The sequence below is a fragment of the Vicugna pacos genome, chromosome 25, assembly GCF_048564905.1.
Source record: "Vicugna pacos chromosome 25, VicPac4, whole genome shotgun sequence".
NCBI classification, from domain to species: domain Eukaryota; kingdom Metazoa; phylum Chordata; class Mammalia; order Artiodactyla; family Camelidae; genus Vicugna; species Vicugna pacos.
The window spans coordinates 7711414-7772361 of record NC_133011.1 but is presented as its reverse complement, the minus strand read 5'-3'; the positions used below and the strand labels follow the sequence as shown (position 1 = coordinate 7772361).

General features: G+C 42.4%; 1 long non-coding RNA gene and 1 pseudogene across 1 annotated transcript; both read left to right on the top strand.

Annotated features, from left to right (window-relative positions):
• The first annotated feature begins 3180 nt into the window (after window positions 1–3180).
• On the top strand, window positions 3181–58888 carry LOC140685430 (uncharacterized). The gene is made up of 3 exons (XR_012063980.1): window positions 3181–3251; window positions 7820–7950; window positions 58648–58888. It is a non-coding gene; the product is annotated as an uncharacterized lncRNA (long non-coding RNA).
• LOC102525833 (lipid droplet-regulating VLDL assembly factor AUP1-like) lies at window positions 3276–4579 on the top strand (annotated as a pseudogene).
• Window positions 58889–60948: the final 2060 nt, after the last annotated feature.

The following is a 60948-nucleotide window of genomic DNA, read 5'->3' as shown; positions in this document are numbered from 1 at the left end:
TTTCCTGCCTTTTATCTCTTTTCGCAGCTTCCCCTGCTACAGCCCTTCCAGCTATCCTCAAACCCAGGGATTGGGGAACTTTTTCTTTACAGATCTTTAGGAAATATTTTAGGCTTTGCGAGTAATCTGGTATCTGTTGTGCACACAGATGGAACTGAGCTCTGTCTGGTGCAAGAGCTGTTGTGACATCATGAAAACAATGTGTGTAGCTGTGTTCCAGGAAAACTTTATTTATAAGAACGTGCATCTGGCCTGCAGGCCCTTGTTAGCAGACCTTTCTTTAGTCCACAAACCTCGGGGAAGGGAAAAATAGCTTTTGTTCACAAAGTGAACAACAACAACAAAAAATGTCAGCCTATTGTTCAAGGGTCTCCCCTCTTGGACCATGACATTTCCAAGGAAGAGACCGTGTCTAATTCATGTGTTTATTCTCCTCACCTAGCACAGCATTTGGCACATAATAACGAGCTCAGTAAATATTTTCAAATAAATAAATGAGAGTAAAGAACCAAGTCAAGAAGGTGATGAGTCCTTTGAAGGCTGAGAGGTTGTGGTGGCAACGAGCTCTGGTTTAAACGAAAATCCTTTTAACTGAAAGCTGCTTGAGTGGTTGTGAAACCTGAATGTACCACAAATACCTCTTCTTACTTTCTGAGCAAATGAATGCATGTCTTCTATAAAACCTTCTGCACATTAAACAACAGGGTAAAACCCTCCTCTTTCAATTCCCCCACTTCTCACACATACTGAGAGGAGAACCCAGACCCAGCAATGGAGGGGACGGATGGTCATCTCCATCCAAGTTACTGGGCTGGATGGGCATGAAGGAAGTGTGAGAATAGAGCCAGTGAGCTTGGTGAGTGGTGCCGGGTCCCTGCTGGGGGTGCTGGAGGGAAACACCACTTTCTGCAGAGGCTGCAGAGGGAGACTGGGTCACATCTGTGACCAGAAGCCCTTTGGAGAAAAGGTTTACCCCTCTCCCAGGGCGGTGGATGCAAACAGTCACTGGTGGTCTTTGGACAGGGGCTACGTGTGCTGAGTCAGAGACACAGTTCACGTGACCCACATGCAAACTCACACACCCGTCTTTCCACATTGCTCTCTTACAATAAGCTCACAGTTTGCCTGGCCTGTACCAGGTGCAGATGAGGATCAATGACTTTGGGGTCATTGATTCTGGGGTGAGGGTGTAGCTTCTGTGTTGCTCATTTCCCTGATAATTTACAAAGACCAGGTCCAGAGTCCCTTATTCAAAACCCTTGGGCTGTCTGCAAACTGGCCTTCAGAATACTATGGGTTCAAGAAAGGTACTGCAGTGCACATGTTATGTATAATTCAAAGCCCTCAGCACAGTCTGGGGAAGTACCCTGTGACCAAACACATTAATACTTGCCAAAAAATATGAATATTCACACTCAGCAGGATCGGGAAAGAATGCATAAAGCCTCATTCATTGTCAGGTCAGGTTTTGTCACCAAAGGGATTTTGATATCAAATGTGTGAGAAAAAAAAAAAAGGAAAAAAGAATATTTTCAGAGTTTTTGGATTTCATAAATGTGAAGAAGGTTGTGGGCCTTAAAACTGCCACCTTCCAAAGACTCAGTATTAATGTCACCACAGAAGCACATCCACATGGTGCTTTATGCTCTTCATGATAATTTCATGTTCTGACGTGTTTGTTCCGTGGGCGTGTCCTCACCACACAGCCTAACACATAATCGGTGCTTACTGAGTTCTTGTTAATTAAGCAACCAACAGTTTTGCAATTTAAAAGTTATGAGAAGAGTGATTTAGCAATATCTGGAGGTGTTTTTGGTTGTCTCAACTTTCTAGGAGAGATTTTGGCATCTAGTGAGTGGAGGTGAGGGAACAGCTCAGAATCCTACAATGCACAGGACACCCCGTCCATGGATCAGCCAGTCCTTGACAAGGCCTTACCTTCCAGAATATACCAACAGCTCATACAACTCAGTAACAAAAAAACAAACAACCCAATTCAAAAGTGGGCAGAAGACCTAAGCAGATATTTCCCCAATGAAGACATACAGATGGCCAATAGGCACATGAAAAAATGCTCAATATCGCTAATTATCAGAGAAATGCAAATCAAAACTACAATGAGGTACCATCTCACACCCATCAGAATGGCCATCATTCAAAAGTCCACGAATGATAAATGCTGGAGAGGGTGTGGAGAAAAGGGAATCCTCCTACACTGTTGGTGGGAATGCAGTTTGGTGCAGCCACTATGGAAAACAGTATGGAGATTCTTCAAAAAACTAAACATAGTTACCATATGATCCAGCAATCCCACTCCTGGGCATATATCTGGAGGAAACTGTAATTCGATAAGACACATGCACCCCAATGTTCATAGCAGCACTACTTACAATAGCCAAGACATGGAAACAACCTAAGTGTCCATCAACAGATAAATAGATAAAGAAGATGTGGTTTATTTATACAATGGAATACTACTCAGCCATAAAGAAGGAAATAATACCATTTGCAGCAACATGGGTGTTCCTGGAGAATGTCATTCTAAGTGAAGTAAGCCAGAAAGAGAAAGAAAAATACCATATGCTATCACTCATACGTGAAATCTTAAAAAAAAAAAAGGACACAAATGAACTTATTTATAAAACAGAAAAACAGGGACAGACTCACAGACATAGGAAAAAAACTTATGATTACCTGACGGGGAAAGGGGGTGAGGAGTGAGAAATTGTGAGTTAGGGATTTGCAGATACACACTACTATACATAAAATAGATAAACAACAGGGTCCTACTGTATAGCACAGGGAACTGGAACTATAGTCAATACCTTGCAATGGCTTATAATGAAAAAACCATGGAAAGGAATATTTATGTACGTCTAACTGAATCACTATGCTGTACACCAGAAACTAACACAGCATTGTAAACTGACTGCACTTTAAAAGACTCCGCCTTCCCAGGAGGCCCTGCGGCGGGGCGCCAGGATGGCGGGGGCTGCGGCCCAGCGCCTAAAGCAGCAGCTGTGGAGCCTTCCCAGGTGCCGGGCGGAGCGGCTCTTTGGTTCTTACCGGCTCCTGAGTGCCGGCTTCCTGCTCCCCGCCCTGCTGGGCTCCCCGCCGGTCGGGTTTTCCCGCCTCGTCCCGCGCCTCTTTCTTGGGGCCCGCGTCTTCCTGGTCACTGGGCGCTGCCACAGGGCGACCTTCGCGGGTTGTGGTGCGGACCCCGCGCGCGGTGCTGGGGCTCGTTACCAAAGGTAAGCTCGCAAGCTGGAGGCACCATGAGGCCAAAGAAACCGAAACGTCGGAGTCTGGAGCAGAGAAAGGCTTATCGCCCGGCTAAGCAAGGAGGATGGGGCGGCTCAGGCCCGAGAAGACCCAGAGCTCCTCAAGGGGCTTCAGCAGAGCACAGCTAAAGGCTGGGTGAGGGAGGGCGTCCCAGGGTATGCGAGCAGCTCAGGCGCAGTGTCCTGACTGGTTGACGTGGCGGTAACAGGGAGGTCAGCACTGCCCCCCCCAGGCACCAGAAAGTCTGGGGGCTAAGTGCTCTCCATGGCCAAGGAGTTAATTTCTTCCCTTTGGTGGTGGTTTTTAGCATCTGAAAAACTCAGGAAATACGCATGAGATACTATTATCTGGCTGCTTCAGAGAGGGGCTGCAACAGAGGATGTGGGAGAGGGGTCTGAACTTGGAAGGCCCCCCCAGGGTCCTGCTCAGGTACATTGTGGCCTTGTGGCCAGCGGGAGGACGCCGGGCCTAGGATCACCGCCTCAGGGTCCTCATTTCCAACTGTGTGACACCTTTTGACCACAACAAAGTCAACCTGCTTACCAGGTGTAGCACCTTCCTGGCCATTCTCTATCCAGGGGGCGGTACAGCCTCTTGCCCTGAGAGTCCAGAGACCCCTCATCTCTGTGACACTGTCAGGTGCCTCCCCGGTCTCAGAACTGCTGTGGTCCCTTTTCGTCCCTTTCACAGTATGTCAAGTATGGTGGCTCCATCTAGTTCATCGCCTGCTGGGCGAGGGAGATGAGGAGTTTGCCCTCCATGCACAACAGCTGGTGGCCAAAGAACTGGACCAGACAGGGACGTGACTCACTCCAGCAGACACAGCAGGTCTCATGAAGCCACAGAGACACCCCAGGTTGCACCCAGCCAGCCCGGTCTTCTTTCTCTCCGCCCATGGCCCTTCTCCTGATGTGCCGCTGGCAGCTGTGGCTCAGAGAGTGAAGGAGGTTTTACCCCATGTGCCACTGGGCGTCATCCAGGGAGACCTGGCCAGGGCTGGCTGTGCAGACTTGACCACCACTGATTTTGCTTGAGGGAGCTATAGTTTTCATGCCTGAAGACATCACTGAGGGGACCTACTCCCTTCCCACAGCCTCCACCCCGTGCTCCCCAGCTCTGGCCTGGTGACCCCTCAGCCCACAGCCCTAACATTTGCGAAGTCCTCCTGGGCCCGGCAGGAGTCTACAGGAGCGCAAGCAGGCGTTGTATGAGTATGCAGGAAGCAAAGCCAGTTCAAGTTCTTCTCCTTGTGTCCTACAGGGGATTCACACAGAAGCAGGCCCAGGAGGCAAACTGAGTGCAGGATGATACCCAGCGCTGCAGGGTGGAGGCTGGGGGCAGCCCTCACCCAACTCACAGCAGGCAGATGGGTGGGTGGTAAAAAGGGAGCAATAGGGCTCCCCCCAATGTCACATTGAATTCAGGGTTTTCACTAAAAAACAAAACAAAACAAAAAACAAACCCTATACATTAATTAAAAAAAAAATCAACCAGTCCTGAAAGTTAATAGTGCTGAGGTCGAGAAGCTGGTCTAAAGGTATCACCCAATTAAGCTCAATTCAGAAAAAGCCCTGCTCAAACCTCTTGAGTTAGGAGAGCATCTCATTCTTGTTGGTATCAGGGCTTCTCCGCGGCTCTTTGTGTAAACCCTTTACCCGCCCCCAGGCACCAGGTGGAAACTCGCCCTCCCCTGCTCCCTGACACCTTACTCACCAAACTGACCTCCTTCCTGCCAAATGAAGGAATTCCTCTGACTTGGGGACAAGATGTTTTGAAGTTCCAGCCTGAGGATTGGCTGTGCTTCTGGCCCAAAAAAGGAAAATGAATCAACAGACTTTTCTCTCCTCTGCTTAAAGAAATTGAAAACCCAGTCAAAGTAACAAAACAAATGGCTTTACAATCAGAATGATGAGTTTCTATTTCTCTTCTCTTCATCAGTTTTAGGAAGTTGGGAAAGGAGAACCCTTGCTGTTAGTAACTTCTGAATCACCAGCAGAGGGCAAGCATTGCTTACCTAAAGGAGAATTCGAGTTTTCCGTCTGCATTCAGTGCAGGCTGAAATGCCAGTGCCTGCAGGAACGGGCTGATGGATCAGTCACCTCTCCTAGTCATTTTCCTCCTCCATGTCATAAGTGACATGATTGAAGTCACCTCACGCAGTTATGATTCTGTATCAGGGAAGACTTGCTTTCTCCTCCTACTTTTTTTTTTTTTGTGAAAACTCTTTTGAGATGATTTGAAAAGCTTTCTTGAAAAATTAAAAAAAATTTTTTTCCTAATTAACAATGATGCATAAGCATTGCAGAGGATTAGAAAAAAGACAAAGCAGAAAGGGAATTTTCACCTCCCAGAGACGATCACTGTTAGCTCGTTTTTTGGTGCTTCTAATCTCTTTTCTATTAACACTGCTGAAATGTGTTTGTAGCAATGACACACGATGAGTCCTTGACACACTGAGAGATGTGTAAACACCCCGTGGTTCTTGTCTCTGTGCCTTTACTCATCCAGCTCAACAGCAGACTCTCTTTCTAATCTCTGAAAATCCAATTCCAGGATATTCTTCAAGGTCAATCGCATATGTCTTGCTTGATTCTCCCCAGCAGGAGTCGATTTATTTTCTCTGTATTTTTATGTCACTGTGTTGGTGACTCTCATGGCCTCATTACCGCCTTATACTATGATTTGTAGGTACAGCTGTATCTTCCTACTAGGTCGAAGTCCTCTGAATGTGGGAATCTCCCTTCATCTTTCTTCTCTCCATAGCACAACACTGGGTTATCATGTAGTGAATACTTATAAATATTTGTTTAAAAAAAGAAAAGGGAAGAAAAGAAGGAAAGAGGAGGGAGAGTGGGAGGGCCATCTATAATGCCATTTGGTAGAGTTTTCTCTGAGCAGAAGACTTGGAGTTTGGGCATTTTTGTGGGCTGAATGGTGTCCTCCAAAATAATACATTGAAGTCCTAATGCCCTGGTGTCTGTGAATGTGACCTTATTTGGAAGTAGGGTCTTTGCAGATGTAATCAAGTTAATGAGGTCATAACGGATTAGAATGGGCCCTAAACCCAGTGACTGTAAGGAAAAGGGTATTTGGTCACAGAGACACACACAGAGGGAGGATGGCCCTGTGATGACGAGGCAGAAATTGGAGGGGTGCAGCTACAAGCCAAGTAGTGCCACAGGTTGCCGGCTACCACCAGCATCTGGAAGAGGCAGGGAAGGATTCGTCCCTGGAAACTTCAAAGCGAGCCTGGCCCTGCTGACACCTTCATTTCAGACTTCCAGCCTTTAGAGCTGGGACAGAATACGTTTCCACTGTTTTGAGCCACCCCATTCGAGGTCGTTTGTTACAGCAGCCCCAGGAAACAGATGCATCGTGTTCGGGACTCTTAGTGACCACAGGCCCACCTGGGAGTGAAGGGAAGTCCTGCGGAAGGGAGGTTTGGAAGGAAGTCAAAATTCCAAGGAGATACAAGGAGTTCTTGGTGAGGATCAGACAGAAGTGGGTCGTTTGATGGGTTCAAAGATAGCGTTCAGTTGTTTCTTTGCCGAAATTTTAGCACAGGCAAATCCTTCTTTTCCCTTCATTTATTTTCGAAGATATTGGGCCTTGCTGAAGGTCTTTGAAAAACATCGCAAAAGTGAACAGTAACTGTCTTCTGTGTCATCCACGAACTATTTCTTAATGCTCGCACCAGTGTTGGTATCTCATTATCTCCTAGGTTGTTTCTGCTGTATCAAGATACATTTGAAAAGATGATGTGAAAAGCTAAAAACTGGTACCCTCCTAGATCAAACTCCTAGAAGGAAAATAAGAATTTAATGTACTGCAGCCATTCATTTATCTGTGATCATCCTAACTAAGGTTCTTACAGGATTCTGAGGATTAAATTATGGCTGGGAAAGTATTGCCAAAGTAGGGGAATGGGTTTTTTTCTCTGAAATAAGCCCAAATGTTCCCCCTCATCCCCATGACTCAGGTAACTTAGCTTTATGTTCAAGGTAGATACATCAGTTCTCAGAGCAGAACGCCTGCTGGGAGGTCTCGGGGGGGGGGGCGGTGGTAGATGCCATCCTCTCTCCCCGCAGCAGGAGAGGCAGCCCAGCAGGCACTGGGATGGCTCTCCTTGGGTTTCCGTGTGGCCTTCACATGCCTGTAACACGGCTCGAATGATGATGAAAATGGTGGTCACAGGGACAACCATAACTGTCATCCCTGGAACAAAACCCACAGCACACACTGCTTCCTCCAGGAAGGCTTTTAGCCTAGCGTGTGTCTGGCACACAGTATCCACTCAGTGAAAGTTTGCTGGATGAATAAAAACATGAGTGAATGAATGAATGAATGAATGAGAGGAATTGGATCCCCTCTAGCAGTGCCCTTTATTGCTTTTTAGCTGAGTTTATTTCTGTAATTTCCCACCAGGGTGTCTAGGAGTGAGGGAGGCTCAGGAAAATACTGACAGTACATGGTCAGAGCTGTTAATTTTGAATAGTAATGAGTTTTGATTTTCCTATGTCACCTCCTGTCTTTTCAGGGTCACTGGCTTCTGAGCATATTACTGGGCTGGAATTTGATCCTGGACAGAGATTTCAGCGCTGTCTTCAGAAACAAGGGCAACTACGGTGAATGAAGCAAATACCTTGAGATTTCTGCTCCCGGTTTCTTGTAAGTCCCTGGATTAAGTTTCTATTTGGCTACAAATAATATTGCCATTTGAGTATTTCTTGACCTTAGAATTCAATCCTAAATGCTTGATTTTGTCAAGAAATATTTTGGGGATGTTCTGGGTTCTTTTGAGGCATTGAAGATTTTTTAGTGAACAGAATGCCTCCATGGAGCCTAACATCCAGCAGGGAAAGTGTAATAATAAATAAAGTTGCAAAACGATGTCGGGTGTTGGTCATGCCATGAATGAGAACAGCAGAACGAGGGGATGGAGAATGTCAGGGAGGCAGGGTCTCTGTTTTAGACAACGTGGCAGGGATGGCTTCTCTGAAGAGGTAACATTTCAGCAGAGACCTAAATGAAGTGAGGGAGTGAATTGTGGGAAAATCTCTGGGAAGAACATTCAGGCAGAGGGAATAGCACCTGTGAAGACATCGAGCTCGGAATGAACTCGCAGTGTTTGAAGAGCAGCTGAAAGGCCAGTGAGGCTACAGTGGAGGGAGTCAGGCAGAGAGCTTAAGGAGATGAGGTTGAAGCAAATACGGGGGCCTATGGAGCATAGCAGAGAGTCTGGATTTTATTCTGAACGTGATCGGAGGGTATTGGAGGGTTTTAGCAGAGGCATGGCATGATCTGGCTTATATTTTGAAAAATAAAAATCCCCCAGGTGGCTATGACTGTAACTGAGAGGGTTGGAAGCAGGGAGCTCAGTGAGGAGGCCACTGCAGCAACTCAGGAAAAAAATGTAGGTGCTCGGACCAGGGTGGTGGGATGTGGTCTTTTCCTGGGCACGTTCTGAAGGTAGAGCCAATGGGACTTGCTAACAGATGGAGTGTGGGATGGGAAGGTGTGAGAGACGTCAGGGCACAGCTCCAGGGTGTGAGTGGGTGTACCCTCTACAGTATAGGGGAGACAGGGAGAGACACATTTTGAAGTCAAGATCGTTTTAGCCACATAAAATCGGGCATGCCTATTAGACTTCTGAACATCATTTTCTCCTGAAGTCAGAGTAATAGATATGTGTGTGAGTGCGTGCGTGTATGTAAAATAGTATGAAGAAATGAGATGGAGTTTTTAAGAGCACTGGACGGAATGTCCGGAAGCCTGGACCCTGCTGTAGGGGGAAAAAACTATGTGCCCTTATGCGTGTAACAGTCTTCTCAGGTCTTATTTTATCTTTAAAATGAAAAAGTTCATTAAGATGATCTCTTTGTATTATTTTCAATCCTGTGATTCTGTTTGTGGTATTTCTCCCCTACAACTCTAGGCCCTTACATAGTAGCTTCCCGGTTGCCCTAAGAAAGGTATCCACGTCCTGTGCGTTTCCTGAAGCTGTGGTTTTTGGGCAGAGGAGTTAGTGCTTTGTTTGACCCATTCATTCACCCTCCATCACTAACAGATGGAGTATGATGTATCCATGATGAAGACAGTTTTCCATTAATGCACGTTCTAGTCCTTATACAATGGGTGTGTTGTGGTTGTTGTACTTACGATGTCATCCTGTGGACCTGTTACGAAGGAAGTCACCTTCATTGCACAAGACAAACATTTGAATCTCAAGGGTGAAATCACACGTTTAGGCAAGCACCACATCCCACCTCTACTACACATTTACTACAGGGCCACCCACCTTGGCTGTGAAATCCAGTGGGCTCTCCTCAGCGTCATGTTACTTGACGGCTGCATGTCACTTGGTGTTGATGCTGACGCTCTCATTGAGCTGCTTCCTTCATTGCCTTCCGTGTCCAGACAACCCGCATCCTCTGCTTGCTTTCCCGATTCTTTCTCTCCTCTGTCACGGTCGTTTGCTGACTTTTCCTCTTTCTTCCTATTCCTTGAAAAAAGAACTCTTCCCATAAGGTTCTACTTCTGGTTTTGTGTTTCTTTTCTTTTCTTTCTGCATGCCCTTCCTGGACCATATTATTTTCTGCCTTGGCTTCCTCCATCACTTAGATAACTGATTCCTAAGTCCTCAACTCTGACCTCTCTTAGGAGCTGCACATTTTCTTTTTTTTTAATTTTAAAATTTATTTTTATTAAAAAATTTTAAATTGAAGTGTAGTTGATTTACAATGTTAGTTTCAGGTATACAGTAAAGCAATTCAGTTATACATATACATATATATATAGATTTTTTTTAGTCTCTTTTCCAGTACAGCTCGTTATAAGAAGTTTAATATAGTTCCCTATGCTATACAGTAAGTAGGTCCTTGTTGTTTATCTATTTTGTATATACTAATGTGTATCTGTTAAGAAGGTTCGTATTTTCAAATGATAATTAGGCATTTCTGTTTGTATGTCTTCCACATGGCAGATCCAAAATTGAACAAATGATCTCCTCCCCTCTCCCCTAGATGGAGCATTTTCTCTTGTATTCTGTATCTTGCTTAATCCCATTATTGCATCATTCAAACTAGAAGTCTCAGAATTAGCTTTTTGTTTGTTTGTTTGTTTTGGTACCCCAGGTGGGTCACAAATCAGAGTCAGCTTTTTTACTTCAGTCTTGTTCATTGTGGCCATCAGGCTCCAAGATGGCCCCTAATTATCCTCCCCTCCTGTATTGGAACCTTTTTACGGTCCCCTCCACAATGTATCATGGTTGGTTTGTGTGACCAAAGACTATACTGGCAGTGATGGTCTGTGACTTCTCAGGTTAGGTCATAAGAGAAAGTGCCACTTCACCATATCCTTTTTTATGTCACGTGCTCTGGGGGAAGCCAGCTGTCATATCCTAGAGATGCTCAAGCAGCCCTATGGGGAGGTCCGTACGGGAAGCACCTGGAGCCTCTTGGCAACAGTTAGCATCAACTTGCCCGCCCTACGTGCGAACCATCTTGGCAGTGGGTCCTCTAGCCCCAGTCAAACCCTCAGGTGATGCAGCCCTGGATGGCATCTTGACTGCAAGCTCAGGAGAGACCCTGGGCCAGGACCACCGGCTGAGCTGATCTTGAATTTCTTGACCCACAGAAAACTGTGAGATAATGTACATTTACCATCATTTTAAGCTGATGCACTTTGGAGTAATTTGTTGTAAAGGAACAGATGATTAAAATACTTGTGAACCACACTTTATTAATCACTGAATTCTTGTGGATACCACTCTCTAAATATTTCTTAAGTGTAACTCATCTTCTTCATCTCCACCATTATTCTAATTTTAGGCCTTTATCATCTCTTTCCTAGTCTATTGCATTACTTCCCTATTGGTTACCTTGCCTGTAATTAACCTTCTCCCCGACCTCTAATTCATTCTCTGTATTACCAACAATTACCTTTTCAAAAAACTTTATGTATTTATTTTACAATATCATATTTTAAAAATTGAAGTGTATTTGATGTACAATATTATATGTTACATGTATACAATATAGTGATTCACAATTTTTAAAGGTTATACTCCATTTATAGCTATTATAAAATATTGGCTGTTTTCCCCATGTGGTACAATATATTCTTGTAGCTTATTTTATACCTGATTGTTTGCACCTCATACTGCTCCACCTCCATCTTGCCCCTCCCCGTTTCCTCTCCCCACTGGTAACCACTACCTTTTAAAAATATAAATCTGATCATATTATTCCACTGCTGTATCAGTCAGGATATCCTGAAGTTTTGCTGCAGTCATAAACAACCTCCAAATCAAAGTTGGAGGTGCTAAGACAATAAAGATTTATTTCTTACTCCTGCTACAAGTCCACTGTTGTTCACTGCAGTCACTCAGGAACTGAGGCTGTCAGAAAAGCCAGTGTCTTAGGATTGCTGGTCCCTGGCTAGAGGTGAAAGAGGAGTGGCAGAGTATACATGACGCTCAAACTTCCATGCAGAAGGGACCCATATCACTTCTCTTCGTGTTTCATTCGCCAAAACAAGTCGTACGATCACATCTAACTTCATGTGGGTAGGGAAACTATCCTGTCATGTACCTGCTCAAAACTTTGACTGGTTCCACACTGCTTTTAGGCTAAATAAGAGTGTGCAAGGTCCTTTGTGATTTGGACTCTGTCTACATTTTCGACATCATCTCCAGGCACTCACTGCTTTTCAGTCAAGGCTCTGTTCTAATTACACTGAATTATTCTCATTTCTACAACGTTTCATGTACTTTCTTGCCTCTGTGCCTTTGTACTTGTTGTTAAATTTTCCCGGCAGATAACCTCTTATCCTTCAAGGTCGTACTTCCCTTTCTTTGTGAAGCCATCGCAGAACTCCCGAAATCGTCACTCCTTCCTCTTTGACTCTGTTCTACCTTGTAAATACCTCCATTACAGCAATATGTATTTATAATCAATCACAGGGTAGGAAGCATTTTGTTTCCATGTCTGTCTCCTCTCTAGTCTAGAACTCCCTTATGGCAGGAGGAACAGTGTCTTACACACATTTGTGTGGCCATGCCGAGCGCAGAGCCTGGTACAGCATTGGAGCTTAAGAAATAGTTGTTGAACAAATGCATAAATATCCTTTTCCCACAACCCCTGAATATTAATCATACACCCTCTGCTCTCTGACCCATAACACTGAAAGGATTTCTGCCATCTTATTTCTTTCCCACTATGTCATTTTGTTTTCCCCACTTTCTAATAAAAGACTGACTCACTTAAAACCCCAAGAAGTCTGTTAGTCATACCCCATGAATTCCCTAAGTAGCTCTGATGGAGCTCTCACTTGTGATTCTCAACTAATTTCAATCACATTTAATGCCAGTATTTCTTGCACTCTTTGTATGCTGGACACAGTGTATGGGGACGTGAAGAGAGCTGCTAGTGTCTGTGTTCTGAGTCCTGCACCAAAATGCTCTAGCTCACCGACATCTTCAGGTGTCCCAGGGGACTGGATTAGGTGCCTTCATACCGAGGGACAGCTAAAGTTCCTATTCCTGTTTTTTTCCCAGTATAGAATGCATCTAAATCCTTTAGTGGGAGGAGAGCATCTCCCTTCCCCGCATCTATTAACATTCAGGCTGTTACCTGGGAGTGTTGTCCACTTTAATTATTATCCAACAACTCCAGATTAAATAAAAATTTTAGCACAAGAATCTGGGATTTGGGATGAATACATTTCATAAGTCAGAATGAATTAGGAATATTCTTGACCTGGAGTGATATTTACAACGGGTAGTGGGGAGGAGCTGGGCACCCTGTAGTAGGTGAGCCCCTGCAGGGGAGGCAGGGCTTCTGAAATGGGAAAGGCACTGAGAGAAGGTGGGAAGAGTCTGGAGCTGTGCTGTCCAGTGTGGTGGCCTCTAGCCACATGTGTCTACTGAACACTTGCAGTTGTCCACTGAACACTTGAAATGTGTCTAGTCTGAATTGAGATGTTCAGTAGCTGTGAAGTGCACAGTAGATTTTGAAGACAACACAAAAATTAAAAATCCCATAATCATTTTTCATATTGGTACATGTTGACATGACAGTATTCTGGATATATTGTGCTAAGTAAAATGTATTATTAACCTTTACCTCATCAGTTTCTTTTTACATTTTAAACGTGGCTAGTAGAAAATGTCAAATTACATATGTGGCTCACTTTTAGCATTAGCATTAGCATTACATTTACAGCAGACAGCGCTGATCTAGAAGTTAAACATCACTTATCTGGTTGTTTGTTGCCTCCACCTCCTTCTCTCCTTTCCTCCCTCTTCCTTTCCTTCCATACCTCCCTCCCTTACTGAGCCTCTCCTATGTTCTGGTTCTGTTCTATGCTCTGGGTTCTTTCTAGCAACTCTGAGTCCAGTGGTAAAGAAATTCATAGAAACAAATGATTACACTCTCAGTGCTAAGTACTTTCTCTGGCCATACATTGGGAGTCCTCTGGGGGCGCATTTGACTCTGAGCAGCTGATGGGACTTGAGCTGACTTTCAGTTCTATCTACAGCCATGAGAAATGGCTGCCCCAGATCAAAGAGGTCTCTACAATTATGGCTGTAATTACCCATCAGAAAGTAGACCTCACATCCACTCCAAGGGAACAGTGACCCTTTCAGTCATGTCAGGAATGGGAGGAGAAAGGAGAAGGAATTTCAAAACTGGAACTTTACAGTGTACAAAACATCTTCTCAGGGCTTCACATATAACATCTTATTTCGTCCTCTTCACAGACCTTTGAATTATGCATTATCTCTAATTACAAGCAAGCAAACGGAGGCTCAGAGATATTCAGGAAATTGCACATCTCACCTTGGCCAACTGTCTTCAAAGAGGCATTGGGTAATTGGCCAGCCCAGTGCTAATCCTTCACTATAATGAAAAAGTGGCTGAAAGAACTGTCTTATTGATTGTGAACTAACAGTATCATCTCACACACAAAGGATATCTCGTGGCTTTTAATACCTGTGATCAGTTTATCATAATTTTGGTCCAATTTCCTAATTTCTCCAATTCTGCCATTTGGCCAGATGTCACTATCTGGATCCTGTTTGCTCTCCATCTTTCCTGTGCAAGTTAACTTCTGCCTTCACCCCAAGAGTGTTTAAGTGGTGGTATATGTTTCAAATGACAGGATTCTCCTGTCAGTAGGAGAGAAGAGTCCCAGAGGCCTTTACCTGCTACAATTTTCCTTTTCCCTTTAAGCTCCTATTCTCTTTTTGTCTTTATCAATGATGTTATTTCCTTTCACATTTTTCATTTTGAATATCCTATTGCCACCAATGATGAATATTGCCTAAGAATGTCAGCATCAACCATGATTTTAGCTATTGTGAATGAATGGAAATGATTTTTGGATTTGTACTGATTTAGCTGAGTAGAAGTAAGTCTAGGATCTTTACATCAGAGCTCCAACACCTAAACCATCATCTTTCAGTGTCTAGGAGTAGTGTGTTTCAGGATCAGAACACTGGCCAGAAGTGCGCTATCTGGTGTCTGGTTCTTTGTGTCTCTGTTCTGCCATCTTCAATGCTGACTACACCTTAAAAAAATTTTTTTTGCTATTTATTTATTTAATTTTTTCTTTGGAGAGGGGAAGGTAAGCAGGCTATTTATTTAACTTTTTTTTTTAGTGGAGGTACTGGGGATTGAACCCAGGACCTCATGCATGCTAAGCATGTACTCTACCACTGAGCTATACCCTTCCCCCCAGTGTTGACAGCAATTTCCAGCAGCCCTCTACACAGGACAATGCACAGAGTCAGTGGCTCCTTATTGACAAGGAGGGAGTGCCCTTGGCAGATTTTTTCTTGCATCTCATTAGCCATCACTCGATCATTAGCCCATCCCTGAACCAATCACTCCAAAAAAGAGGCATTACCCTTGGTGGGATTGCCTTTAGTGGGAGTCACCGTCCCCTGAGGCACTCAGCTGTGTTACACCTGAGCAAAATTATAGTTCTGTTAGGAAGAAAGAAAAGAGAATGGGCATCAGGCAGGCAACCAACAGTGCCTGCTCCACAAAGCCAGCACAGTTCAATGTAGTACAGGTGATGGGCAGGTATTTTGGTGGACTGTGGTAACACAAAGAAACATGAGTGCTAGTTTCTTGATTATCAGGGTAGTTAAGAAAGCCATAGTGAGTAGGCAAACACTACATAGGCATTGAAACTTCACAGTCAAGAATATGGGTCTATACAGGATTGCTATGTTGATATTCTGCTGATGAATCCAGGGCTCTGCAGAGAAAAACAGATGTTTAGAGCAAAGAGTTAGAAGAGGGAAGAAATGAATCCAAGTTCTGCTGTATAATATTCAGGTGTTCCATCAACTTGGCTGCTTGAGTCCCTGGAGAGAAGGCAAGACGCTGTGAGTCAGATGTTTACACATAAGTAGTAAGTCAAAAATAAATTAGCCTTTTGCTGCGTCACGCAGCCCATGGTGGTGTTCAGTCACATCGGATTTCTTCTTTATTCACGTTAACAGTAGGAACTAACAGGATGAGTGAAAATAGGTAGGACCGGATCCAGACCACACTCTCCCTTGGGGAGAGTGGGACATTCTGCAAATTCTTGATTATTCACAGCAGTGGGTGAAAGCAAGAGCACAGCTAATCTACACTGGCAGTCAAAAGGGTTTCTTTTCAGCAGCTATGACTTGCATATGAATATGTGTTACCTGTTATTTTGTTACCAGAAAATCTGTCTCCAGCATTAGAAGTCTCTCCGTTTCCCCTCTTCTGCCCTCCTGCTGCTCTTTGGACATCTGTTTCACTTAGATGGAGTAACCTCCTGCCTCTGTACATGGTGTTCCTTCTTAGAATGCCCTTTCGTGTCTTGTTCACCTGGCAAATTCTTGCGCCTCTTTCTAGATTAGATCAAGGCTCTGGAAATTCTCCCCGGCTAATGATTCCCTGCCTTTGAAGTGACTAAAGTGTTCTTTTGTCTTCAGAATGTCTCCAGCTTAAAAAGAAGTCCTTGTTTGTTTGTTTGTTTCTTTTGTTTTTGTTTTTCTTAATTGTAGTCATCCTAATGGGTGTCAAGTGGTATCTCGTTGTGTGTGTGTGTGTTTTATTGAAGTATAGTCGATTTATAATATTGTGTTGATTTCTGGTGTACAGCATAGTGAGATATATATTTATATATATCTATATATTTTTATATATATATATTCATATTCTTTTCCACTATTGGCCATTACAAGGTATTGAAATATAGTTCCCTGTGCCATACAGCAGGACCCTGCTCTTTATCTGTTTTATATATAGTAGTTGTTATCTACAAATCCAAAACTCCCAGTTTATCCCTCTCCATCCCCTTCCTGCCCTGATAAATACAAGTTTGTTTTCTATGTCTGTAAGTCTGTCTCTGTTTTATAAATAAGTTCATTTGTGTCCTTCTTTTTAAATTTAAGATTCTACATATAAGTGATATCATATAGTATTTTTCTTTTTCTTTCTGGCTTACTTCACTTAGTATGACAATCTTAGGTCCACCCATGGCAAATGGCATTATTTTATTTTATTTTTTATGGCTAAGTAACATTCCATTGTGTATATATACCACAACTTCTTTATCCAGTCATTTGTTGATGGACATTTAGGTTACTTCCATGTCTTGGCTATTGTAAACAGTGCTGCTATGAACATTGGGGTGCATGTAACTTTTCAAATTAGAATTTCCTCTGGATATATCCCCAAGAATGGGATTGCTGGATTATATGGTAAGTCTATTTTTAGTTTCTCAAGGAATCTCCATACGTTTTCCAAAGTGGCTGCACCAAACTCCATTCACACCAGCAGTGTAGAAAGGTTCCTTTTCTCCACACTCTCTCAAGCATTTGTTGTTTGTGGACTCTTTAATGGTGGCCATTCTGACCCAGGTGGGGTGATACCTCTGTAGTTTTGATATAGATTTCTCTGATAATCAGCAATATTGAGTGTTTTTTCACGTGCCTATTGGCATGATCTGGCAATCCTAGCACACTTAAGAATAAGGAGGTAGGAGAGCCAATGAGGGGTTGGGAGGCAAGGAGCAGCAGGTGAGGGAAAGGTGAGGTGGTGACAAAGCTCTCACGAACCCCTTTCCCTCAAGCTTCAAAATTCATCATGTAGTTCAGCGTTTGAAAAACAATGAACGAGAACAGTTTTAAGATGGAGACAATTAACAAGACAATTACCAATTAATAATATTTTCCCATTAAAACGTGTATATTGAAAGTACCTCTCTAGCCTGGAAGCAATGACTATTGTCACGATCACCTAGTCAAGGACTTCTGAAGCACTTAGTGAGAGCTCCGTCTCCAAATCTGTCCTTGTAACTTGTTCCCCATTCATTCACTCATTTATTCATCCAACAGCTATTCACTGAGTGCCAGGCACCTGGAGGAGCCCTGGCCAGGACCCTGTCCCCACCGGGAGCTGACTATCAACTCCTGCCCGCGGGTCTCCTTGTTCATAGATGTTGGGTTTACTGTGCAGGGGGGTCTTGGTGGGCTTCTTCCAGAGCAGTCTTGGGAATGAAATAGTCAGCAGAGCCTCGGCAAGTCTGAATACAGCTTGGGACCCCAAACACTCTGAGATACCCAGGAATGAACATCGGCAACTACAGTTCATCCTCAGTTTAAATGCAAGTGTGAGATATGAAAAGCAAATCATTCTTCAGCTTAACTCTGCAGCTTCATTTCTCAGCACTTCCCTCTCTCTACCCTGCAGGGGACTATCTGTAGCTCCCTGAACTTGCCTGCTTCCCTTCAGCTCCTAGCCCCTTCAGTGGGCTGTTTTCTTTGGCTTGTATCATCCTTCCCAGTGTAATACCTGCCCCACCCCCACTGACCTGGCTTATCTGGACTTGCCCCTGAAGTTTCATCTTTACCAACACCTTATTCTATAAACCTGCTCAGACCTTTTCCTCTGTGGCTAAGAGAGCCCACTGTACCTGCCGTGTCGCAGCATTTATTATGCAGTATTGAAATTACTCAGTTATATGTCTTTGTCACTAGATTGTGAGCATCCTGGAGGCAGGATTGTGTTCTGCTCACTGCAGGACGGTGCCTGTTGAATAACTGAAGGTAAGAATAAAGTAACATTTCACTAAAACCGTAGAAAACATATGTTCCATGATTTTTGAGGTCAGCTGGCATATTATTCTGGTTCAAGAATGATATTCAAAACATTGATTACTCCAGAACTAGATCCTCAGATGGAATAGACCCTGGCCCAGTGGTGCTGGGTTAAGGTGCTGGCATCCTGGCTGTGCCAGATGTTAACCTTTTAGTTGCTGGATTCTGGGGAGGTGGGGAGCCCCGAGGGAGGAGCCTGATGTTGGGGCGAGGGCATAATGGAACGGTGTTTGTTTATCAATTGATGCTGAGGTATTTTAATATTTTAACAACTGTCACAGTCACCCAGGTGCATTTTGGCCACATTCCAGCCCTGATCAGTTTCCTTTTCTCATTAAAATGGACGCTGTGAGGTTTGAAGCAGGAAGAGAAGGCTGCATTTTAAATTGCCCTGGTTTCCCCTGCTGGGATGCTCTGTGTAATCTCGTCAGATAAGTTTATGCATGGGGAAGACTCTTTATTCAGTTTCCACAGCAGAGCAGAAAAACATCGATTCTGTCCAGAACTCCCTCCACTGAATTCCAGGCTGTGGGGCTTCACTGGGGTCCCCACTGACCGCTGTCCTGATGTTGGGGCTAGTAAGTCCCATGCTTTGACAGAAGGCAGGTGGGGTGGGGATCTGTGGTGAGAGTGTTGGCAGCCATGCAGTGCTGGGGGCTGCTGTGCCCCCTGGAGCTTTCCAAAGGATGCTGACCTTTAAATCAGTTTTGAAACAAACAACCCTCAAACTAATTTTTTGGGGGGGCCCAAAAGTGCGAAAGTAAAGTGTGAAATCATTAAGAAATGAAGACACTTGGATATATTTGAAACCTCTTTGCGTTTCCAAAGACTTTAAAATTTGGCTTCATTTAATTTAGCCATAGGGAGATGGCTAGTATAGATCTGTGGGCCTATTTTGCTCAAGCACTGAATGTAGAAAGGTGTTTAACTACAGCTTGGATGCTAATGAGGCAAATTTCAGCGACTCTGCAGTGTTCCCCAGTGAAACTCTGATTTAAAAGAAGTATACAAAGCCATACTTTCTAAGCATAAGGGATTTCCCAGGGAAAGAGAGGGAGTTTGGAAAGTGCAGGTTTGTGTTATAAAGCCTGTTTTCTACCCATTTTAATATATGCGTTGAACACACAGGGGTATTAGAAGGAGAGGAGAATGTAAGATCCGAGTTATGTACTGAAAGATCCTGGGGAATAGCTTGTAAGGTATAACAGGATGTAGGAAGGTAAGAAATTACACCAGCACCGAGGGCACTGTCCCTGATTAAGAGCTCAGATCTAACGGCTAGGACACCTGAAACAGCTGAATGAAAAGAGAATCCCCAGAAGAATCTTTGAAAATAAAATAGGACAGAAGCCCAGAGGCATAGCCAGAAATTGCTAAAGGCTCCAAGTAAAAAAAGGTCACAAAGAATAAAAGAACATGGAATAGCTAAAGGTAGGGGGAGACCGAGCAAGGGGCATCTCATTGAAATAGAGTGTGAAAAACTCAGCTCTTGCTACTTACTGTCCCTTATGCAGAGGAAATAATCTTCGGTGCAGGCCACGATTTATGCTCACAGATGTTCATCACAATGTTATTTATCATAACTCACACGTGGAAATCATCTTAAAGGTCAACAATAGGGGAATGATTAAACAAAGTACAGCGTTCCTATATCTTACTAGCTCTAGAGCATGCAGCCATGGAAATAATGTTCTTCAGAAGTTTTTGCTGAAGTGGAACTATCTGTGACCTCCATACAGCTTAATCTCATCGACATAAACAAAAAAAATTTTTTGGCTGCATGTTAATTCATTGAAATAGTAATTTGTTTTTCTCCCTATAATTTTTCTGTTTCCCCATTTTAAATAAGAAGGCAGATTTTGTCATTCTTGGCTTCAGAGATCTGAACAGCAAACAGAAACAGTCTGATGTCAGTTACCTTTCAAAATATTACTTTTCGAATCAGAAAATGGCATAAATGTTATTAAAAAATACTATTAACATTCCCACTTTAAACATCAGGGGAAAAAATTATGCAATGCCATTTGGCGAGATGGTGCCTGCAGCCCATTCTGGGGTACCCACGTCAGCCGCTGCCGCTGAGTGGCCGTGGTCAGCTGCTGCTGCTACGTTTGCTTCTGAACCTTGGAGAAAGGACGAACCTTCTTCATCCTTTCACAGTGACTCTGAGCAGCACTGCAACTTCTATTAAGATGAACTTTGTAGAACAAATAATCCTAAACTTTATATGGAATCACAAAAGACCCAGAATTGCCAAAGCATTACTGAAGAAAAAGAATGAAGCTAGAGCAATAACCCTCCCAGACTTCAGACAATACTACAGAGCTACAGTAATCCAAACAGCATGGTATTGGCACAAAAACAGACCTATGGATCAATGGAACAGAATAGAGAGCCCAGAAATAAACCCACACACTATGGTCAACTAGTCTTCGACAAAGGAGGCAAGAATATACAATGGAGTAAAGACAGTCTTTTCAACAAGTGGCATTGGGAAAGCTGGACAGCTGCATGTAAATCAGTGAAGTTAGAACCCTCCCTCACACCATGCACAAAAATAAACTCAAAATGGCTTAAAGACTTAAACATAACAAAAGACATGATAAACCTCCTAGAAGAAAATGTAGGCAAAACATTCTCTTGCGTAAATCTTAGCAATGTTCTCCTAGGGCAGTCTACCCAGGCAATAGAAATAAAAGCAAAAAGTAACAGATGGGACCTAATTAAACTTAGAAGCTTTTGCACAGCAAAGGAAACCATAAGCAAAACAAAATGACAATATACAGAATGGGAGAAAATATTTGCAAATGATATGACTGACAAAAGCTTAGTTTCCAGAATATATAAACAGCTCATACAACTTAATAACAAAAAAACAAACAACCCAATCCAAAAATGGACAGAAGACCTAAGCAAGCAATTCTCCATTGAAACATACAAATGGCCAATAGGCACATGAAAAAATGCTCAATATCGCTAATTATCAGAGAAATGCAAACCAAAACTACCATAAGGTATCACCTTACACCAGTCAGAATGGCCATCATTAAAAAGTCCATGAATGACAAATGTTGAAGAGGGTGTGGAAAAAGGGAACCCTCCTACACTGTTGGTGGGAATGTAGTTTGGTGCAACTATTATGGAAAACAGTATGGAGAGTCCTCAAAAAACTTAAAATAGACTTACCCTATGATCTAGCAATTCCACTCTTGGGCATATATCTGGAGGGAATTCTAATTCGAAAAGATACATGCTCCCTACTATTCATAACAGCACTATTTACAATAGCCAAGATGTGGAAGAAACCTAAATGTCCATTGACAGATGACTGGACAAAGAAGCTGTGGTACATTGATACAACGGAATACTACTCAGTGATAAAAAGAATAAAATAATGCCATTTGCAGCAACATGGATGGACCTGGAGATTGTCATACTAAGTGAAGTAAGCCAGAAAGAGAAAGAAAAATACCATATGATATCACTTATATGTGGAATCTAAAAAAAAAAAAAGACACAAATGAACTTATTTACAAAACAGAAACAAACTCACAGACATAGAAAAACATACTCGTGGTTACCAGGGGAATGGGGGTGGAAAGGGATAAAATGGGAGTTCAGGATTGGCAGATACTAACTACTACATATAAAATAAACAACAAGTTTATACTGTATAGCACAGGGAACTATATTCAATATCTTATGGTAACCTATAATAAAAAAGAATATGAAAAGGAATATGTATATGTATGACTGAAACATTATTCTGTACACCAGAAATTGACACAACATTGTAAACTGACTATACTTCAATAAGAAAAGAACTTTGATCTTGTAATAAACTATAATAGAAAATAATTTTAAAAAAGAATAGAGATATATACATATATATGTATAACCAAATCACTTTGCTGTACACCTGAAATTAACACAATATTTAAGTCAATTATACTTCAATAAGAAATTTTTCATGTATGACTGATGCATTATGCTGTACACTAGACATTGACACAACATTGTTACTGACTATATGTCAATAAAAATATATAAAAAAAATTTTAAGTGATTTTGAGGGTCTCCTATGTATGTGTATGAAATATTGGGAGAGCCAAGAGGGACAAATACTGTTATCATTCGTGAACCAGAACATTTCTAACCATCACTTCCATTGTAAGACCTTGTGGTACTTTCGGAATCATCCACATCAGCTCAGAACAGGTTCTGGACGAAGTACGTCTTATTGTAATTCAATTCTTTGAAGACTGCTAATTCAGGTAGAGTCTAAATCACAACTTATTAACTGGAACAGTGGTTTCCAAACTTTCTTTTCAACAGAGCAATAGCCCATTCTTCAAACCCAAGCTTATGTGAAGTTTAAGAGGTCAAGGAAAGAAAAGTTGAGTTGCTCTGGTAAAGTGGTAACGAAGAGCCTCCCAGAGCCCCAGCTCAGCCCTACTTTTTCTCCAAGTTCCACCCGCTTACTCAGGAGGACCCTCAGCACCCCCAGTGCTCTGTGAGCACAGTTAGAAAACCACAGAGCCTCAGTGTTTTCCTGAGAATGGGCTTTGTTCTAATCAACCACAGAAAAAAAAAAAGATTCTACAGCTCATGATTGGTCTAAACTTATTACACATTACATATCACTATGGCTTTGGGGAGGGAGGGGAGAGTGAGAGAGAAAGGGGTATTTCCCTGAACTGGGAAAGATTTGGGGGTGCCCAGCCCTTTCCCTCTCTCAAACTTCATCATTTCTGCTTTTCCTTGGACTGTGAAATCTTAGAGTGAGATAACACTGGTTTATGGAATGCAATATAAAATGAAATGAAACCCCATATTTTAATATATCCCAGGGTCAACTGTGCATTTGAAATATGAGAAAGAAAAGCGTTCTAACAATGCTGCGTCAGAAAGCTTTTGAGTTTTAAGATTCGTTTGGCATGACAAGTTTCTTCACCTTTTTCTTTTCCCCAGTTAAAGCCAGATTTTTTTTTATTAATGAATTTTATTTTTTTAGAGCACTTTCAGGTTCACAGCAGAATTGAGCAGAAAATACAGAGAGTTCACACATATCCCTCCCCAAAAGTCAGATTTTTTCCCAAGCTCATTTACCAGTTACGTGGCATCAGTGGAGGGCAGTACAGGGTCCTGGTGGACAGCCTAGTCCGGGTTTGGGGATCAGACAGAGCGGAGTCTGAGTCCTGCCCCCTCATTTAGTAGCTGTGTGTTGGCGAGTGAGGCAGGTGAGCTGCACGAGCTTCAGCCTCTCCTTATGAAGAGGGAGAGTAAAGGCACTTACTCCAGCGGGTGCTTGTGAGGGTTGACTGAGATGATGCAGTTAAACACCTATCACAGTGCCAGGCACCTTGTAAGTGCCCAGTAAATATTTATTATTATTGCGATTTTTGTTTGCGAGCCTCTAAAACAGTGATTTAAAAAAAATCGTGGCTGTCTGCTAGCATCACTGGGAGCGCTTTAAAAACTGTAAATTACTGATAGTGCAGACCAATTAAATCAAAGCTTTTGGGCTGGAGCCCAGGCACCGATAATTCAAAAAATTACCTCAGTAATTCTAATGTTGGCAACCAGTGGGCTGAAATATGCAGCTGTGGGTGAGAACACCTGATGGCAGGAGAGAGTGGGTGTGGGAGCAGGAAGGAGACTGTGGGGACCCACAGGGATGCTCGGCCCCCTCTGTGTGTGTGTGTGTGTGTGTGTGTGTGTGTGTATGCGTCTGTAGGTGACTGAGATGGAGGGAGGAACTGATTTCACAGAGATGCTTGGAGATGAACCAATGACTAGATCTTAAGTATGTGTGGCCCTTTACCATTTTCAAAGTGTTTTCCCATAATTAACCTGATGTTCAGGCCTTTCAGTAACCTGGTGAAGTACACAGGGCACACGTTATGCCCAATTAAAGAAAGGAGAATTGAGTTACAAGCAGTCAGGTCACGTGACCTCAGTCAACACGATCTGGAGGAATTCACTTTTGGACTTTGGGTCAACAACAAACATTTGTGCTACTTTTGTGCCTGAGCTCCTGGCAGTTGAATGAAGTTTGTGAATGGGAGACAAGTAAGTTACAGGATGGATTTCAAGCTACTTGTGTGGAATATTCCAGGAACGGATGACCTGAGAATACATGATGTCCTCAGAGTCCCATATAACTTCTTAGAGGAACCTGTTCCAAAGTCAACTGTGGTCTGGAGAACAGCAAAATGCTTACACACATACGAACCCGCCCACTCCCCCAGGGACAATAGCCCAGAACTGGATCCAGCTCTTAGGTACTCTGCGGCCCTCTATTTCTTTGATACTCCAGCCCTGCTCATCAGTCCAGCGTGAACTGTCTAATGTCCCTACTCTTGGGGATCTGTTGCCACTTTAAATGCTGTGAGCAGATGATGGGCTTGCGGGAATTGCCTACCCAGGCATTGCATCTTGATTTGTGGTCTTATAATTGGTTTTGGAGTTGATCTGGATTCAAAGAAGTGAATGACCACAAAATCAGGATGTGGGTTGGTCTTAAAAACAAGGGTGGGTGTTCATTCAGATACAGCCTTCTGGGAATGAGCTTGTTTTGTGTCGTGAAAGAGACCATCAAGGTGTTTTTTTTTTCTGCTTTGTTTTGTTTCATTTTGGTTTTAATGAGACTTGGCGTAGTGATTTATTCGGAGACTTCGAGCTATATGTGAAATCCCCCAGGATTCCCCTAAAGGAGTGAAGAGAAACTATTTTAAATCATGTTTCAGTCCATGCTACTGAGAGAAATATTGTCCAGGAAACTTTTGTGCTCCATCCTTTGGGATTTTTTTCCTCACAAGGATCTCAGAAACATAGTCAGAGGAATATCAGGTTTATATCTTACTCTCTGAATTCTGATCAAGGTAACCATCTTCATAGTTTTGATGAGCTATTAGGAGAAAAAGTCAGCACACAAGGATAAGCTGAGAAGCATGACCATGGGGTACTGTCACCTTGCCTTCTTGCTATTCCTTCAGTGCTACCCTCCTTCCTGCCACAGGACCTTTGACTCACTTCCCTCTGCCTCACTTGTCATCTCCTAGTTAGCTCCTAACCATCTGTTGTGGGCTGAATGGTGTCCCCAAATAGGTAAGTGGAAGTTCTGATCTCCACTACCTCAGAATGTGATCTTGTTTGGAAATAGGATCATTGCAGATGGCATTAGTTAAGTGGAGATGAAGTCATCTTGGAGCAGGGTGGGCCCTTGGTCCACTATGACTGGTGTCCATACAGGAAGGCCTGGAGGGACACACAGGGAGAACACCATGTGACGCTTGAGGCAGAGTCTGCAGGGAGACAGCTGCAGGCCGAGCTGCGCCAAGCATTGACGGCCATCTGCAGGAGCTAGGAAGAGTCTCAGAGGGAACAGGCCCCGCTGACACCTGAGTTGTGGACTTCTAGCGTCCGGCACCGTGAAAGAATACGTTTCTGTTGTGTTAAGCCAGCCAGCTTGTGAAGTCTTATTATGGCAGCAGGATGCTAAAGCACCATGCCTATCCTCCCACAGCCTAGCCAGCACCCGCCTGCCTTATGGTCCATCACCACCCCTGCTGTCCCTTCATGGCACTCACCACGTGCGGCAGCTGCTGCAGGGTCTGTCTCTTCTCTCCGACTGTGAGCTGTCTGAGGGCAGAGGTGCTCTTTCTAGGACTCACCCTTGCATTCCCACAACGAGGGTTGTACCTGCCATCAGCACCCACGCTCTAACTATGTGTTTAATAAACCAATGAGTAATGAGTAAATTCTATTGAAACATTTCATTTCTAGTGTTTCAGAGTCGCCAGGAGCCTAACGCTTTAAGAACGGAAATTGTCTCGTTAAATTCACTGTATCTGAGAGGAGGGATTGCTTTTTTGGAAGCTGGAAACCCAGGCTTTTCAGACTTAGTCATAATATTTTTCTTCAAAGTGCTGAGAAAATATCTAGGCTTTCTTTTATATAAATAGTTTTCAGGATGGATACAGTATGGAAAAAAAAAACCCTTGCTTAAATTGTTTGAAGTCTCCCTCTCCTCCCTTCTTCATAAAATGCCGTTTAGAATGTATTTTGAATATCCTTTTCTTGATGGATTCACCACTTAAGGGAATAGCAGGGCCATTCAATGAATATGAAATGAGTCAACAAGTTGAAACTACTTTCCTCACCTTTTCCTCAATGCCTTCCACCGTCCTTCGAAGCTGCTGGGATAGATTGTAAAGCGTCTCTCCAAAGCTTCATATTCCCTTTAGACCACGCAGAATAGTTACTGGGAACTCTTAGAAGAATGAAAATAGGAGCTTCAACTGTGAAGCAATACATTGAAATAAATGTCTCTTCACCTTTGGGTATTTAATCCAAAATTGTTAGAAACGTTCTTCTTTTATTTTGGAAGAGTTTCTAGAGCTTGCAAGAAAGCCAGGCTTATTACTATGTTGTCATGTCTGATTTTGGAAGAAAAAAAATGATGTCCTCTTTATTTACTTGTACAATCTTTAAATGATTTCTGACCATTTCAAAGGATGGAAATCTGTCCATGATGGGGAAATTTGAAGGGCAGGATTCTGAGTGAGGAGGATGTGAGAATTCAGCAGCATTAGCTGTGGTGCTAGTCCTTAACTTCCTTGAGTCTCAGTTTCTTCACTTGTGAAATGAAAATAAAATTTCATAATACTGCTAAGAAGATGCCTTTCGACAGTACGTGTCAAAATGCTTGGCCACACATTGAGTGCTGTGAGGATGTGAATTGAGACCAAAGCTAATTAGGTGCAATTACACTGTACACTTTTGTGACACCGCTTACAAGATACTTTTGGACGCATTCTATTATTTCAGATTTAAAATAGTCTGCTTAGCAAACTGAACTAGGCACGAAACTATGTGATGAACAAGATGTAGTTCCTGGTGCCACAGAGCTTACAGCCTAGTTGGAGAGAAAGACAGAAACCTGGATCATTTCAATGGTAAGTACAGTGATAAAGGCACTTAGAGTGCGTGAGAAATAATCAGAGCCGACAGGCATTTAGTGAATGTTACTAGCTGTCATATACTTTGCCTCATACTTCATATGTGTTATCTCATTAAATCCTTATAATCAACCCGCGAGGCAGTAATAATTATCTAGGGGACTTGCCCACAGTCCCACAGCTGCCCAAGGATGATCCCGGTACTGAAATCTAAGTGTATCTCCCGAGTCGAAGACTTGATTACCGCGCTTGGCAGTGACTTCATAGGTGTTCTGGTTTTATTGCTGTGTAACATACCACTCCAATCTTAGTCACATAAAACAACAACCATTTTATTATGCTCATTGCTTGTGGATTTCTGTGGGTCATGAAGCCATGAAGGGCACAGCAGCAATGTCTTGCCTCTGCACCATGGTGTCTGGGCCTCAACCGGGCAGACTGAAAGGCTGGGAGGACTCAGTGGCTGGGGCCTGGGCGGCCAACTTACTCACATGTCTCATGGTCAAGGCTAGCTGTCTGCTGGGACCTCAGATGGGGCTGTTGGCCAAAACACCCACATGTGGCCTCTCCAAGTGGCCGCTTGAATTTCCTCACAGCGTGTGTCTGGGTTTCAAGAGCAACCATCCTAAAGAGAACTGGGATGCAGCTGTATAGCTTTTTATAACCAAGCTCTGGAAGTCACATGGTGTCATTTATAAACCCCACTCCCACCCCATATTTAAGGGGAAGGAACATAACCATCATTTTAAATGGGAGGGGTGTCAAAATTGTATTATAAAAACATGTGGGATTGGAAAATGCAATCTGCCATAATTTACCCTGTGGCCGTAATAGTTCGTATGCCTCCCACATGCAAAATACACTTGTCCCCTTCTCCAAGACCCCCAAGTCTCACTGCAACGTGGCATCAGCTTGAAGTCCAGGGTCTCATCATCTCCATTCTGCCAGGCAGTTTGTAAAGCCCTTCCATAAGCCCTTGAAGGCTCCAGAATCTCTGATGAATGTCAACAGTGCTGTGCACGTATTTGGTGGTACTTAAAGGGAGCAATGAAAAGTACCAGATCATAAACTGAAGCTTGTGTTATGGCTCAGATGTACTTGCCACTGTTAGCCCTAGCTCTTCACTCTTTCCTTTATCCATGCCATTTGACATGTGACTTTGTAGTCCCCCTACTGAAGGGATGGAGTATATTTCCCTGTCACTTGACTTTGAGTTGGGCCATGTGATTTAATTTGATCAGTAGAAAAAGGTAGAAGTGATAGTACATCCATTCCTTCTCCTTGTGTGTTTCCACTTTCCTTTTTGTGTTCTGCCATTGCTTTGAGGAGAGAATGTCTAAATTAGCACTTTGGTCCTAGGACAAAAGACATGTGGAGCAGAGCTAGATGAACCATCCCAGTCAAACCAGCCTCACTGGGCCCAGACAACTCACAGACGTTTAAGCTAAATAAGTGGTTAATAGTAAACACTAAGATATCATGGCTATTTGTTACACAGCAATAGCAAGCCAGTACAACTACACTTCACCAAATTCTGGGAAACTATTGAGAAGTAACAGGAAATTCAGAAAAAGCCACAATTAGTTGAGCACTGATTTATCATGTATATGCATGGACAGGGTAAGTGTGTTCAAGATTAAGAAATAAATATGTTACAATGCAGCCAAACAGGGATGTGGAGGGGGTCTATACATTACCTGCAAGTATTTGAAGTACAAGTATCAGGACTGGGGTAAACAGTTTAATGAGCTCCAAGAGGAAACATCTAGGAAAAAAATGCATCAATGCTGAGCCAAGAAAAACATAAGTTGGGACCAGAAAGCCTTCCTGATAAGATCTGCATCACTCTTGCTCCTGAGGAAGCATTAGGGGCCCCCTTACTTTCATACTTTTAAATTTAGAAGAAAATAGAAGCATATTGTGGAAATAACCTCTGGCCAACTGGACAGGGGCTAGAATCAACAGTTCTATAAAGCTGAGCATCCAAATCTCACTAGACAGATGGGCAGCTCTCCGGTCCCCAGCGATCTTCCTGCTGTCTGATTACATCAGCCTGTGAAGTTTAGACAACTGAAAAGAGGAAACGTTGGCAATAATCTCTTGACCCAGAACACTCTCCTTTAAAACTAGACGTCAGGCACAAACAGACCTGACAAGGAGTCTGGGTTAATGGGCTTTGGGTCAGAAAGGAACTGGAGTAAAGTCAGGTTGGTCTTTTAAAACATGGTACACTGCCTGGAATTGTTGTTCCAGCAACTGATGGCCAATCCAGGCAGAGACCTCATTGCTGCCATTGCTAAATGCTCGGACAAGCTGGTAAATACTGGGCTGAGAGGGTTTTCTTTCTTTCTTCTTCTTTTTTTTTTTTTAAATGTAATAGCAAGATTGAACATTACAGGGGAAAGTAATGCCAAAAGAAGTTCTCGTTCCTTGGATAAATACAGGCTTTCAATGCTCCAAATGACTGTCCCAATTTCTTCTCCAGGAAACACATTTTTTTTCCCCTAAAAGACTCATTTAGAAGTCTTTCTTGCATTTTGGAGAGTCGAACAGTCTGTTGGTTATACAGGAATGGATTTTGTGCGGGTGTTGATGGGAATTTCTTGGTGGGAAGGAATTCACAAGGGGCCCGGACAACTCAAGTTACCTTCTTGTCATTAACTAAGAAGGAAATATTCTGTCTTTAGTTTTAACAGGAGCTAGGTCTGTGTGAATAGCTTCTCCTGGTATGAATAGTGATCGACCTCATGATGTATTAAAAATAATTTGAATTGATTTTGTTGGTTTCTAATGAATGAATTCCATCCAGTGTCTGGAAATAGGTACCTGGGAGTCTTGGCGTAGCCTCCTTCCTAAGGTGATTTCATTAAAACAGGTTTTCTGTGATCTCCCTCAGGATTAATCGTCTTGACTTTCATGGGTTAATACAAAGAAACAGAACACTTAGGAAGTAGGTAGAACAGTATCATTCCTAGGGGTTAAATATTTTAGTAACAGCAGGTGAAGACTAGATTCTAGGCTGGTTGGTAATGACTCTGGAGTGTAGGTTTACACGTGTGGGAAAGCTTTGCTATGTGAGTGATGAACATGCTCCTATATTTGCATATATAGGAAATACTTTATTCTTCTGTTCTCATTTTTTAAAAATTGAAGTTGATTTACAATATGGTGAACACGTGGAGACAATCCCTACATTTTAAAAATGACTAATTCAAAGTCACACAGTAGGTGAAAGAATCAGAGGGTTCTGGGATTGGAAAAAATGTTCTCATCACAAATGAGATATGCTTTTATGATAGAATCAGGTGAGCAAAAAGAAGGACATTTAAATCATCAATATTTTCCCCGCTCAGTGAGTGATGAAGTCCACATGTGGCAGGTGAGACCTCCCCTCCCTGCGGTCTCCACTTCTATGGGCAGAAGGGAAGCAGGATCCCCAGAACTCCCAACCCCCCTCCGCTGCCTCCCCTGCAACTCTTACAGCATTGTTGTCTCTGCTGCCTTGAGACCCATGGAATGAATCACCCTGGAGTTAGTTATCTCAATCTCCCTTCTCATTTCTCATCCGCCAGGGCTCGCGTGCCTGTCAGGCTCTGTGCCTCCCTTTCTCTGACCTAATCTCCTTGTCCCCACCACCCAAATTTTCAAATCTGCTTTACTGTATCCTCTGGAACTCAAGGTCAGTCATCAACCTTCTATCTCCAGCCTCTTGTCTGAAATTCCCCTTTACCGTTCTGCTCTCACAACTGCACTCTGGCCTCTCTGCCTCCCTTTCATGAAGTGGTCACTTTCTTTTGTAAACCCTTCATACCAGGGCCTGGAGATGGGTTTGACGTCCTCCTGATTCTTCTTGCCACTTCCAGATCATTCTCCTTGTCTGCTCCCTGAAAACACTAGCTTTGAATTTCAAACAGATTGTAATCCCTATTTTTCCGTGGGAGCCATCTTCCAACACTAGCTCCCTGTCCAGTTCCTCATTCCCTGATGCATGTTCAATGTCATGCTTTCTGTGAGGACTAGAACCACTTGCCATAAATCTTGGATGTTTTCAATATCTGCATGAATAACTATTCCAGTACCCTCACCTCTCAGTTCCTTAACTTCCTCTCCTCCAATGATCCAGTCCTCTACTCGGTCTCAGCCTCCACTTCCTGGTCATGCCCCAGACCTCCCCATTAGCAGTGACGGTGCCACGTCTCCATCTCAGTTTTACGCATACCCCTCTGCTGTTCTCCCTTTGCACTCCCTCCTCTAGTATCCCAGTCACACACCTTCTTCAGTATCACTGGCACAAACAGTCCATCAGTCCTACCACCTTTCACCGTCCTCCACACCCTCTTCATGTCCTCATCTTCCTCCTTACCATACTGAGAGTCCACGGTCCAAATTATATCACCCACTCATATATACTCTTTCTTTTTCTCCCTTTATCATATTGTCTTGGCAAAACTTTGTTTTAATCCAATTCTCTACTGATTCCGTGAATGTTCAACCGAGAGTGGCTGGAGTGAAGTTCATGATCATGCTGACTGGAGCCTCTTCCAATTTATGGCCCCTGACCTCGAGTTGGTCTTTATTGCTGCCTGGCTGCTCATTACATCTTCCTAGTCCATTTATGCTCCGGCTCCCTGGGTGGGCTATTTCATATCTTTCTCTCTCTTCTCAAGCCTCTTCTATAATCCTCACTCGCAGCTTGGTGCCTAGCTCACTAAGAAAATAGAAGCAATTATAAGAGGACTTCCACATGTTTCCATCACCACATCTACCCCCCAATTGCATCTGTGTCTGTAAACTCCATCTGCCCTCCTCCACGGATGAACTGTCTCTGCTCAATCTATGAACAGCATTTCTACTTTAGCACAAGTTCCCATCCCCTCTCATCTATTCAAGGACATTGCAATTTTTTTTTTAGTGGGTCCTCTGTCTATATAAAATTTTTGATTAAAAGATGCATTACAAAATTCATATCAGCCCATGTGACATATAGTGATTTACTGATGAAGATTTAGGATAACAGACAGAGAAGTTCTTACGTATTTGTTTATCGTCCCACTATGAGTCTTCATAGTGTCCAGAGACCTTTTCTCCTCCTGTTCAGATCCAGAAACCATCTCTTTGTGTCCTCTATTGTCAGATGTGATGCTTCTGGCTAATTGCACATCTCCTATCCCATGAAAATGTAGCAAGGCAGTAATTATTTTGCCAAGGCTCTTCAGAACTTGTTTGTATAACGTCAATCTTCTCACCTCTTCATTTCCCTAATACCATTTGTTTAATGCTTGTTATCTTACCACTCATGAAGCTGCAGCATCCATTAAACCACACTAATGCTACAACGCTAGCTTCTAACTGTAATAATACAGGGGTGGCTTCTAGTGACTCTGTCAGGGCTTATTACTGTGCTTCATCGTTGACCACCTCAAAGGCGGGTCTCACCCAGAGCGTGCAGGAAAATGTGAACGATACTTTCTTTTCTGGTCATGTCAAATTTGCCACTCAGAAGTTGATTGAATGAAAGTAGAATGACGCAGTCTTCTCTTCCCCTTGAGGCTGTAATCACTGCATTCCTAGGATGTGATCTTCTTCAGTGTTGACTCAACCCCTGCCTTGCAAACACTGTCACCCAGGAGGAAGGACAGGAGGGGGAGGAATGAGGAAGGTGGTTTCATTTACCCCAGGAACACCCCACTCCCCCTTTCAAGTGACTTCAGAGCAACTTGGAAGAACAGGGCATTGCCATGTGGATTGAAACTACAGGGGACACCAGTTGGAAACACCCACTTCTGCTGGAGAGCATCTATCTCAAAACCCCCTGGAGGAAATAAGCATGTCCCTCTGGGGACTGCCTGACACATGGAGTGAGGCCTCGGAGGAAGTGGATGGCTATCCTGGGTCCCAGTTACAGGGACAAGGATGCCTGTCACTACCTCGTGCTGTGGACCGGAGGTGGCATTGCGGTCAGAGCACAGATGAGTAAGAGCTGCCACACAGGCCCATGCATACACAGGAGCTGTGGGAGACCACTGGCAGCCCAGACCCCTGAGTTCATCCTGTACCCTACATGAACCATGCCAAATCAGCACGTCTGCGCCCTTCCAGTAGCCTCATCTTGCATGGTTCTGTAAAAGCAATACTGCTTTGGTGAGTGGGAGGGATCCATGCATTAGGCTGTTCTCCTGGAACTGAGGCCCTGCTGTGGGTCCCCAGAATTCCACCATAGGCAAAGATCCTGGAGCTTCTCGGAGCAGCCGATTGACTCCATGTGTGGGGTAGAGTGATGGTGAGTGCCCCAAAGGGGAGGAATGGAGACCAGACTCTAGGCTGGTCCCTGTCCAGGCTTGGGGCTTTCTGCCCAGATGGCACTACTGACCACAGCCAACGTCCCAGGCATTAAAGGCAGACTCAGGAAATGCCAAAGGTAATAATTCTGGTGATTACTAAGGCACAAGGGTCAGACTTTGGGGCATTTTGCCTAGATGCACAAATGGCCATGGGTGGACCCGAGCACAGGCAGGAGACTTAGAAAAGTTTGAGGAAAACACGCCAAAGCATGGGAACCACTCAGGTGTGGGGCCTGCGGCAGGAGATCTACTTACCTGAGTCTAATGCAGGGCTGCAATGACCAGTCCTCAGCCCTCATCTTCTTTGACTTTTTAGAGGAATTTGTCACAATTGATTACTTCTTTCTTGTAACCTTTTCTTCACTTGACCTCTGGGATCCTGGTCTCCTGGTTGCTCTTCCATATTTTTAGCCACTTTTTTTCAATCTTCCTTGCTAATTCAAAGTCATCATTTCAACTCATTTCTCTGGCTTCTGAATATTGAAGACCCCCAGAGTCTACTTTTCTCTTTTCTATCAATATTTATTTTCTAGTTGATTTTACCTAGGGCCACCACATGGATTAATTGTATGTGCACCAGGGTGAGCACGGTCTAATTCCAGGGTATGCTGTTTACAAAAACCACCATGTGTGGATGGACCTGGAGATCGTCATTCTAAGCGAAGTAAGCCAGAAAGAGAAAGAAAAATACCGTATGAGATCACTCATACATGAAATCTAAAAAAAAGAAAAAAGAAGAAACTAATAAATTTATCTACAAAACAGAAATGGACTCACAGACATAGTAAACAAACATGGTTACCATGGGGAAAGGGGATGGAAAGGGACAAATTGGGAGTTCGAGATTTGCAAATATTAACTACTATATATGAAATAGATAAACAAGTTTCTACTGTACAGCACAGGGACCTATATTCAATATCTTGTAGTAACCTATAATGAAAAAGAATATGAAAATGAATGTATGTATGTTCACGTATGACTGAAACACTATGCTGTACACCAGAAATTGACACATTGTAAACTGACTATACTTCAATTAAAAAAAATAATGTCTCACTTTACAGGACTTTGGCAAACACTGACAACTAAAAATTAATTTGCTACTTAGCAAAGACCTTGTCGTGCTTTTTAGGAATCAAAGAAATGCAAGCTATTATGCTTATTACTACTAGGTAGAATATACTTTCACTTTGGGTTATTTTACTTGTAAGGTTAAAGATCTGAATTTTAAATTACATAAATTCATTAAAAATGTTAAAAAAAAACCCCTCTACAATGTGAATGAAACTATGCTGTGCAAAACCTGAGCAGTTGAAGGCAGCGGTTCTGATACAGTTGGGTGCCTTTCATTCCTGATGACGGTGATGCCTTCTCTGAAATTTAGACTCCCAAATATTCAGCAGCCTTCTCAACATCACCACTTGGATGTTAAACTTAATATCCAACATCAAGTTTCTGATCTCCTCCCCTAAATCTGCTTCTCCCACAGTCTTCTCACTTCAGGAAGCGGCCGCCCTGTCCTTCTAGCTGCCCAGCTTCCAAACCTGGGCTTAGCCTTGACTTCTCTTTCCTTCTTACCCTCTGTCCCATCTGTCAGCGAGTTCTCTTGGCTCTACCTTCAAAATATATCTAGTATCTGACTGCTATTCTCACTATTTTTACTATTCCCACTCTGGTCTAAACCACTATCATTTCCTGTATCATTGGAATGCTTTTCTGACTGGTATCCCTGCTTCTTTCCCTCCACTCCATGCTTAACACAGTAGCCAGCATGAGCAGGTTAAAATACGTTGGAGCATGCCGCTCCTCTGCTCCCATTACAACATGATTGTGTATCGCACCAGAGTTAAGTTCAGAGCTGTTCATATGGCTCCCAAGGCCCTCCTTGACCTGCAGGCTGCTTCCTGCCCCACCCCTCCACTCCTGCACTGGCCCTTGCTTATGCCCCTTTGTCCAGAGCAGCTTGACTGCTGGTCCTTGAACCTGGCAAGCCCGCACTTAGCATTGGCACACGTTGTTCCCTCAACTTGGATGCTCTCCTCTCTGCTGTCTTCAGGACTTGCTCCCCGGCCACCCTGGCATCAGAGATCCGCTGCATCTTATCAGGGAGGACACCCCTGATCACTGTCATTGACATGCCTCCCTCTGACAGCTGACTCTCCCCAGCCCCTCTTCCTCGCTTGTTTTACGTACAGCACTTACGACCATCAGATACGCTCTTCCCTTTTAAAATTCATTTATTGCCTGTATCCACCCACCAGAAGGTCAGTTCCACGAGGGCAGTGATTTGCCTGTTTTGTTCACTTTTATATCCCCCGCACCTAGCACTGGCACAGAGCAGGCGCTGTGTTTGTTGAATGAATGACAGAACAACTTACTGTTGATTTTTGTTCTCTCTTTTGACACAGTCTGTGTTTACACATGCGGTATTATTTAAAGCCCAAGGCTATGCCATACGTACTGCTTTCTAACTTGCTTTAACACTGTTTCATGAATATCACCTTTCCATTCCTTAAACAGTCTTCTGTAACATCGTTTTAATGACTGCATATTTCATGGTACAGATAAATCACAGTTTATTTACCTTGTGTTCTAGTGGTAAGAATCTGCATTTTTTCAAGGACTAACAACTATTCTGCACTAATGGCTTAGCCATTCCTGTGATTAATTCCTTAATAGCAGTTAATTGTCATCATTTATTAAGTATTTCCTTGGCACTAGGCTCTGGGCTGAGAACTTTATGTATATCATCCCAATTAATCCTCTTAACAGGTTAGTGAGGTAGGTATTTGAAGCAGGGATTAGTAGAAACTGAGGCTAAGTAACCTGCTTAGGGTCACATGGGTAGAACGTGGCAGAGCTAGGTTGTAAACCCATGTCTGACTCCTAAGCCCATATTCCAAATTGATATGCTTTCTTATCTCTGTAGGGTTATTTCCTAGAAATGGAATTTCTACATGATGCTCAGTTCTTCAAAGGTCAAGAGTATGTGAAGAATTTGATTCATATATTGTAAGTTTAGGAGAAAGTATTACTGACAGGCTTCCTGTCATGGGACCACAGAAAGAAGAGAACTTAAAAAAAATCCTTAATATTATTCATATATAAAAATAGTACATGCATGGTAAAAATCCCAGTCATATCAGAGTATTTAGTGAAAATGGGTCTTCTTTCTATCTCCCACCTCCCAATCCTACCCACCTAGAGTTGTCACCGTTAATAGTTACTCATATGCTTCTGGAAATGAGAGAACTTAACAAAGCATATTTGATATGGTTTATAATCTGAGAGCATCCTCTACAGGCTATTTTAAGAAAGTTAAAAATCTGAACGATCTTCAAGAATTTCAAAAATCCAACTTAAAGGTCCTAAGGAGATAAGCAAGCATTGTATTTGGAGAAAGAGCAAACAGCTACCTAATTTATCTCCTTTCCTTCAGGCCCTCATGTTGTTCAAGATAGAGGACGATGATTCCCTGTCAACTTTTTCTTTTTGAAGGTTATTATCATTATTCATTAGAATAGGAAACTTGTCTGTTTTATCAGACACAATTTTTTTTTTATAATTGAGGTATAATCGATTTACAGTGTTGTGTTAGTTTCTGGTGTACAGCATAGTGGTTCAGTTATACATACATATATGCATTCCTTTTCATGTTCTTTTTTATTATAGGCCACTACAGGGTATTGAATATAGTTCCCTGTACTATATAATGTAAACTTGTTGTTTACCTATTTTACATACAGTAATTAGCATCTGCAGATCCAAAACTCCCAGTCTATCCCTCCCCACCCACTTTCCCCCTTGGCAAACGAAGTTTTTTTTTCTATGTTTGTGAGTCTATTTCTGTTTTGTAAATAAGTTCATTTGCCTTTTTTTTTAGATTCCACATATAAGTGATATCATTTAGTATTTTTCCTTCTCTTTCTGACTTACTTCACCTTGTATGACGATCTCCAGATCCATCCATGTTGCTGCAAATTGCGTTATTTTATTCCTTTTCATGGCTGAGTAGTATTCCAACTTCTTTATCAAGTCATTTGTCAATGGACATTTAGGCTGTTTCCAAGTCTTCTCTATTGTAAATAGTGCTGCCATGAACACTGGGGTGCATGTGTCTTTTTGAATTAGTTTCCTCTGTGTATATGCCCAGGAGTGGGATTGCTGGATCATAGGGTAAGTCTATTTTCAGTTTTTTAAGGAATCTCCACACTGTTTTCTATAATGACTGCACCAAACTACATTCCCACCAGCAGTGTAGGAGGGTTCCTTTTCTCCACACCCTCTCCAGCATTTGTTGTTTGTGGACTTTTTAATGATGGCCATTCTGACTGGTGTGAGGTGATACCTCATTACAGTTTTGATTTACATTTCTCTGATAATTTGCAATACTAAGCATTTATTCATGTACCCATTGGCCATTTGTAGGCCTTCATTGGAGAAACTTTTGTTTAGGTCTTCTTCCCATTTTTAGATTGGATTGTTTGTTTTTTTGTTATTGAGTTGTATGAGCTGTCTGTGTATTCTGGAAATTAAGCTCTTGTCAGTTGAAACGTTTTATCACAGATATTTTCTCCCATTCTGTAGGTTGTCTTTTCATTTTATTTATGGTTTTCTTTTCTGTGCAAAAGCTTAGAAGTTTAATTAGGTCCCATCTGTTAATTTTTGCTTTTATTTCTGTTGCCTGGGTAGACTGCCCTAGGAGAACATTGCTATGATTTGTATCAGAGGATATTTTACCTATGTTCTATTCTAGGAGGTTTACGGTGTCTTGTCTTATATTTGTCTTTAAGCCATTTGAATTTATTTTTGTGTATAATGTGAGGGAGTGTTCTAACTTCATTGATTTACATGCGGTAGTCCAGGTTTCCCAGCATCACTTGTTGAAGAGATTGTCTTTTCTCCATTGTGTATTCTTGCCTCTTTTGTTGAAGATTAATTGGTTGGAAGTGTGTAGGTTTATTTCTGGGCTCTCTATTTGGATTGATTCCCATATATCTGTTTTTTTAAAAAAATCTTTTATCTGAGTAAATTTTAGAGTCTTGAGCACTAGGTTTGCTGCCTTTCCTTCACTTCTATTACTTTGGGGATAAAGGTTCGGGTGGAGCCTTATACCTTTCTCACCGTGGCTCTGTGGTCCTCCTCCTGTCCTACCACACAAGAGGAGGCTTTCTCTCATCTTCTGCCCTGCCCCTAACCTTTCCCGGGAGCACCTGGTGGAGATCCATGGCGAGGAGACTGCCAGTGAGCATGAGCTCTCTTTATGATTGCAGCTCCCACGGGAGCCCACATTTGACTGTTAGCAACTTATTAAAGGTTTTACACGGTAAGTTTAGTGAGCATCCATCACCTCATATAGTTACAAAAGAAAAAAAAAACGTGTTTTATTCCCTTGTGATGAGAACTTTTAGGATCAATTCTCTTAGCAACTTGTAAATATTTATATGCATTGTGATATATGTAAGTCATTATACTGTATACCTCAAAGTTATACAATGCCATATGTCAATTATGTATCAATAAAACTGAAAGAAAACAGAAAGATTTTGGCTAAATTTCTGCCCAGTGGTGTGGAGCCTGGTACCTGTTTCTCCCCTGCTCTGCCCCAGGTGCTCACATGCTGTGTCCTAGGAGGGGCTGGGCTCCCCTTAGATTTCACACTACTTGGCAGATATGAGATGTCAGCTCTTTGATTGGTTCAAAAAATACTATGATTTTTCAGTGAATCCAGGTTTTTCATGTTGTTGGAGTGAAAGAGATGCTCTTTCCAGCTTTCTACATCCTAGCTACAAGCTAAACACATGAGGGGTGCCCTTGAACACATTGCTGTTTAAGGTATTTTATGTGAATACTTGACAGTTAGCAAGACCTTTTCCTCTTAGCTCATCAGCTTGTGAACCTCCCTCATGGATACCTAAGCTGGTCATAGTCCCATTGAGGGCCACAGAAAAAAATTTGATTTCTCTTATTTCTCCCAAAGTGCTAAGTACAGTGGATTCACTATGCTATTGGCTAAAAAACTCAATATTTCACAATCTAGTTTAAACCTATTTTTTCTTGTACTATTCTTAATTAGTAAAGCTGGGAAAATTGCTGTTCACCCCTGTGAGGACTGAATAGTGGCCCTCAAAAGTTCATGTCCCCCCAGAACCTATGAATGTGACCTCATTTGGAAACAGAGTCTTTGTGTATGTAATCAAGTTAACATGAGTCATGTTGGATTAGGGTGAGTCCAAACTCTAACCTGATTGGTATCCTTATAAAAAGAGAGAAATCTGGACACAGGGACATACACACACGTGGACGACGGCCGTGTGAAGATGGAGGCACGGACTGGAGTGATGCCGCCAGAAGCCAAAGAATGTCAAAAGAGTTGTCAGCAACTACCAGGAGCTAGAAGAGGCAAGAAAAGTCTCTACTCAGCTTCTCAGGGGGAGCATGGACCTGCTGACACCTCAGTCTCAGACTTCTAACCTCCAGGACTGTGAGAGAATAAATTTCTGTTGTTTTAAGCCACCGGGTATGTGAAATCACAGGAAACTAAAGCACGCTCAACTCTTTACATCATCCAGTCCTCTTCTGCTTCTGTGACAGCTTTGTGCTGTAATTCCTTCATTCTTTCTTTACAGTCTTTGCTTTGTGGTTGTTCGGTCTATGTAGGAACATGCATTTTCTCTAGTCAGAAAGCCTCTTCAAGAAAAGTGTTCAAGACTTCCAGTCAAGATGGTGGAGTAGTAGGACCATGAGCTCGCCTCTCCTCACAACTACAGCAAAACCACAACTGACTACTAAACAACCATTGGGGGAAAAAAAAAAAAAACAGGAGCCAGGCAAAAAAGATCTTCAACTGGAAACATAAAGAAGGAACCACAGCGGGAGGGTAGGAGGGGTGCTCTTGCGATGTAATCAGGTCCCATATCCTCACTGAAGAATAATTAAGTCGCAGAGGCCCTCCCACAAGAGTGAGAGTCCTAAGCCCCATGTCAACTCCCCAACCTGGGGTTCTGGGATTGAGAGGAGGAGGAGACCTCAGGACATCTGGTTTTGAAGGCTAGTGAGGCTTAACTCCAGGAGCCCCACAGGACTGGGGGAAGCAGACTTCATTCTTTTGGGAAGTGTACACAGAATCTCACCTGTGCCAGGTCCAAGGGCAGAGGCAGTGATTTCTTAGGAACATGGGCCAGACCTGCCTGCTGGTTTTGGAGGGTCTCTTGGGAAGGTAGGGGACGGATGGCTGTGTGTCACCCAGGGGACATAAAAGCTGATGGCAGACATTCCAGGAGTGTTCATCTACATGCTCTTTCCTGGAGGCTGACATCTTGATTGGATCGTTAGCACCGATAGCCTGTAGGCTTAAGGGCTAGGTCTTTTGGAAAAAAGTCTGTTCAGTTCTTCTGCCAATATTTTAAGCGGATTGTTTGGTTGGTTGTTTGCTTTTTAATTGAAGTACAGTTGATTTAAAAAAAACAAAACAAAACATAGATCGTGTGGTTTTGAAAACAAAAGAAAAGGGTTCAAGAAAAGTAGTCCACACACATGAAGAAACGTCTCAGGGTTTCAGGAGATAAGCTTATTCAGAGTCAGTGGTAGACGTGGCTTCCAAAAGAGCTAATGTGTTGTCCGGCTACGCTTGATATTCATCAGGCAGATGAATAAGACCCAAGCCCCCAGCTTTGGTCTCTACAAAGCCTCCCTGTGAAGAGCCATTTCAGTTTAGTGTGGTCTGGACCATTAGTCTTTAGGATGCATTCTTCTGGTGATAGGGTAGTAACTGGTCCCCCTAGAAGAGAGACGGAAATGGTTCCCCAGAGGCCTCCTAATACTGCCCATCCACTCAGTTCATCAGACAGCCCTACCCTTTAAATCTCTACCTGCTGGGACTGGAATTAGGAGGAACTTTTAAAGCAGCCTGCCAAATGGGCAATCGCTTTTGCGCTCTGAAGAACAGGCAGGAAATGTATCAGAGGTTTGTCTCACTTCCTTTCCTCTGTCTTATATCCCAACGTGCTTTTTTTCCCCTTGTAAAAATGTCTTGCTTCTAATTTCTCTTTTCTTCCTGAATTTTTCCTTTTGATTTACTCCTTTACTGTCCCCACTTTTTGATTTTTCTTTCACTTTTATTGAGATACAATTGACATAGAGCACTGTGCAAGTTTAAGGTGTATAGCAGAATGACTTGACTTACACACATTGTGAAATGATCACCACAGTAAGTTTAGCGAACATCCATCATCTCACATGGATATAAAATTAAAGAAATAGAAAAAATTATTTTTTCTTGTGATGAGAATTCTTAAGATTTACTCTCTTAACAACTTTCATATACAGCATGCAGCAGTGTTAATTATATTTATCATGTTGTACATTACATCCCTAGTACTTATTTATCTTATAACTGGGAGTTTGTGCCTTGTTACTGCCTTCATCCTGTTCCCTCTCTCCCTACTCTCTGCCCCTCGTAACCACAAATATGATCTCTTTTTCTATGAGTGTTTTTGTTTCTGAAGTACAATTGACCTATAACAGCAAGTTGGCTCCTATTATACAACATGAAGTTTTAATATTTCTATACATTTCAAAATGATCACCATGACAAGCCTACTTACAATCTGTCACCATACAAAGATATTACATAGTTAGTGACTGTATTCCCCACACTGTACAGTTCATACCTGACTCATGTATTTTGCAACTGGAAGTTTGTAACTCTTAATCTCACGCACCCGTTTCTTTCCTCCCTGACCCCGTCCCCTCTGGAAACCGTCTGTTTGCTCTCTGTATCTATAACTCTTTCTGTTTTATTATGTATGTTCATTTGTTTTGTTTTTTAGATTCCATGTGTAAGTGATAACACAGAGTATTTGTCTTTCTCTGTCTGACTTATTTCACCTAGCATAGTACGTTCTAGGTCCATCCATGTTGTTGTAAATGGCCAGATTTCATTCTTTTTTATGGCTAAGTAATATTCCATTGGATATACTGTATCTTCTTTATCCATTCATCTATGGGTGGGCACTTACGGATGAATATCTTGGCATTGTAAATAATGCTGCTGTGAACATTGAGGTGCATGTCCATGTATCTTTTCTAATTAGTGCTTTTGTTTTCTTTGGATAAATACCCAGAAGTGGAATTGCTGGATCAAATGTGGTATTTCTATTTTTAATTTTTGAGGAATTCCCATACTGTTTTCCATAATGGCTGTACCAATTTATATTTCCACCAACAGTGCAGGAGGGTTCCCTTTTCTCTATATTTTCACTAACTTGTTATTTGTGGTCTTTTTAATGATAGCTATTCTGACAGGTGTGAGGTAATATCTCCTTGTTCTTTCTGTTTGCATTTCCCTGATGATTAGTAATGTTGAACATATTTTCATGTGTCTGTTATCAGTCTGTATGCCTACTTTGGAAAAATGTCTATTTAGGTAGTTTGCCCATTTTTAAATTGGGTTGTTTATTTTTTTGATGTTGAGTTGCTTGAGTTCTTTGCATCTTTTGGACATTAACCTTTTATTGGATATACTGTTTGCAAATATCTTTTCTTTCAGTAGTTGGCCTTTTCATCTTATTGATGGTTTCCTTCACTGTGCAAAGCTTTGTAGTTTGATGTAGTCCTGTTTGTTTATTTTTGCTTTTGTTTCCCTTGCCTTAGGAGACATATCCAAAAATACATTACTAAGACCAATGTCAAAGAGCTTACTGCCTATGTTTTCTTCTAGGAGTTTTATGGTGTCAGGTCTTACATTTAAGTCTTTATTTTGAATTTATTTTTGTGCATGGAGTGAGAGAGTAATCCAGTTTGATTCTTTGGCATGTAACTGTCCAATGTGATTTCTTTTCTTTCCTCTTGCATAGCTTTCTGAATTGTCATAAGCTTAAATCCACAAAGGACTGCTGGATTGACTTGCCCCACACATCTGCACTGAATCTTACAGACTTGCTCCAGATGAGGAGGGTCTTTCTAACAGAAACCATAGATCTCCCACCACAAACTGATGAGATCACTGCTCCTCTTCTTTGAGCTGCATCAGGTCCGAGGGGCCTCATAAGTGTAGACTGAGCTGTTGCTTTGACCGAGAACTTTCATGTTCGATTGAACCCAGTTTTCCTGTATTTTCTGACAGGAAATAGCCTGGAGTACATTTTAAGGCTTTTGAAAGTGAAGAAATAGGCCTAAACTAACAAGATGAACTTTAACAGGGATGTACATCTGTGAAGGGGATCAGACTATGTCACCCCAAAATATACACCACTTTGGCAGGAGGATGACTTGGAGCAGAAGGCAATTAAGAAATAGCAGACATAGGGTGAGCTCTCTGCCCTCCCTTTTTCTTTCTAAAAGCAGGGTGTAAATTTCCCTTTTGTGAAGTTAACATAAATTTCCATTTGTAAAGGGGTCTCCCTCTTCTGTATGAGGAAGAGGAAGATCCGTAATCACTCTAGACATCTCCTCTGGCTGAGGGAAGATATGTGACCTTCGAATAAATTCTGGAGCACTGTCTACTACACAGGAATAGGCATCTACCAAAATGAAGTCATTTTGTGACTAGAAGTGATTGGAGGACTTTTTATTATCTAAGAATTTGCATTTAAGATATAGGCTTCCTCAAGGTCACAACTCTAGGAAAGAGAACAACCAGCTGTAACCGAACAGTTTTCCTCATTTGGTTATTCTGTGTATACAGAAGTGTGAAATGCATATATACATATTCCTGTATGAATGAATATATGTAGATTCCTGTATGTTATTTATTACTGATTTTTAATTGATTTTTAAGAGCAGTTTTAGATTTACAGCAAAACTGAGGGAAGGTACAGAGAGTTCCTTGTACCCCTGCCCCCATACATGCAGAGTCTCCCCCATTATCAACCTTCCCTCACCAGGGTGGTACATTGGTGACAACTGGTAAACCTACACATACACACACACACACACACACACACACACACACACACACGCACACACACACACACACACAAAATCAGAGTCACTCAAAGTCCATAGTTCACATTAGGATTCGTGTTGTACATTCTATGGGTTTAGACAAACTTGTAATAACATGCACTCTGTAGTGTCATACAGAGTAGTTTCACTGCCCTAAAAGTTCTCTGTGCTCTGGTCTACCCAGCCCTCCTCACTAACCCCTAGCAACCACTAATCTAATCTTCTACTCCCTCCATAGTTTTGGCTTTCCCAGGATGTCATATGGTTGGAACCATACAGCCTCTAGCCTTTCCAGATTGGCTTCTTTGACTTAGTAATATACATTTAACGTCCCCCCATGTCTTTTTGTGACTTGATAGCTCATTTCTTTTTAGCACTGAGTAACATTCCGTTGTTTGATGTACCACAGATTATTTCACCCAGCGAAGGGCATCTTGATTGCTTCCAAGTTTGGGCAACTATAAACAAGGCTGCTGCAAATGTCTCTGTGCAGGCTTTTGTGTGGACTTAAGTTTTCAACTCCTTTGGGTCAATACCGAGGAGTGGAGCTGCTGGATTATATGGTAAGAGTCTGTTTAGTTGTCTATGAAACCACTGAACTGTCTTTCAGAGTGGTTGTACCATTTTATATGCCCACGAGCAGTGTATGACAATTTCTGTTGCTCCACATCTTAGTTAGCATTTGGTGTTGTCAATGTTCTGGATTTTGGCCATTCGAATATGTATGTATGGTATCTCGTTTTTCTGTGCATTTCCCTGATAACATATGATGCGAAGCATCTTTTCGTGTGTTTATTTGCCATCTTTATACTTTATAGGTGAGGTGACTGTCAAGGTCTTTGGCCCATTTTAAATACTGGGTTTTTTCTTTTATTACTGAGTTTTAAGAGTTCTTTATATAATAGTATTTTATCAGATATATCTTTTGTAAATATTTTCTCCCAGTATGTCTTGTTTTCTTGTCCTCTTGACATTGTTTTTAGCAGAGCAGAAGTTTTGAATTTTGATGAAATCCAGCTTACCAATGCTTGCTTTCTCGTGCCTTTGGTGTTGTATCTAGAAAGTCATCCCCATACCCAAAGTCATCTAGGTTTTCTCCTATGTTATCTTCTAAGAGTTTTATAGTTTTTCATTTTACATCTAAGTCTATGATCCATTTTACAAATATTTTCTCTCAGCCCTGTATGTATATGTTTTAAACCATAGATGATAGCACGGCCGACTCACTGCTCTGCACCATGTTTTATTCACTTAAAAGCTCATGCCTCAGTGCATACATACTGGCCGCATGCCTTTGAAAAGTTCAATCGGATAAGGAGATTCTATCTCCTTTCCTCTGGTGCTTCCTCAGTGAAACCTCCTGTTATTTGCCCCCCAGGCACTGGGAAAAACAGAAAAATTCAGACCTATCTCCCATGTGGGTAATTACTTGCATTTCAGTATTTGAAAATCCCCCAAAAGCACGAGGTTCATTTCAGTTCTGAATTGCATCTTGGTACAATTTATGGTTTAATACCTAAGCTATTCCACAATTTTCTCAAAAAAAGGGTAGAGGGTACCAAGAACCAAGAAAACAAGCTTGCAAAATACCATTTTTGATGCATCCATTAAACTTTCCTCCAACTTTAAAAGGAGGAAAGATATCCATGTAATATAAAAGCAGATAAATTGATTTCTGACTTAGAAAACATATTCTTGGGCCAATGCATCATTTCCATGTGGCAGTTTTTTTGCCTGAGGTGATGCATTGAATCTGAAAAGATATATACAAAAAAAGAGAAAAGAATCTAATAATTCCAAGTCACATGCTAACAGCAGGGTTGTAATATATCAGTGAAACAACCATTGCAAGGACTGGAAAGAACTTGAACTTTGGAATCAGTGAACCTGAGTTTAAGTTTACTAGCTATCATTTCATGAGAAAGTATTTTAAAACCCTTGGAGCTTCAGTTTCCTCACCCCTAAAAAGGGTTAATAAAACTTTGTCATCAAGCGTCATTGCAAGAATTAAATGAGATGATGTATGGAAAGTAACTAGTCATGTGTCTGGCACACAGTAAGCACTCAATTGGAGATAATTTAGAAATCATATCTAATAAAGTTCAGGGAGTTGGGCAATTTTGTGACTTCAGAATGACCTCCAGCCCATCATCAACGCTCAGAGAGAATATTCGATTAAAGAAAGATACAAGCTGGGGTTCCATTGCCACAGCTTCTGCATTTTATTCTTGGATGATACTCTAGGTACAATTTTGTGTGTGGTTATTCCCCATTTCTTACTTTGTCTACAATCATTGAATCATGAAGAGTATGAGCAAGTATGTGTCAGAAAGGAGCAGTGAGAGAGGGCAGAGAAGGCTGGGGTACAAATAGCTCTTGGGCTGTGACCTGTGAAATACTGTATCTGAGGAGGCTGATTAACAGAGTAGAGGGACAAGGGCTTGGAGTCTGAAGGGTGTGGCTCCAAATCCTGGCTCTGACACACAACCAGTTGCATGACCATGGGTAAGTTTTCTAATTACTGTGAGTGGCAGTAAAATAGCAAGTCTAAATTCACTTTGTGGGGTTGTTGTGAAGGTTAAAGGAAATACTCTGTGCGAAGTTGCTGGGGCACCAGAGCATGCCCATAGTAAGGGCAACTCTTCAAAACTGCTCGGATACTGTCGGCTCAGTGGGCTTAGGCCACGCCTACCTGGCTAAGGCAGAGAACAAGGAAAAAGAAAACACTAAGTGGGAGAGGGGAGGCGGGGAGTGACGGGAGGGGAGGAAGTGCAGAAAGAAAATAATTGGAGGCAAAAGAATAATAAAGGGGAAGATTTCTATAGGAGAGGAATAGGGAAAAAGAAGAACATTTATCTAGGGTCAAAATTTAAACACTGTGACTCAGATGTACCCTCCCCCCCCAAAAAAGTTGATCTCATGTTGCCCTGTGCAACAGATTTTTTAATTTTTTAATTTTAATTTTTAAATTTTAATTTTTAAAATTGAAGTATAGTTGATTTACAATGTTATGTTAGTTTCAGGTATATAGCAAAGAGATTCAGTTATATGTATGTAAACATAAAGATATATTCTTTTTCAGATTCTTTTCTATTATAGGTTATTATAAGATATTGAATATATTTCCTGTGCTAAACAGTAGGTCCTTGTTTTTTGTCTATTTTGTATACAGTAGTGTGTATCCATTAATCCCAAACTCCTAATTCATCCCCTGCCTCCCTGCCCCACTGCTTTCTCCTTTGGTAACCACAAGCTGTTTTCTAGGTCTGTGAATCTCTTTCTGTTTTGTAAACAAGTTCATTTGTATAATTTTTTCAGATTCCACATATAAGTGACATATGATATTTGTCTCTCTGACTTACTTAACTTAGTATGATAATCTCTAGCTCCATCTGTGTTGCTGTGAATGGCATTATTTCATTATTTTTTATGGCTGAGTAGTATTCTATTGTGTGTGTGTGTGTGTGTGTGTGTGTGTGTGTGTATATATATATACACACACCACATCTTCTTTATCCCATCATCTATTGATGGACACTTAGGTTGCTTACATGTCTTGGATGTTGTAAACAGTGCTGCTCTAAACACCGGGGTGCATGTATCTTCTCGAATTAGAGTTTTCACCTTTTCTGGATATATGCCCAGGAGTGGGATTGCTGGATCATATGGTAAATCTATTTTTAGTTTCTTAAGGAACCTCCATACTGTTCTCCATAGTGGCTGCATCAACTTACATTCCTACCAATAGTGAAGGGGGGTTCCCTTTCTGTGAGCAACAGTTTCAACTGGGATGCCAGAGTGAGTGTGCATCTTCCCCCAAAGGCTCCCACCTCCCCAGACGTCACGGGAAGGCAGGGTATTCTTTAATTCCTTCCAGCCATATTGGACTGAGGTCTGAAGTGGGCAGCGGCTGGAGTTCTGAGTCCTTTCTCAGATTGCTTAGCAATGCATTTATCTTACTGTTATCTCTTCTGAGTGGTTCTCATGATAGTTGGTCTTAGGGCCCCTTTACACTCTGAAAAATTATTGAAACCTCAAAGAACTTTTGCTTAAGTAGATTATAGCTACTGATATTTATGTTATTAGAAATCAAAATCAATATCAAACATATCTATTACTCCATTAAAAAATAAACTCACTGCAGATTAATATAAATAACATTTTAAAATGTAGAATAACTACATTTTCAAAAAAACTTAGCATGAAAAGTAGTTTTACATTTTTCCAAATCTTTTTACCATCTGGCTTCGTAGAAGACAGCATCTGTTTAAGCATATATCTACTAGAAAATACATGTGTCGGCATCCAAACTATTGTGATATCATACGTTGTGTCGCCTCAGGAAAACTCCACTGAACCTTCCTGAAAGGGTGAGAGTGAAAAAGGCAAATAATGTCTTAGGAGGATCATGGAAGTAATTTTGATGATGGACCCCTGAGAGGAACTTGAGACCCCACAGAGGAACCGGACGGCTTTGAGAACTGCTGCTTTAGAACCTTCTCTCTGCACTACCAAAGGACTTTCCACATCCTGTTCCCATCTGATGGGAACCCCTCCTCTGTCACATCCCCCTTCCCTACTGGCGTTCTCCTTACCTTCCTTGGGGCAAGAACAGTTTCTGGGCTTGAGGAAAGAAGTTGAATTTTTCCAGTAGGAAAATACCTAGAGGTTTACTTCAGATACACTGTCCCCACTACAAAGAGGAAGATTAATTGAAAAGTGATGGTGGGTGAAAGTAAACTGTTCTCGGGGGCTGGAGCACCAGAATGCTCACCTTCAGCTGCCCAGTGGGCGGGGCGTCCAAATGCTCTGCTCTGCTAGCCTGCCTGGCAAGTATTATGTTTTTCATCACGTATCTCTTAAATTCATGAGACCAGCTCACTTCCCTGATGAGCAATTCTTTCTTTATCATTTTGCTTTAGGGGACTGGGGTAGGCAAATGCCCATGCTCCTTTTTACATAAGGATAAAGAGATAATACATACAGTTAGTATCTAATGACCAAGATCTATAAACTCAGCCCAGGGTGATAAAACTATGATATTTCCCCCCACTGTCATTCAAGTCAATCCCTTTCACCACAACATCATCAATCAATCAAATTGCTCTTGGAGTTCTTAGGTTACCATGACAACGCCTTCCTGCACAGTTAAAAATAAAACTTCTGTGCTCCTGCTGAAATGTGAAGAGTGCAAGAACCTAACTGCCTGGCGGTCCTCACCATGCGAAGACTGGTACCTCGGCAAAGGCAAGCCAGCCACTTTGTTCTGGAGGGTGAAGATGAGGGCCAACCACTGCGTTCTGTCTCTGTCTCCCGGGATAATTCCCATGACAAAGCAAGGCCGCCTCTTGCAGTGGTGGTTTTCATCACAGACCCACTGGAGGCTTCTTGGTTCTTAGGCTCAGGGGCCTTGACAGATATCTTCTAGGCAGTTTGGAAAATCTACTGGGGAGAAGGAAAAAAAAATCAATGCAGGAGGTGGGCTGGGAGCTTTAATTGCTCTCTTGGACACTTTCAATTGCTTAATAAGAAAAAGATTTCTGCAGAGATGCTGCCTTCATTTCAGTTCCCCCCGAGACAGACCCTGAGACATGGATTTAAAAGCAAGTAGTTTATCTGAGAACATCTCTGTGGGTGGGGGAGATGGAAAAGTAATATTGAGAAGAAAAGACAGCCAATAAGGGTGTGTTATTAACTCAGCCACCCAGTGGGTGACTGGGGCTTAATTCAGCAGGGAAACTCTGACAGGTGGGATAAAACCTTGCCTTTGTGTTATCCTATCAGAAGAGTGAGGAGCCAGGTATTTATATAATGGCCCCCAAAGTCATTGATTGAAGGCTGCTCCCAAGGGTATTTCTTCCTAGCGTTTCTGTTCTGACACATTAAGCAGAGCATCCATTTGGTTCTATGAAACGCCTTTGGCACAGAGATGCAGATACCCACAGTCAGAAGTCTGTGGCTAAGGGATGTAGTTGAGACACTGATAGCATCAGTGTTCAGATTGGGGACTTTCTTTGGGGAGGTTAAAGAAATTCTATGGAAGCCAGCTTATAAGAACCCAGTAATAGTGAGTTCCAGAAATACTGAGTGTGAAAATAATACAGAAACAGAAGATGCTTAAAAAAATTGTTTTAGTTGGTTTGTGTTTTTAAAACAGGTATTTTCCTATTTTATGAATGCCAGATCTTTGAATGGACGTTTTAATCTTTACTATTATAAAAGGGCCCCTTCATCCTTGGCCAAGCTCTTGGAACTTTAGTTCTTCTAAAATCATGCATTGAATCTCCAGATAACCTCATGTCACCATATCAATATAATCATCTTCCCTAAGTATGTTTTGCCTTTTAATTTTGTTCCTTTGAAACTTTCCCAAAGATGACTCCTGAGAGCAGTGTCTGAGAATAAAGTGACCGGAGTAACCTAAACAAGATTCTCCAAAGGAGGGATAGGAATAAGCACTCCACTTATCGAGAGCCTTCTGCGTGCCAGGCACTGTGCTAAGTGATCTCCATAGATCCTTCTATCTAAAACTCATAACTACTCCATGAGGGATGTACTATAATGGCTCCATTTTACAGATGAGAAAACAAAGGCACAGTAACTTGTTAAAAGTCCCGTATCTAGCAGACTTGGGAGCCAGGATTCAAACCCAGGCTGTCTGTTCCTAGAAAATATGTCTTTAGTCAATTTCATCATCTTTTTTCCTCCATTAGTTCTTCCAAATCAAAATTGCTGTTTTGAGCTGACATTCTTCAATATTTAGGCACTGTAAAGTGTCTTGGGTTAGCTAGGATTAACCTGCCTGCAGCTAACCATCCCAGCTGGCTCTGGCCAGGAAGCAATGCCATTTAAAATCAGATATTCAAGGGAAATATACTTACGTCTTTCCCCTAACTCTTCCCACCAACACACACACACACACACACACACACACACACACACACACACACACACACACACAGATAGAGGCAGAACACTGGTAGTATTTGCTCTTAAATATTTCTCTCAGGTCAAAGTTCATTTTTTTTTCATTTTTCTGTTTTATTAGGTAGAATTGTTACAATTTGCCTGCATATATACAATATATTGCTTGTAAATACATATACACAATATACTGACCATATTTTAAAAATTTACATATATGTACTATTCATTGTTTCTAAGAATGTTTAGAGCTTTAGCTTTTTAAACTTACATAGTTATCAAAGAAATAAAGCCAACCACAAAATAAGAATTAATTAAAAAAGATACATAGACACTGCTATTGACAGCAACATTACTTATAATTGCTCAGATGTGGACGCATCCTAAGTGCACATCAATAGATGAGTGGATAAAGCAGATGCAGAGTATATATGTAATGGAATACAACCCACCCATAAGAAAGAAGGATATTTCAGGTCAAAATTTATTTTGTATTTCATTTTGTCCAAACCATTAAGAGGACAGTTTGCCTCTGGCAACGCTGGCCACGCATCTGCTGCAGAGGTGAAAGTTTCTTTCCATAGATAAAACAATACATTTTAATTTATCCTCTTTAGGTACGGAAACAGTGACTTAGGATATTATCTCAAGTAATTCACCATTCATTTTAAGGGTAGCTGCACACAGGAAACCAGGAAAAACTGAAGAACCAGACGGGAAAGCTGTGGGACCCACAGGCTGAAGGGTCTGAATTCTAAAGCTCTGAAACTGACACGCCTCCGGCCCCTCTGCAGATGTGCGCCTCCATATTCTTTCTCTGCCCAGTTTTCTCATCTTTATCTCCATGCACTTCTCTGCCTTGTATCTTCTGCTTTTTCTTTTTTTAATTTTTGTTTCACACAGAAGCAACAGGAATCTTGACTTCTATCTATTTCCACAGTTCCGCAGTTAACTGCTGTTTCCACAGTTAACTGCCCCAATCGCACTATCTTTTAGTGTAAATGATGAAGGGAGAGGATCAGAATGGACAAGTTTATGTTTTCAATAACCAAGCCAGGTCATAAGTATTAAGCAGCCTGTGGCTTATCGGCCTTTAAGTCAGATGACTGCCCTGGTCTGGTTAGCTTCAGCCAGGTGCAAAGTGTCCACAAGGGCTGTGGGTGGGACAGGCGGGTGCCACGACGAGGTCCTCTGTGCTGCTCTCTGATTTTCATAACCGGATGACATCTTGCTCCCTGTATTTCTGTTACCTGAAAGCACATGGATCTGGGGTCAGGTATCAACAGAACTACGGATACACTCAAGAGAGCTCAGTCTTGGGCTGTCTCTCAAAAGCACAACCATGACATTTTATGTCTGAGGAAGATAACGTAACAGAACGTCCAGTCATCTAATGTTCTAGATTTCCTAGGCTCTATCTTTGCATCAAGTTACGGCATCAGAAAATCACAAATCTGGACTGTATTAGTTTACTTCTCTGCAAAAACACCTTCATCAAAATAGGATTTAATATTATACCCTTGGGGTTTAATATGGAACGGTCATGTGAAGAACATATTTGTAGCTTTAAAATTGCTTTAAAACTTGCCTATTGTTCTTTACTATTCTTTATATCTGGATTCATTCAATTATTTTCTCTTAGATTTTAGTCCCAAAGACAGAAACTTTGTTTCTGTTTTAATGAGTGAGAATTATATAATTCACCAGTTTTCCTATTTGCCCCCAGAAAAATCTAAATCAAAATTTGGGACTCAGTTATAGTAACTCTCCTTAGTCTGGGTTTTGTATAATAATCTTTCTCCTTGCTTTTTATGTTTTATCCTTATGTTCATGGTTGAAAAGTATATGTGTCTGTTGGCTAAACCACTTCAAATACTTTTTGAAGTAGCTAGAAGGCAAATAATAAATATGATTCAATACACACTACGTATTAGTATTGTTGCTTTGTTGGGTAAATTCTAATGATTTCAGGAAAAGTTTTGGTGTTTTAAGGGATCTCTGGATTAGTAACTTTTTATGGTCAAACACATAGTAAATGAGATATTAGTTACCACTGTGCTTCTGCTACTCAGAAAATGTCTGCAGGGCCCCAGAGGAATCGGATGATGCATCTATGTTGTAGAAATTTTGAATTAAAGAGAGTTCACACAAAGACTTTTATTGAAAGGGGAAGGGCTGCGGTTGGTAGCCATTGTTGAAGAATTATTCATTTTCATAAAAGAATCAAAGAATGCTTGATAGTAATTGGCCATTTATAATTGATGTTTCAGGATGCTAGAAGCTTTCCCTATTTACTTTTAAGTATTTTTCTGTTTCATACTTCTTTTTTTTTTAACTGAAGTACAGTCAGTTACAATGTGTCAATTTCTGGTGTACAGCACAATGTCCCAGTCATGCGTAGATGTATATATATTCATTTTCATATTCTTTTTCATACTGTTTCACACTTCTTATGTATGTTCTGGAGTGGTGTCTTCATTCCAGGTACTTTACCAGCCAGTTGAAAATTAGCTGACTCACCAGTCTGTCTCCACTATGTCAATAATGAATTAGTGAATTTTTTTCCCCAGCTAACATGAACAGGGTAGCTGTTTTTGACATTGGTGGATACAACTCCAGTATACAATTTTAAAAAAGCACATGGAAACATACACTTTCCAGAAAGGAAGCCTCTTTTCTGAAAGGCAGCAAGCCTTGTGGTCCACCAAGGTAACACACCTGTTTTCCACTAAGTGTTTTTTGGACTTTGCATTAAAATATGAGATGTAGCGAGCGATAGCCCAAACAGAAGAGGCTGTCAGTATGACTTGCGTCTCTGTGGAGTGGGATTTTCTGGGTCACTGGGCATTCTTGCCTTTTGGATTTAGTGACATGTCAGTGAATTCTTCTTTTGAAAATTGCCAGGTCTTAGAAACTTCATCCCTTTTAGCCCCTGTCCAGCCCTTCAGCAGCCTTGACTGGTCCAGTTGACCTCTGCGGCAGAGTGAGTTTGATTTGTTGCTCTGGGACGTTGCTCCGTGGCTGCTCATTCTTTTGGGCTCACTTCCGAGGAGCCAATGCAGTTACTTTTGGCACCTGAGTGTAACCTTTCCCGAATTTCTCCTTCACAACCTCTTGTCACAGACTCAAATCCCGAAGGCATATGCTAACTCAGCCCAGATGCCAGGAAGATCCATCCCCAGCTGGGCCATCTGACTCTAATGAGTGGGCAGCCAGATGCATGGTTAATTAAAACTGAAGTCAAAATCACAAAATGAGTTTTCAGGATGCACTTAGCAATGGCAAAATTTCCTTTTGTAAAACCTGAAAACCATTTGTAGAGCCACCAGGAAAAAGGGGCAAGCTACTTATGTAATTCCATCTCCTCCAGAATCTCAGTTTAACAGCTGTAACATGTATCTCCGTCATCTGCAGAAAAGTCTGCTGAAAACCATTACAAGAAGGACAATAAAAAAAAGAAAGCAGAGGCTCTGTTCCCAGCGAGCTTATGGTCTAGTGGGGCATTGATAAAAACTCTCTCCTTCAATGACTGAAGTTCGTGATTTTTAAAAAAATTGACGTATAGTCAATTTACAATGTTGTGTTAATTTCTGGTGTACAGCATAGTGATTCAGTTGCATACACACACACACTCCTTTTCATATTCTTTTCCATTATAGGCTATTACAAGGTATTGAATAGAGTTCCCTGCTGAAGTTCATGATTTTTCTTTGTTTTCCTTGACCCTCTGCAGGTAAAACTTGTCTGTGACCTGGGTGGTTCCACGGCACTCTGGGTCTGCCCCTGTATCCTGATTGTCTTGTCTCCCTCACTCAACTCTGTGGTCCAGTGGTTGTACCCGAGCCCACTAGTATCCACTGGGGAGGGCTGCCTGTTACATGTTCAGGAGTATTGTCAGCCTGCGGTTACACTGTGGGTAGCTTGACTGTGGCCGTAGTAGGAATGCTGACATCACGGAATTTGGTAAATGCTACCAAATCAGGGCTACAATGTTTTGGAGTCAGTTTACCAGCGCACGAGGTCCTTGAACTCAGCAATAATGGCTTTCTTTTTGGATCTTTGGAAACTTACAGCACCTGGCATGTGGTGGGCACTCAATACATATTTGATGAGTGAAAGAAGGGACTATCCTTAGGTTCTTTCTGTAGGACACAAATAGAATAAAACCAACCAACCTGCTCTTGTGTAGAATGAAGCAAGCCTCACACCAATGTAGCGATTTGAGAGGGCTTGTTGAAAGGGCCCCATCTCCCCACCAAAACCTACCCCTTGCGACCTTGCTGCAGTCCTGGATTCCCCGACTGATGGCATTTTTAAGGGAAAGTGCACATTTCAGTTGGTTTTAGGGAAAAGTTCACTGGGTGGAGCAAGAGAAGGAGAAGCTGATAGAGACAAGACGGTGGGAGGTGAGGCATTAACCAGGTAAGACACTGGAATGAGGACTAGTTTTTCCACCTGTGACCACCACTGAGCTGGCGCTGGGCAGGACTGTGAAACTGGGGAGACTTCTTCCTAATCCTTTCTCACGTTCCTCTCTCGTTTGGCCCTTTCTCTGTAGCTCAGGGCGGCTCTGCCATCCTTTGTTTTTAGAAGGAGCATCTCTGCTCCTTTTAAAGAAGTAATCCTTTAAGCTCTTGGCCTACTTTTTCCTCCTTACTTTTCTGTTACAGCTTCCTTGCATTTTGGTCCATTCTCTTTGAGTCTGCTATTCCTGGTTATGGCTTTATATGTTATTCTAAGCAAGGTGCTATTGTCATTTGACAGAGGCCTCATGGAATCCGTAAAGACTGAACAGTATTTCAGGTACTGTGGGAGATGTATGGGGGAAGACTTTATACTGGGGGCAGAGAACATTCTGGGCGATGTGCTTTAAATCATATCGCATAAGCAAGTGCCTCTACTGCCTTAGTGTAAGGCAGGTTCTGACTCATTTTCCCTAGAAGAGAGCATGGACCTGATGACGTAGGGCTTGGCATGGGTAAGTTTTAATACAGGGAGGGAAGAGAACAGGTCTAGAATAGGGCCAACGTTCTCTACCACGGATCCCGGACATTTGGAGGGTATCAGGAGTACGGAGTGGGGTGTGTGCTGGGGGCTGGAGGTTGGGGGTCAGAGTGCAGTGGGGAAGGAGGTCTCTGAAAGTTGGGGGAGGGATGGCAGAAGAGTAGAGGGTCTCAGAGACAAAGATGCCCAGAGCCAGTCTGACTGCCAGCTGTAAGTCTGGTCTTTTTCTACCCACAGTTTACTAGTTTTTGTAACTGCTGAAAACTTGTAATGAAACAAGCTTCTCAGACAAGATTTGAGGTTCTGTGCTGATGGCCCACGAATCCACTGAATCCTTTCTTGGAGGATTTCTAGCTTTAGGGACCCCCCTCTCCACCTCCTACCTCCCTAAGCTTCAGGGAGAAGGCATCTCAAAGAAAGCTTACTTACAGTTTATTGGAGGAGTCTGGGAAATACTTTTATTTAAACCAAAGAGCAAAAGAGGCAGAATCTTTTTATTAAAAATCTTTCACTTACCTAAGTGTACATCTTTATTCCTTACCCCAGCTGTGAGCAGCTGGCAGGTGGGGAAAACACATTCCACCAAAATGTTTTGCAGTGTTTCTGAGGCTTAAATAAAGATTGCATCAAAGCTTCCGAAAACTGCATCTCTTCCCTTGACTGTAGCTTTCTGTCTGGGGAAGAGCATGAGCTAAGGTGTAGCTGGAGAAAAGCAACTTCACTTTTTTCCTCCACTGGGATTGGGCCTAATAAACAGCGCCGTTTAAAATAGTATGGCCAGGGGAATGGTGCTAATGCATGAGTGACTTACACCAAGGTGCTGGTCTGTGCCATTATGCACAAAGCTCAGATGGAAGCATCTTTCTCCTTAAAGGTGCCAGGTCAGAGCAATAAGGGAGGAATAGGAGGGCACATAAATATATCGAGTGCTTACTCTGTGTTGGGGACTGTGTGCTAAGTGCTTTCCATTGGATTATCCCATGCAGTTATTTATTTATTTATTTATTTATTTATTTATTTATTTATTTATGATCTTTTTTTGGAGGGGGAGGAGGTAGGTAGGTTTATTTATTTGTTTATTAAATTTTTTTTTAAATGGAGGCACTGGGGATTGAACCCAGGACCTTGTGCATGCTAAGCACATGCTCTACCACTGAGCTATATACCCCACTCCTGATTTAGTCTTTTAACAAAACAACCCTGTAAAGTAGTCGCTGTTACAATCATCCCCATTTTATGGGAGAGGAAACTGAGGCAGATAGCAGTGTAATAACTTGCCAGTGGTTAGCAGTGGAGACGGGATTGCTCACCCGAGCAGTCTTACTTGTTAGCCTATGCTTCTAAGCACCGTGCTACCCCATCTTTTAGAGGTGGAAGGCAGAGCAAAAACTGCAGCAGCAACATCTGTGGGGCACCTACTACATGCCAGGCACTGCACTACGTCTCTTGATGCCTTATTCCCTTATTTTCTCAACAACACTGTGCGGTTGGTACTGTTGGATTCCCATTTCACAGGAGAGGAAACAGTGGCGTGAGTCACATAATTAGTGCAGTGGAGCTGAGGTCGCGGGTGGGGATGGAGCGTCGGCTGGGCTTGAGTTGCTACAACTGACCATCAGAGTGACTCAGACACGAGCAAGGGACATACACCAGTTTTCATAAAGGCTAACCTAGGGGCCTCACATAACGGTTATGATTATGCTCAGACCACACCAGAATGTGTGATTTCTCTCCCTGATGTTGCTGTACCCAGTGTGATGGTGCTGCCCGGGGCTGGCACTGAGGCTGCTGATCTGCCTCCCACTGGGTCTGATTCCAGCACCACCCTGCTTCTCTCTGCTCTGGGCATCTCACTGCTCGGAGTGGAGTGGAAAGGCTTTTGGTGCAGCCGGTGGGTAAAGGTGGGTGGACAGGCAGTGTCTTTGGTTTATTGGTCTGATTGTTGTACTAAATGAACAAGAAATGGAAAGAAGGAATTTCAGGTTCTTCTACATCACTCGTTCCTGTCACCAATAATATTCTCCATCTTTTTCAGGCAAGAAAAGAGGACCAGCAACCAATGGAATGTTAAAGTCACTGAAAGCAGGATTTCAAGATGACGAAGACGTTCACAACCCATGTGGCCAGGTTTCAGGGACAGAAGTTTATCGGCTGTGTCTTGGCTTAGCAAGGTAGGCCGAGGGCTGGTTTTGATCATTTATCCCTTACTGGACTTTGCTTGAAGTTACAGTGCTCCCAGATTTGATGTTATAGACATTAAACTGTTGTTTCCTTCCCCTTCTCCCCAATTTCTTTTGTCCCTACACAGTATTTAATTTTTATGACCTGGGGGTTGGCCATCCCAGTGTTTTATGAAATGAGATGTCTGTGGCTGGAAGGTGTCAACATGCCTTGTCATTTGAAGACTTACTGTTTGCATCTGAGTCGTTTTCCTGGGCTTAGAGATGTTAGATTTGCAGTATTTCATCCATACTTCACGGCCCTGAGCCCCCAGCGCTAGAAGCAAGTGTAACCCACACCTCCTCAGTCCCCGTGTGTTTACATGGATGGGAGGACTCAAGAGCCCTCTGCCCCTGCCCCCAGCTGTGTAATGAATGACCTCCAGCCCCATTCAAACTGCCACCAAGAGATGCTGGCAGCTTGTGAGCCGTGTTTCCACTTTGGACCCTCTTGTTGCTGCGATGGTGCAGTCTTCTGATGCTTCCCAAATCCCAAACCCTAATAGGGCGTATGGTGCCTGACCCCTCTGCAGTTTTTCCTGCCTATAAGCCAGCTCTGCTCCACGCAGAGGCAAAGCTAAGCCCTTCTCCCCATGGTGGGGCTCCAAGTCTCCCAGGTCCCTCCTACACGCAGCTCGTTGGGCTTCTGTCATTAGCTTTCTCCAGTGGCCTCAGACATGAGTCCAGGGAGCTGGCTGGGGTCAGCATTGGACACGGACTCTTGCCATCCCATCGTTCATGCCCAGACAACAGTGCCTCCCAAGAGTGGGTGCCAGTTACTATGAGATAGGGAAGCCTCATGCAGTTTCGAGATTATCGTTCTGACAGATCCAGTTCAGGGATTAGAGTGAAGCCAGCATTTCCATCGAGGTCTGAAACACCCTGCTTTGGCCTTTTAGCTCTGGCTGCTCCATGTGCTGTCCCTGACCTGTGGCTCCTGCTTCCCCGGGGAGCGGTTAGAAATGCAGAGTCTCAGACCCTGGCCTGGATCTACTGAATACAAGTCTGCATTTTAACCAGACCCCATGGCGGTTTACATACACACTAAAGCCTGAGCAGCTCTGCTTGATACTATTACTGACAGGTCAGGCTGGACCTAAGATAGGATGCTGAAGCGATTTTCCAGATTTGGGGAGCCACACGGTGTAGTGTGTTTCAAGTAAATCCAATGATTGCTTTCCATTAAATACCTATAGAGATTGTCTTCTGTCTTTACTTACCACTTTCATTGAAATTCATATTTTATTTGGGGGTTTTCTATATTCATGCTAGTCAATAATGGAGCTTGATATTGTACATTAACTTGAATTCTCCATCCCCTCCATTCTTCTTGGGTTAAGAACTCTGATAATAGAAGGAAACTGTCGACGTGACATTCAGGGGAAAAATCCAGAAAGTGAATTCCTTTTTATCTTCAGCCCGAGCAGGTCCCACGAATGGAGCACTGTAATAAAACCTTTTTATACGCCTGTCATCGAAAGACAAACCTTTTGCAAAGGAAATGGATTTGAGTATTTGCGAGAGATGATAAACAGCCTGACAAAAAAGGGCCTGAATTTCCCTTTTAAATGTTCAGTAGGGGAGGTTTTAACTTCCCTTGTCAGGTTAAAAAAAAGAATTCCTTATCAAAGCGACTCCATCCGAAACTCAGAAATGAAAACTGGACTGGATCAGAGTGGAAAGCGATGATTTAGAAATGTGTTAAAGGGAGTAGTTTAATGAATAAAGTGTCAGCTTTCTCTAGGAGCGAAAATAAATCACGCGCTGGCTTAACCAGTTTTGTCGCCTCCAATTAGCTGGGTGTAGCTGGCACCAGCAGTCAGCGAGAGGAAACATTAGAACCTAACGCTCAGTAAGATTTGTATATGCGGATTGTTGATAGCGATGTTAATAATGGCATTATATCCGTTTTATGACTGCTCAAGTCCAGAAAATGCTAAAGGGAAAAAGAAAATGAGGAGCATTTGAATGAAAATGGCCCTAATTTTCAGGCTTTCCACTCAGCAGAGAGCCTGGAGCCCTAGACTCATCCCTCAGGAGATGACCTGAAGTCAGGTGCAGGGCCGTCTGACTCTCAGAATTGTCGTGGGCCTTCGTTTCCAGGTATATCCGTTTCC